Genomic DNA, 70642 nt, shown 5'->3' on the forward strand with positions numbered 1-70642 from the left:
GCCTGCTTTCTGTTCAAGAGCTCTGAAGCCAGCACTGCGAAGTGCTGACACACACTAAGTTTGGCAATGGGTGTGTGGGTGTCAGTCATATTTATTTTCTGTCTTTTCCTCTGTATTGGAATTCCCTCATAATTAATCATGTAAAGCAATCTCTGAGTCTAGCTCCCATGGTACAGAGTGGTCAGAAGCTCCCTTAGAGGTGCCACAGACCCGTGGAGGCTTCGCCCCAAGGTCTTTGGCTCCTTTACCCTTCCCTTTCCAGCTGATAAAAAAGGCAGAGGCTTTGAAGTCGATGCACCAGGTCTGACCCTGCGTCCATGTTCCTGTGGACACGACCTCACGCCCTTTAATGTCAGCCCTCAAGAATGCCATGTATTGAAGGGCCCATCCCCAAGCCTGGCCAGAGGGGCCAAATCATTACCGGCAGCAGCAAGCAAGGTGAGGAGAAGCTCCTTGGAGCAAGGTCCACCCCCAGCTCTGCCCAGGCCAGTGAAGGGGGTGCTGCAGGCCAGGGCTCTGGTGCGGGGGGCACCCTGGCCCAGTGAAGGGGGGGGCTCTAGGCTGGGACTCTGGTGCAGGGGGCACTCTTTTCCCTCTTTCCTTGGAGGTTGGCACTGCTTGGCCTGTTGGCATAGGTGCCCTCACATCCCCTCCACTGGGCCCAGTTGGTGCTTCCGGTGCCTGAGGCTCTGCACATGGGGCCCCAGAAGCCAGACCTGACCCCCTGCAGGGCACCCTGACTGCACGTGGCCCAGGTGCGGGGGAGGGGCCCTGGGAGGGAAGTGGCAGCCCCGCGGTGCTTTTTCCTGGGGTCCCTCCTTCTGCTCCCCACTCTTCCAGTCGGCTGAGACATGCCAGGAGGCCTTGCCCCTAGCCCTCCTCCCTCCCTGCTCTGCCTGGAAGGCCAGGTTCTACTCTGGGGCGATGTGGAAGTTTTTCCTGTCATGCACAGGTCGTCATGGAGCGGATGCAGACGGCATTGCACTTCTCTGCTCTTGATAAGCCTGCCTTCCTGCCGGCAGGGTGTGTCAGTGGGTGTGGGAGGGCTGAGAGCCCGGGGCCTGCTGTGTAGGAGAGCACGTCCCCAAAGCCTTCGCCCAGTGGTCCTGTGTCCCCCCTGCCGCAGACACGTGGTGCCAGCCCCGCGTCCCTGTGCTGCAGGCGGGAAGCTGAGGCCTAAATTCTCCAGGCTGGCGGCCGGGCGGCCCCTGCCCGTTCCACGTCCTACCTTCGACCTCCGGGTGTTTCATGAGAATGAGGAGCCCGTATCTCAGGGTGGTGCTGGTGGTCTCCGTCCCTGCGAAGAGCAGGTCAGCCACGGTCACGGCGATGCCCTCCAAGGTGTGCACAGGCTCTGCACTGTGCTTCTCCTGCAGACGTCAGAGACACGCGGGGGCTCAGCAAGGAGACGCCTTCAGGTGGAGGAGAAAGGGGCCCTGTGTCCCTCAGCAGAAGGGAACCTGGTGGCCCTGCCAGCTCCACAGGGAGCCCATCCTGTGCAGACACGATCATCTGCACCACACAGTTGGGGAACTAAGGCTCCCAGAAAACCGGCTGTGGGCAGGACTGTGCCCCGGCCCGGCTGCGGGGTCCGTGCTCCTTCTATGGCACTGACAGCCACCCTAGGGGGCAGGACTCTCCCTGGCCCTGGGCCACGACCTCCAGCATTCCAGGGCTGAGCTCTGGGACCTCTGCAGGGGCTGCCCTTGACCTCTCTCCACCCACACAGCCGGTGCCTTTGGGTCCCAGGAGGCAGGGAAATCACTGGGAAGCTGGACATGGTGGACGGGCAGCAGAGGGGGCCCAAGTGATGGAGAAGAGTCTCAGACAACCCGGGGCAGTGACCCAGGGAAACCAGGTGTGGAGCTCACGTGCGGGTCTGGAGACACACGCGATGCCAAGGAAAGAGGAGATGCCTGCCCCCTCCAGGTGGGGGTCCACAGGGGCTGCAGGGAGGTGATGCTAGGAAGGCCTGGCCCCCTTGAAGTCATGCACAAAGTGGGGGTGATGTGCTAACAAGGAACACCGAGGGCCTCTCCCTAGAGGAGACACGGTCAAGAGTCAGCTGATCAGAAATGGTTAAGAAGCATGGCCTGGCAGGAGCCAGTGGGAGGGTCCTCCATCCCACAGCCCCCTGATGGCCCCCTCAAGAGAGACCACCTGGCTGGCCAGGGCAGTGGACGGCACAATGGTGTGAGGGCGGGTAGGTAGGCTGGCTGTGTCTGGACGTGCGTGGAAGATGGTATGGTGGCCGCGCTGAAGCCAGTGGATTTGTGTAAAACTAAGAGCTTCAGAATATGCCCCACATAGGCAGGATGGACACCAGCAGTGCATGCCATAAGATAAATCTGAAATGTGCACCCTCAGACGCAAACCTCTCGTATAACAGCCAAGCGCTCAGCCTCGCCTGGTCGGGAAGTTGTGTGTCAGAATGGTACCTTCTCCATTTCCACCAGCAGGCTGTCTATGAAGTCTTGGGGGCAGCTGGGGTCCAGTGACTCCTGGTGTTCCTTCACTCTTGCTGAAGCATAATCTTTTATTTCGGACACATTTTTTAATAGTTTTCTATGGCTTCCTGGCAGGTATTGTAGACAGCTTGAGAAATTATTATAAAGCTAGAGGGGGAGAGAGAGAATTTTCTGACTATAAATTTTTCTCTGGCTGCAACAGCATTTTGTGTACCTGGCTGATAACATTCTCCAAACCTGATTTATGGCTGTCATGATTGTACTATTAAGAATATTTTGGCTGACAGTATCTTTTGGGCACCACTCATGAGGCCGAGCAGGTTCTGTGGTGGGAGCATGAACACACAGGCACAGGTACCAAGTATCTGGTGGGGACCAATTTTCAAGAGTAGAACCGTAGAGGGGAGGGTATAGCTCATGCAGCAGAGTGCATGCTTAGCATACATGAGGTCCTGGGTTAAATTCCCAGTACCTCCTCTAAAAATAAGTAAACCTAATTACCTACCCCCACCAAAAATAATTAATTAATTAATTAATTAAAGACATAGTCTTATTTTTTTTTTTTTTAAAAGTGAAACAGTAAGTGTTCTGAGGTTAGCAAGGGGGAGCAGCGGACCCCATGGAAGACTCCAGAAGGAGCGTTCCGGCTGCCTAGTCTTGCGTGCCTGTCTGTTCCTACGACCCAGTGTTGCTTCTCATCCTTGTCCTGCGGTGAACCATGGACGGGTGCCGACAGGAGGGAGGGAGGAGAAAGGCACCTCACCTGGATCCAGGGCGTGCTGAGCAGGTAGAAGTTCTCGTTGAACAGATACATCAGCCTCAGGCCCGTCTTATCACTGTAGTCAGAGTGCTTGTGGAAGAGGATGTCGGAGATGACATTGTAGGGCGCGAAGCCAATGACGAAGGTGGGGTCAAAGGGCTGGCCTGGAAAACAGGAGTGCCATCAGAGTGACCAGCTCCTGAGTGTGGCAGGAGGAATGTTTCCAGTGCCTGTGGGGATGCCCTAGCCCTGCAGTGCTTCATGGGAGGTGGTGACTGTGGGTGGAAAATTTCTACTTTTCGGGTGATCAGGACACGCCCGCTCCCTGAGACTGGGGAGGAACCAGCTTGTGCAATGGCGCCTGTGGGGAACACAGCCTCCCCATGTGCCTGGAGCTGTCCCGGTTGTCAGGTGCCCGGGGGCCTGGGCCGGGCTGCCCGTGGGCAGCCGTACGCACCCTGGGTCTTCCTGAGTGCCTCCAGCAGGAAGGGGACCTCCCTCTGGATCCGCTCCTCGTTGCCCCGTTTCCCCATCCCGAGGTCACGGAGGACGGTCAGGGATAGCCTCCGGGTGTCCCTCCAGGTCAGTCCATTGTTGAAAATGATTCCTAAGCAAGAAAATGATTCTAAGCAGAGCCATCACTGCCAGCGCTCCTCAGGGGAGAGAGGGGCAGGCGCGCTGAGCACCCTGCGCTCTGCGGGGAGGGACTGTGGGCCCACCCCGACCGGCCCAGGGACAGAACCGGGTTCGGGCTCTGGGGGGGCCTTCCCCGCGTTAGGCATCTCCTAACCTCCTGCCTTGCCCCGGTCTACTGGCCAGTTTCCTCAGAGCCTCTCTGTTTTCAACGATATTTGACCCTCACATGATAAACACCTCAACTCGCACTCGGAAGTGTCCTCTCTAAAATCTGAGGTCACAGGGCTCCCAGACCATGCAGACCTGGGGATCTGGGAAGACCTGAGCTCGGTGCCCTTCTGCGTGTTTGCAGAGACCTGAGGAAGGAAGTCTGGCCAGGCCTGAGCGGTGAGGCGGAAGAGGCCTTCATTCTACCCCTGAAGGGGGCCTGGACGGCTTGCAGGGGAGGTGCGAGGCAGAGGTGGGAGGAGATGGATGTGAGCCAAGGTGGCTGCCGTGGGGGCGGGCCGGCAGGCAGGCAGCGTGACACTGATGGGTGGGTGGGCGCGAGGAGGGTATCAGCGAGGAGGCCCATTTACAGGGGCCGTTCGCTAGGCTGGATGCTCAGGCGGGACTGAGTTTGGGGTCTTGGGTCAAGAGGATTCCTGTGGACACTGCATCACCGGCTGAGTAGACACTGGGTACATGCATGGCAGCCCTTGGGGAACTCAGGGGAGAGACGCTCATCAGCCTGGCCAAGCCTCAGGCAGCTCCAACCTCCCAAGTTGCTGACCTGGGACACAGGGCAGACAAGCAGGGGTGGAAGGGGCCAGGGAGTGTGCACTGAGGAGACCAGAGGGCAGAGCTGCGGGGAACAAAGCCTCACGGGGAAACAGGGCCCACCGTAGGTGAGGGGAGCTCAGTGCATGGAGCCCCAACACCCAGGAGAGACTGAAGGCCTGGAGAAGCGGGAAGGTCTGCCATGGGGAGGCACAGCCCATCTGTCAGAAGCGGCTCCCTCTGCCCTATTTCTCTGTGAGCATGTCTGTCCTGCTGCTCAGAGGGTGGGTGCGCCAGGTCTTGTTCACTCTGGGCACAAGCCTCACAAGTCCCTTTCACCCAAACGCACGGAGCAACAGCTGACTGAGAGATCCCCCCAACCGTGATCTGAGTTGCCTGAGGATCGCCTCGCCTTGCTCTTTAGTGTGCTGTTACTGCCATTCGAGTAACTGCCCCTCCGTCACCAGCCCGGCTAAGTAGGACACACCTTTGTTCTCGTGCACCTGGAATGCCGGGTTATCTCCTCTGCCAGAAAACTCGTTCTTGTAGTCCAGCAGGACCTCCTTGACGGCCTTGTAGCCATGCAGGACCACGACGCGCCGCGAGCCCAGGTACAGCGTGAACACTGGCCCGAACCGCTCTGCCAGCTGCGGAGACCAGCGGGCCGCCAGTGAGGCCACCGCGGCCTTGGCGGGGAAACTCGCGCTTTAAACTGAACTGCAAGGTCACTGTTGTCTTCCCGGGGACCCAGAGGGATCTGGGGAAGATCCTCCCCACAGAGGCTGCTTCTGCAGGAAGCGCAATCCCAGCGCATGCGCACCGGGGACCCGTACGTCCCCTACCGCCCGTCGCGAGGAACTGGGCAGGCCGACCCCTCCCGTCTCCCCTGAGGCCTTCGGGACAGGGTAAAACTTCGGAAATGCACACGTCCGCCCCATCACCCCCGCTCTCTGCTGTCCCCAGTCAAGGTTCTGGACCCTAGGGCGGTGTAGGAGGTCCTGCAGCTGGACCAACCCGAGGTCTGCGAGCTGGTCCGCCTCCACGCTGCACGAAGCTCACACCTTCCGAGGGGCTCTGTGCCCTATGGCATTCTTTTGTCAGCTCATTTAATAGAATCATCAACTCATTTAGTCTTTAGATTTGTTAGTTCAGTCACTGTTCATAGCAGTCCGGTGGGAGGTACCAGTCTGGCTGGTCAAACACTTCATTTTTCACCCTGTCCTTTGGCACCTGCAGAGAGCTCCAGGTTGACACCCAGCCCGTGTGCACCTGCTTGCATCGCAGTGGCAAAAGCACCAGCCCCAGCCACACTGGCCTGATGACATTCAACAACAAGGCAATTAACCCTCTGCTCAAGCAGGGGCCTCTGAGGCCAGCCACAGCCAAGGCCCCCTGAGCGCCGGGCCCAAGCTGTACCACTGGCTGAATACGCCGAGTATCACTCTTGGATGCTACTGTTAATTCAATTAACTCATAACAAGCTGCTGTTGAATAGCAATTTGTCTGAGAGTGAGTTGAATGCATACATATTATATCTAATTCCCAAATTCATATCAACAGCATTTCTCTTACCCTGGTTAAGGATTTGGGAATATCCTTAATATCCAGCTGGAAAAGATTCCCAATGATGGGCAGTGGGAAAGGGCCAGGGGGCAGTTTCCAGCTGCTGTAGATGTGCTTCCAGATGGAGATGAGCAGCAGGGTGGCCATCCACACCAGCAGAGCGATCGTGATGCCCAAGATGGCCATGGTGCCTTCTGAGTGTCTGCTGACTCGTGGGCATGGCCCTCTGGAGGGGCCAAGCTCTTATACTGCACCCTTGAGAAGGAGGGTGACCAGCCAACCAATGCCACCTTCCTTTTTCTCCGGTCCAAGGTATTAGTTTATTATTAGCTGCTGTTGGCTGTCATTTCAAAGGCTGATCCCTGCAGTGGAACTCCAACCAGGCACCCACCCACCTGGCCATGCCTGGGCTCTGCAAACATGGGCTGCTGACACCTGCATCAATGTCAGTAAACAGGGCATCCAAAGCACTTCAGCATCCCACAGGTCAGAACATAAGGTGGGGGACTGTCCTCCCTTGACACTGGGTGGACAAGGAAGAGTAAGGCCATGTTTACATGGGTTTGTTTGGGCTCGGGCTTATGTAAGGCAGCATCAGCTATGTGCTGACGGTCTCCATGGCAGATCTCCTGGGGCAAGTCTCAACCTCTGAGCAGCCCCAGCAGTACTCAGTCACCATCAGCCAAACTTATAGCCACAGAAAGACAACTCAGCAGCCGAGTTTCATTCCACTTTGTCAAATCAACTGGCAAATTCAGTGGAGGAGGAAAGAAGAAAGAGTGGACCAATTTTGAAAAGACGAATCTCTGATTATGAAAAAGTATATCTTTCTTGTATCAAATTAGAGGATAACTGTTTAGAATAATTTTGTCAAGTTCTAAAAAAAAACACTAATACTTGTATTGTTTGTTTAAATCAATAAGCTAATTTGGGTAGACTTCATGTTTTAAAATACCTTACCTTAGGTTGTCCAGGACACCACAGAGCTCCAAGCTGTTTACGTCTCCCTCACACACCCTTGCATCCACTTTCTGTTGGGATGTTTCTGGGCATTTTACGGAGTTTTTTGTGTGTGTGGTTAAACAAAGAGAATGCTTTTTGTTCTGTCTTCTACCTGGTGACGTAGGGAAGGTCTTAATTTATAGTTTCTAATTTCATACTTTTATAAAATTAATCTCTGTGTATAATAGAAAATATGAAGGAAAGTGAAAAGAACAAAAGTCACCTTCTGTACTTTGACTTATATAAAAACAAGGCTACCCTCCACACCCTGAACTTTAACCCACTTTCCCTCCGAGTTTACTGGCAACACGGCAGGCCCCTGACTAACTGAAATGCAGCCATGTTACTGGTGTTCGACTTGTTAGCTCGCCTGTGCTAACCACTGACCTTGGCAGGAATTGGGGGGTCCTTCCTCCCCTGTGGTGTATTGTGCCCCATGAGCTAGTGGGCTGCAGGCTCTGCCAAGCTGCATGTGCTCTTGACTTCCCCTTCCAGGGGCGGATGTGGGTTGCAGGGCCCATCCCCCAGGATGCAGACTGAACCAAATTGACCCTCTGCCCCCTTCTGCCCTGCCAGGCCTGCCAGACAGACAGCGGGGTCCATGCAGCACTTCTCCTGTTGCTCTGTACCCCTGCTGCTGCTGGAGGGACAGGCAGGGTCAGCCTTCCCTGGGGCTCCAGTTCAAGCCTTGACTGGTGGGGCGAGGGCAGGATGTGAGAGGCAGAGCAGGCCCTGAGGCTCCCATTGGCTCAGAATGACTGCCCCGGCAGCTTCTCTGAGCAGGTGCATCCTGGGGAGGGGCCTGGGGGCAGGTGCATGTAAGCCTGGACCTCCCAGGTACAGCTGTGCTCTGGGTCCAGGTCCCACTGTTCTAGGTCCTCTGTCAAAATGCTGTTGGATGTCCAAACAGCATCAAATTCTAAATGCAGGAACAGACATCTTTTGAAAATAATGACACTTTTGAGTACTTCTTTTCTGAAGCAAGGCCTTTTTATTTGCCTGGCATCATATTCAGTTGCTTGGACCTTCTTGCATAATGTTGACTAACTGGGATGACAGAGGTGGCCTGGCCTTGTGCCTGGCAGGAATGGGGTACCTCTCCATCAAGTCTGTTGCTGGTGGTTGTGGCAAAGAGACAATCGTATTGGGGCAGTTTTCTTCTTTCAGTAGTTAACAAAGAGTATTAAGCAGAGATGAGTGTTAAGATAACAAAGTGTCTTGTAACTGTGACAATCCTAGGATTTTTCTCCTCAAATCTGCTGGCATGATGCTGGATGAAAACACTGTTTCGTGTAAGAGCAGTGTTATAGCTCCGTGTCACAGCCAAGATTTTCAGGGAGCGATGCTCTTTTTATGCTGATGGGTCCAACCTATTAATTGTAGTTTTAGTTTTGCATCTATATCCGTAGATTAAATTGGGCTTCAGATTCTTGTGTTTTTATTGTGTTCCTCTATAAGAATTGTACTAACTCTAGCAACAATTGAAATTTTCTCCATTTTTTCTATTGTCTGGGATACTTTAAATTGTCAGGGAATTATCTGGACTTTGAAATTTTGGTAGAACTCACTAGTTAAACAATATGGAGAGGACTTTTTGAAGTTAAATAATTGTTCATAAAGGTTAGAAAGATAATCTCAATTAGGAAAGTAAGGCATGCTCCTTGTAACAAATCAAACAACGCAGAACTGGATGAAGCAAGAAGTGGGGCCCAGACTCTACCGCAGCAATAGTTTCCCTAGTTTAAGTCCCACTAAGAAAGACAAAATGCTGCCAATTCCTTTTTTATTATTTCTGATTTTGTTTTGTGCCTAATGAAGGATTTCTTTTGCACTTGCTTTGATTCTGTGCATCAGTCTTTCGCATACATTTAAAAGCAAATGCAAACAAGTGTCTTGGTTGGAATGTACCTGAAACAACTTCCCGAGCCCTGGGGAGAAGCCACACCTCCAACACTGGCAGAATTGCTGGCAGCAGCTCGAGATAAAGCCCTGGGAGAAGAGTAGAAACCCCTTTTTAAAAGCTGCAGAGCAATGCTTCTAATGGCGCAGAGGGAGCATTGTGGAGGAAAACCACGGACAGTGACAACTCGGAGGAAACGTGTTTCAGAGAAGCTGCACCCAGACGGTTTACTCTCGTTACAAGGCCCTGCCAGACACAGAATCTGCAAGGATTTGTGCCGTTTGGTGGTTGGTCTTTTTACTTCCCTGTTGATGTCCTCTGAGGCACAAAAGGTTGCAATTTTGATGGAGTCCCATTGATCTATTTTTTCTATTGTCATTGTTCTTTTGGTTTGTATGTAGGAAATCACTGCCTAATCTCAGGGCACAAAGATTTTCTCTCAGGTTTTCTTCTAAGTCTACGATCCATTTTGAGTTAAGTTTTGTATGCAGTATGAGACGGGGTCCAATATAATTCTTCTGCACGTGGATACCCTGTTGTCCCAACACCATTTGCTGAAAAGACTATTTCAGCAATGCAGAAAGCCCCAGGAGTGCCAGCAGTCCTGCACTTCTGCTGAAGATGAATTGACCACAGATTTGAGGGTTTATTTCTGGACTCTCAGCTCTATTCCATTGCTCTATATGTCTGTCCTTAGACCAGTCCACATGTCTTGACAACTGTAGCTTTGTATTAAGCTTTTAATTCAAAAAGTGAGTCCTTCAAGTTAGTTCTTCTTTTTAAAGATTTTTTTAAAAAGCTATTCTGAATTCCTTTCATTTCTGTATGAATTTTAGTATTAGCTTCTCAATATGTGCAAAAAAAAAGACAACTGGGATTCTGATAGGGATTGAAATAAATCTGTCTGTCAGTCTGGGATCATGGGCATCTGTAACAGTTTGCTAAGGCTGCCACAGCCAAGCGCCATGGACTGGTGGCATGAGCAACAGAAATTTATTTCTCGAGCTCTGGAGATTAAGTCTAAGATCAAGATGTCAGCAGATTTGGCTTCTTCTGAGGTCTTTCTCCTTGGCTTTCAGACAGCCCCCCTTTTGCTGCCTCTTCACATGGACTTCCCTCTGTGCACTGGCACCCCTGGTGTCTCTGTGTGCCCTAATCTCCTTTTCTTGTAAGGACACTGGTGAGATTACATTAGGAACCACCCTAATGCCTACTTTTAACTTAATTACCTCTTTAAAGGCCCTATCTCCAAACCAAGTACAGTCACATTCTGAGGTTCTGAGGGTTAGGATTTGGAGGGGATGTTGACACACCATAACATCAACGTAACAATATTACAGTATTAAGTCTTCTGATCCACAAAGGTGGATTTCCATTTATTTAGATCTTTAATTTACTTCAATGATGTGTTTAAGTTTTCAGTGTTCAAATTTTATACTTCTTTTGTTAATACTTATTCCTAAGTATTTTTTGATGATAATATAAACGTAATTATGCTCTTAATTTCACTTTTGGATAGCTCGTTGGTAGTATAGAGAAATACACTGAATTTTGTATATTGATCTTGCATCTGGCAACCTTGTGGACTCATTTAGTTCTATTAGTTTCTGTAGATCCCTTAGGAGTTTTACATACAAGATCACATCATCCACCAATAGACATAGTTTTACTTCTTTGTTTCCAATCTGAATGTCTTTCATTTCTTTTTCTTGCCTAATTGCTCTGGTACCTCCAGGACTATGTTGAGCAGAAGAGGCGAGAGTGGGCATTCCTGTCTTGCCCTGATCTTAGGGACAAGGTGTTCAGCCTTTCACCTTGACTATAATGTTACCTGTGAGTTTTTCATGTTGCCCTTTAACAGTTTGAGGAAGTTGCCACATGTTCTTAATTTGTTTAGTGCTTTTATAATAAAAAGGTGTTGAATTTTGTCAAAAGCTATTTTTGCATCTATTGAGATGATCATACTGCTTTGGTCTTTCATTTTATAAATACTTTGCTTTAGATTGATTGATTTTTGTATGTTACGTCAGCTTAACATTCCTGGGCTAAATCTTACTTGATCATGGCATATAACTCTTTTTATGTTTTGCTGGATATGGTTAGCTAGTATTTGGTTGAGAATTTTTGAGTGTGTATGCTTAAGATATATTTTTCTCATGTTATCTGTATCTGGTTCTGGTATCAGGGTAATACAGCCTCTTAAAATGAACTGGGAAGTGTTTGTGAAGGATTGGTATTAAGTTTTCTTTAAACATTTAATTTAATTCACCATTGAAGTCATGTGACCTTGGAATGCTCCTTGCTGGCAGGCTTGGTTACTAATTCAGTCTCTTAACTTGTCATGGGTATGTTAAGATTTCTATCTCTTTTTAAGTCTGTTTTGGTAGTTGATCTAGAAATTAGCTTCTTTCCTAAGAATTTGTCCCTTTCTTCTAGGCTATATATTTTGTTGGTATACAGGTGATTTTGGTATAATCTGTATCATAAGGTCATTAATGATGCTCCCACTTTCATTCCTGATTTTAGGGATTTGAATCATCTTTCTTTTTTTCCTGGTCATTCTAGCCAGATTCAGTTTGAAAATGTTCTCCAAGAATGAATTTTGGCTTAAATTTTTTCTCTATTGCTTTTCTTTTCCTATTTGATTGATTTCTACTCTAGTGTTTATTATACTTGCCTTCTGCTTGCTTTGGGTGTGTTTTGCTCTTTTTTCCTACTTTATTATGGTGGAAGATAAGATTATTGATTTGCTGTCTTTCTTCTTTTTTAGTATAGGCATTTATAGGTATAAACGGTATAAACATGGGTATAAATTTTCTTCTAAGCAGTACTTTAGCTGCATCTCATATGTTTTCATATGTTGTGTTTTCAATCTCATTTACTAAAAAGCATTTTCCAATTTGCTTCATGATTTCTTCTTTGATCCACTGGTTATTTAGAATTGTATTGTTTAAGTCTCACAGATTGTTTTTTACTTTTCAAAATTTCCTTCTGTTACTGATATTCAGTTTCATTCTACTCTGGTCAGAGAATATACCTTGTGTGAATTCAACCCCTTTACATTTACTGAGACCATAGGTTACGGCCTAATCCACAGTCTATCCTGGAGAGCGTTCCATGTGCCCTTGAGAAGAACGTGCATGCAGCTGCGATGGGTAACGTGGCCTTCAGATGACTGTTAAACCTGATTGGGTTTTGGTGTTGGTCAAGTCTTCTATTTCCTTGTTGATGTTTTGCCTAGTTGTTCTGTACGCACTTCAAGGAAAGAGGAGAACTGAAGTCTCTAGCTAGCATTGTCAAATTGTCTATTTCTCTTTTAATTCTCTGAGTTTCTGATTAATCTAAATTTTGAGACTACTGTTAGATACCTGTATATTCATAATTGTTGTAGCTTCCTGATGGATTGGTTCTTTCATCATAACAAAATGCCTTTTCATCTCCAGCAATACTTTTTGGCATAGAGTCTATTTTGTCTGATATTACTATAGCACTCCACTTCTTTTTGGTTTTACTGTTTGCATAGTGTCTTTTTCTACCTTTTTACTTTCAACCTTCTGGTGTCTTTGGATCTAAAATGAATGTCTTATAGATAGCATGAGTAAGTCATTAAAAAAATCCATTCTGCCAATCTCTGCCTTTGATTTGAGTGTGTAGTCCATTTACATTTAATAAAATTGCTGGTAAAGTAGGATTTACATCTACCATTTTGCTATTAGTTTTCTGTGTGTCATGTCTTTTTTGGTCCTCCATTCCTCTATTTGTGTGTGTGTGTGTGTGTGTGTGTGTGTGTGTGTGTGTGTGAAACAGATATTTTCAAGTGTGCTGTTTTAATTCCATTCTTTTTTAAGCTATATATTCATATAGATTATATCACTTTATAATGTAACTAATGTATTATAATATAACATAAATTTTATATTATTATAGTGTATTAATTATGAGTTATTTTCTTCTTGGTTGCCCTAGAAATTATAATGAACATCTTAACTTAAAATGATTTAGTCTATATTAATACTGACTTAATTTCAGTAGTATACAAAGTTTACCCCAATATAGCTTTGTTTTCTCTCCCTCTTTTGTGTAATTTTTGTCATGTAAATGACATCTTTATATATTATAAGCCTATTGACACTTTTGTAATTATTGATTTATGCAGCTGTGTATTAAACTAGATAGAATGAGCTACAAGTGAAAATACACTTATGCTGCCTTTTGTGTTTATTTATGTAGTTGCTTTTACTCTTGTGCTCTATTTTGTCATGTGAATTTGAATTACCTGAATCAGGACTCCCTTTAGTATTTCTTTAAGACAAGACTGCTAGTGGTAAATTCTCTCAATTTGTATTTATCTGAGAATGTCTTAATCTCAGGGAAGATTGCCTTTCTGGGTATAGAATTCTTGGTTGAAGAACAGTTGACCCTTGAACAACATGGTTTAATTTTTAAAAATAGCAAATACAGTAGTGCTACAAGATATGCAGTTGGTTGAGTTCTCAAATGTGGAGCTGCTGATATGGAGGAACCAAGTGTACCTTATAGGCAAACTGTAAGTTATACCTGAATTTTTGACTGCTTGGAGGGTCAACTGTATTTTTTCTTTATGCACTTTGAATATGTCATCTCACTGCCTCTGGCCTCCGTTGTTTCTGAGCAGAAATCAACTCTTCTTTTTATGGAAGATTGCTTATCCATGGGGCTCACTTTCTCTTGCTGCTTCCAGGGTTTCCTCTTTGTCTGTCTTCTGACAGTGTGACTATGATGTGTGTAGGTTTGGCTCTCCTTCAGTTTATTTTATTTAGAGTTGTTAAGCTTCTTGCATACGTAGATGAATGTTTTTCATCAAATTGGAGGTTTTCGGCAATCATTTCTTCTAATAGTTTTCCTGTCCCCTTCTTCTTTTCTCTCCTTCTGGTACTTCTATTATGCATATGTAGATATACTTGATGATGTCCGTCAGTGCTCCAAGGCTGTGTTCATTTGTCTTTATTTTGACAGTTTGGTAGTGTTTTCGTCCCCCTTATGGAAAGCACATTTTCAAAGGTTCTTAGTCCACCATGCTGGAAGTTCTTCTTTTGTTTCCCCCTTTACTCCTTTGTCAGCTCTTATTTCAAGAGCTTTCCAAAAAACTTTCAAGAAACCTGAATTTGCTTTTATTATTGGTTAGAACATGGCCACTTCTAACTGCAAGAGAGGTTGGAAAGTGGGTATTTAGCTTTTTCAGACTTTATAAATGGATTTATTCAAAGAAGAAAGTGATAGGAAATGGATGTTAAATTATCACTTAATAGTGTGTACCCTGCTATGATTAACAATCTCCTGGGTATTCTTCCAAATTTTTTAAACTTACACACACACACTCTTTCTCTCAGAGAATTGTATCATAGCAATCACAAAATGACTTAATTTACTTAGCAATAATTATATAACAGGTATGTAGTTTTTGAGTTGGAATCTACAACTCTTCATCATAATTTTTAATGACTGGAAAATATTTCTTTCATGAATATTTTATAATTTGTCTATTTTGATTCAATGAATAGTTTCCCCTAACTTTTTTCTATTACAAAAAGTGCTGCAATGATACTCTTATAGATGTATTTTTGTTCAGACATGCATATATTTTCTTTTTTTGTGGCACATATTTTTAAATTTACATACATGTACCGTTCACTGTTTCTAAGAATGTTTAGAGCTTTAGCTTTTTAAACTTATGTGGTTATCAAAGGAATAAAGCCAACCACAAAATAAGAATTAATTCAAAAATATACGTCCACCGACTATTAACAGCAACATTCTTTATTATTGTCAAGACATGGAAGCATCCTAAGTGCACATCAACAGATGAATGGATGAAGAGGATGCAGCATATATATGTAATGGAGTACAACTCACCCATAAGAAAGAAAGATGTTTTGCCATTTGTGGCCCTTCAATCACTTTTTTTAATTTTTCATTTCAAAAACCAGAATTTTATAACTAGCATAAACATTTCCATTGCCTCAAAAATAACAAAATAACTAGAAATAAACTTAAACATGGAGGTTACCTATACTCCGAAAAATGTAAAACATTGATGAAGGAAATTGAAGATGATACAAAGAAATGGAAAGATATCTTGTGCTCTTGGAGTGGAAGAATCAACATTATCAAAATGGCTGTACTGCCGAAAGCAATCTATAGATCCAATGCAACCTCTGTCAAAATTCTCATGATATTTTTCACAGAACTAGAAAAAACAATTCCAAAGTTTATATAGGCCATAAAAGACCCCAAACTGCTAGAGCAATCTTTTGTAGGTCTTCCCCCACCCCTTTCTTCTTTTTGTTCTCTTTTCTTATAGTTTGATGACTAGAGAAGCTCCTTTAACATTTGTTGTAAAGCTGGTTTGGTGGTGCTGAAATCTTTTAGCTTTTGTTTATCTGCAAAGCTTTTGATTCCTCCATAAAATCTGGACAAGAGCCTTGCTGGATAGAGTGTTCTTGATTGTAAGTTTTTCCCTTTCATCACTTGAAGTATATCTTGCCACTGACTTCTGGCCTGTAGCGTTTCTGCTGAAAAATCAGCTGATAACCTATGGGAGTTCCCTTGTATGTTATTTGTTGCTTTTCTCCTGCTAATTTTAATATTTTCTCCTTATCCTTAATTGTTTTCAATTTGATTACTATTTGCCTTGGTGTGTTCCTCTTTGAGTTGAACTCTCTGCACTTCCTGGACTTGGGTAACTGTGTCCTCTCCCATGTTGGGCAAGTTTTTGGTTATCTCACCAAAATTTTTCTCAGATCCTTTCTCTCTTCTCTTTCTGGGACCTCTATAATGTGAATATTAGTGTGCTTCATGTTGTCCCACAGTTCTCTTAAATTATCCTTATTTCTTTTCATTCTTTTTTATTCTTTCTGTTCTGCAGTAGTGATTTCCACTAATCTGTATTCTAGCTCACTAATCTGTTTTTCTGCCTCATTTAGTCTTTTCTTGGTTCCTTCTAGTGTGTTATTCATTTCAGTGAGTTTATTCTTCAGCTCTGTGTGGGTATTCTTTACATTTCCCAACTCTGCTAAAAACTTCACCCTGTGCATCTATATTCCTCTTGAGTTCTCTGAACATCTTTGACATCATTACTTTAAACCCTTTCTCAGATAAATCGCCTATCTCCTCTTCACTTAGTTCTTCTGGGATTTTATCTTGTGCCTTGGCCTGAGTGATATTCCTCTGTTGCCTTATATTGTCTATCATTCTAGCTGTATTTTTAGGTAGGTTAGTTACGTTTCTTGACCTTGGAGAGGTGGCCCTCTGTGGAAGATGTCCTGTGCATCCCAGCACTGCTCTCCTCTCTTGTCACCCAAGGGCCAGTGTCCAGCCAGTCCCAGTGTAAAGTGTGGCCTGTGTTTGTGTATTCCTTCCACAGGCTTTGGGATTGTTGTTTTCTTATTTCTGGCATTTGCCCCCTGATAGATGAGGCTGGACTAGAGGCTTATGCAGGTTTCCTCTCAGGAGGAGCAAGTGGCTGCCCGCTGCTTGGTGAAGATTTGTCCTGGACCTTTGGTGGGTAGGGTCATGTCTAGAGGTGTTTATGGCTTAGAAGTCTATGATGGGTGGGGTTGTGTTTCCACCCAGTATATTGTTTGGCCTGAGGCTTCCCAGCCCTTAAGCCTATATAGGCCATTGGGTGGGGTTAGTTCTTGGTGCTAATGATCCAATCAAGATGTCAGCCTCCAGGAAAGCTCATGTAGAAGAACACTCCTGAAATGTCTGTCTAGAGCTTTTATGTCCCTTGGGTCAGTGCAGCCATCCCCTACCTCCCCAGGAGACCTTCCAAAACCAGCAGGTAGGTCTGGCCCAGGTTCTTATGAAATCACTGCCTCTGCCCTTGGACCCAGCGCAAGTTAGTTTCTGTGTACACCTTCCAAGAGAATGAAGTCTCTGTTTCCCCCACTCCCATGGGACTCCTGAAGTTAAGCCCTGCTGGCCTTCAAAACCAGATGTCCTGGGGTCTCCTCCTCCCAAGGCCAGAACTCCAGGCTGGGGAGCCTGACGTGGGGCTCAGAACTCTCACTTCTGTGGGAGGGCCTCTGCAACTTAATTACTCTTCAGCTTGTGGGTCACCCACCTGGGGGTATAGGACTTGATCATATCACAAGCATGGCCCTCCTTCCATCGTGCTGTGGTTCCCTCTTTGTTTCCAGTTACAGAAGATCTTTTTTACTTGGGTCCAGTCTTTTTTTCAATGGTTGTTTAGGAGTCATTTGTAGTATCATTGTAGTCATGAGGAGAGGCTCGTGGTCCTACTACTCCACTGTCTTGACTGAAAATCCCCAGACATGCATACACTCTTGTAAGATAGTTCTGTAGGAGTGGAGTGTTAGATCATTGGGTCTGCAGACTTAAGATGTGAATAGATATATAAAATTGCCCCTATAAAGGGTGAAGTACTTTAAAATCCTTCTATAGTGGTAGAATAGTGCTAATTTCTACATATCTTCTCCTGACCGGGATGCTGTCAGTTACTGATAAGTGAGAAAATGCTAACTCATTACTCTAATTTGCATTTCTCTGAGCAGTAAAGAAGTTTGTCAGCAACTCATTCATTTATTAGCTATTTTAACTTTTAATTTCATGAAAAAGCTATATATTTTCCCTTTTTATATTGGGGTTTTATGTATTTCTTATCAGATTTTTAGGACTCTTTATATCAAATAAATGTTCATTCTTTTTCTGTTTTATGTGTTGAGAATTATTTCTCCCAGTCTCTTTTTTGATTTGCCATATAGAAATTTAGATTTTTGTATAGTTAAAAATTTCAAAACTTTTCATTTATGGCTTTCAGAATTTAGATCATGCTCTAAAAAAACTTCTTCAGCTTGAGATTACAAAACATGTTATATGTTTGCCTTTGTTAATTACTTTTTAATTGGGTAATTTAAAACTTATCTTTAAAAAATCTACATGAGCTTGTCATTTCTAAGTAAGGTGTGTTGATTTTTCTCACTATAATCAATGTTTTATTAAATGTTGTTTTATTTAAAAAGCTACTTTGACATATTCAATGCATATTTAGACTGGTAATTTTTTAACTGAAGTATAATCAGTTTACAATATGATAATTTCTGGTGTACAGTATAGTGATTCATATATATATATATATAATATATATATTCCTTTTCATATTCATCTTCATTATTGGCTATTACAAGGTACTGAATATAATTCCCTGTGTTATACAGTAGGATCTTGTTGTTTACCTATTTTATATGTAATAGTTAGTATCTGCAAATCTTGATCTCCTAACTTATCCCTCTACCCCTCCTTTCCCCCTGGCAACTACAAGTTTGTCTTCTATGTCTATGAGTCTGTTTCTGCTTTGTAAATAAGTTCATTTGTCTAATTTTTTTTTAGATTCCACATATAAGTGATATCATATGATATTTTTCTTTCTCTTTCTGGCTTACTTCACTTAGTATGACAATCTCCAGGTCCATCCATGTTGCTGAATATGGCATTATTTTACTCTTTTTTTTTTAATGGCTGAGTCCTATTGCTTTGTGTGTGTGTGTATGTATTGCATTGTGTATACACACACACACACACACACACACACCCAAATTAAGAAGTACAAACTTCTCATTGCAAAATAAATGAGTTATGGGTATGAAGTGTCAGTGTGGGGAATACAGTCAATAACCATGCAGTATCTCTGTGTGGGGACAAATGTTAACTAGACTTACCACAGCTATTACTGCATAACATACAGAAATATCAAATCATTGTGTTGTGCACTGGGAACAAATATCGTGTTGTAAGTCAGTTACACTTCAAAAAACAAACAAACAAGCAAAAAATTCACAGAAAAAGAGATCAGATTTATGGTTACCAGAATCAGGGGTTGGAGGTAAAAGAATTGGATAAAGGTGGTCAAAAGGTACAAAATTCAAGTTATAAAACGAATAAGGACTAGAGATGTAATGTTTAGCATGATAAATAAAATCAGCACTGCTGTGTGTTACACATGAAAGTTGTTAACAGAGTAAATCTTAAGAGTTCTCATCACAAGTAAAATTTTTCTCTTATTTTGTAAGTGCTCTTATCTTTATTTTCTTCCCTCCCATTACATTATTTTTAATCTTATCATCTTTTTCTAGCCCTCAACGTAGGCAGCTGAACAATTTGTTTTTGTTTTATTCTATTGTGGTGACAGCACATAACTTGAGATCTTCATTCTTAATGAAATTTTTAGTGAACAATATGTTACTGTCAACTATAAGTACTGTGCTGTACAACAGATCTCTAGCACTTATTCATCTTGCTCAACTGAAATTTCATACCTGCTGATTAGTGACTCTCCATTTCCTCCTCACCCCAACCCCTGTCAGCCACCATTTGTGTGTGGGTTTACTTCTAGGCTGTCTATCCTGATCCAAAACCTATGGGACACACCAAAAGCAGTTCTAAGAGGAAAGTTTATAGTGATACAAGTTTATCTCAGGAAACAAGAAAAATCTCAAATAAACAACCTAACATTACACCTAAAGGAACTAGAGAAAAAAGAACAAACAAAATCCAAAGCTCATAAAGTGAAAGAAATCATAAAGATTAGAGCAGAAATAAATAGAGAATAAAGACAATAGAAAAGATCAACAAAACTAAAAGCTAGTTCTTTGAAAAGATAAACAAAATTGATAAACCTTTAGTCAGATGCATCAAGAAAAAAAGGGAGAGGGCCCAAAATAATAAAATCAGCAATGAAAAAGGAGAAGTTACAACTGACAACACAGGAATACAAAGGACCATAAAAGACTACTACAACAACTATACATCAATAAAATGGACAATCTAGAAGAAATGGACAAATTCTTACAATGGTACAATCTCCCAAGACTGAATCAGCAAGAAATAGAAAATATGAAGCAACCAACTACCAGTACTGAAATTGAATCAGTAATTAAAAAACTCCCAACGAACAAATTCCAGGACCAGATGGCTTTACAGGTGAATTTTACCAAACATTTAGAGAAAAGTTAACAGCTATCCTTCTGAAATTATTTCAAAAAATTGCAGAGGAAGAAACACATCCAAACTCATTCTATGAGTCCAGCATCACACCAATACCAAAACCAAATATATTCCCCACTAAAAAAAAAAGAAAATTACAGATCAATATTACTGATGAACACAGATGCAAAAATCCTCAACACAATACTAGTAAATAGAATCCAACATTAGATTAAAGGGATCATACACAATGATTAAATGGGATTTATCCAAGGGATGCAAGGATTTTTCAATATCTGCAAATCAATCAATGTGATACACTAAATTAACAAACTGAAGAATAAAAACCATGTGACCATCTCAATAGATGTAGAAAAAGCTTTTGATAAAATTCAACTTTTATTTATAATGAAAACTCTCCAGGAAGCAAACCTAGAGGGAACATACCTCAACATTAGAAAGGTCATATATGACAAACTAACAGTTAACATCATACTCAACAGTGAAAAGCTGAAAGCATTTCCACTGAGATCAGGAACAAGACTAGAATGCCCACTCTTGCAACTTTTATTCAACATAGTCTTCTAAGTCCTAGTCACAGCAATCAGACAAGAAAAAGAAATAAACAGAATCAAAGTTGGAAAGGAAGAACTAAAATGGTCACTCTTGCAGAAGACATGCTGCTATACGTAGAAAATCCTAAAGATGCTCCTAGAGCTCATCAGGGAATTCAGTAAAGTTACAGGATACAAAATGAATACACAGAAATATGTTGCATTTCTATACACTAACAAAGAAATGTCAGAAAGAGAAATTAAGAAAACAATACCATTTACCATTGCATCAAAAAGAATAAAATACCTAGGAATAAACTACCTAAGGAGGAAAAAAACCTGTACTTTGAAAACTATAACTGATGAAAGAAATTGAAGGTGACACAAACAGATGGAAAGATATACCAGGTTCTTGGATTTGAAGGATCAATTAAAAAGAGCATTCTACCCAAGGCAATCTACAGATTCAATGCAATCCCTATCAAAATACCAATGACATTTTCCACAGACCTAGAATAAGTAATTTAAAATTTTGTATGGAAACACAAAAGACCCCAAATAGCCAAAAACAATCTTGAGAAAGAAGAACAGAGCTGGAAGAATCATAAGCCCTGACTTCAGACTATACTACAAAGTAACAGTAACCAAAACAGTATGGTACTGGCACAAAAACAGACACACGGATCAAAGGATAGAGAGCTTTACTATTTGTTTCTAATTTAATTCTATTGTGACTAAAAGCAGACGCTGTATGATTTCTATTCTTTTAACTAAGGTGTCTTTTGTGACCCAGAATGTGGTCTATCTTGGTGATTTTCCATGAGAGCTTGAAAAGAATGTGTATTCTGCTGTTTTTGCATGAAACAGTCTATAGACTTCAGTTATACCCCATTCAGTTATTAAAAGTGTTGTTGAGTTAAACTGTCTTTACTGATTTTTTGCCTGCTGAATCTGTCCTTTTCTGATAGAGGAGTGCTGAAGTCTCCAACTATGAGTGGATTCATCTATTTCTTTTGAAGTTTCTTTCTTTCTTTCTTTTTCTTTTTCTTTTTTTTTTTCTAACACAGTTTGAATCTCTGTTGTTCAGTGCAAATACTTTAAGGATTATTACATCTTCCTGGAGAAATGACACCTCTCACAATGTGATGCCCTTCTTTATCCCTGATAATTTTCCTTACTTTGAAGTCTGTCTGAAATAAGACTACTCCTGCTTTCTTTTTTGTTAGTGTTAACATAATACATATTTCTCCATCCATTTACATTTAATCTAAATGTATCTTTATATCCAAAGTGGGTTTGTTGTAGATAACATGTAGTTGGGTCCTGTTTTAGACCCATTGCGACAATATCTGTCCTTTAATTGGTGCATTTACATCATTGGCATTCAAAGTCATTGTTAATATACTTGAATTGGTATCTACCATATTCATTACATTTCTCTATTCAGTGCTCTTGTTCTTTGTTTCTATTTTTATCCTCTACTCTTTTCTACCTTTTTTGGTTGTAATTGAGCATTTTATACAATTCCATTTTCTCTGTTTTATTAACTTACCACATATCTTAAAAAATTTTTTCTAGTGATTGCCTTAGATTACCTTTATAACTAATTCAAGTCCTCTCTAAAGTAGCAATATACTACTTCACGGGTCATGTAAGTTTCTTATAATAACAAAATCTTTATTTTTTTCCTTTCCTTGTATCATATGTTATTCATTTCACTTATGATCATATAACATAAGCTTGTGAAAATTAATAAAGGAAACCTCAACTAAAATTGGAGTCAGAAAGGCCTGTGGAGGGAGTTCCACACCCTACCACTCCTCTTCAATTACCCCGTGCAGGAAGACACTAGTTACTAACCCCAAAGAGAAGGACTTACTTTACTACCCCAGCAGGAGGAGGAAGACTTCCTTCTTGCCCAGCAATAAGCCCAGTCAATGGAAAATGCCACACCTCAGTCAATGAGAAGCTGCTGCCACAGGACTTTTATTCTCCTCCAATAAACTTTCATTTCTTTCCTTGTCCTACCCTCCCTAGCCTACTATAAATGTCATCCACATTGTGTAACCCTTTGGAGTATCTCTCTGTTTGCCAGATTAGATGCTGTCCAATTCATGCATCATTTAATGAAGCAAATAAGATCTTCGAATTTACTCAGTTAAATTTTGCTTTTTAACAATACATACATATATACAGAAGAAATGATATATAATATTCATTTCTATAATTGACACTTGAACAACATGGGATTGAACTGTAGTTGTCCCACAGTCCTTGGATATCTTTTTTTTTTCAGTCTTCGCATTTTGGTGTTTGAGGATTCTATTGATATATCCTCTAGCTCATAGATTCTTACTTCAGCCATGTTCTGTCTACTAATATAACCCCATCGAAGGCATTCTTAATTTCTGTTTCACTATTTTTTATCACTAGCATTTCTCTTTATTTCTTTTTTAGGGTTTCCATCTCTGTGCTTACCTTGTCCTTCTGTCAACTTTATTCATTAGAGGCTGTAGAATATTAATCATAGCTGTTTTAAATTCCTGGTCTGATACTCCCACCACCCCTGCCATCTCTGGTTCTGATGCTTTCTCTGTGTCTTCAAACTGTGTTTTTTGATTTTGGATGGGATTTTAACTTTTTATTGAGAGTTGGACATGATGTACCAGGTAAAAAGAACTGCTGTAAATGGGTCTTCATGATGTGGAGGTGAGATGTAGAGGAAGAGGAAAACTTCTAGTCTCATGATCAGGTCTCAGTCCTTGAGTGAGCCTGTGTCTCCGGATCATGGACTTCACAAGCGTTTCTCAGTTTTCCTCCCCACTTAGGTGGGATGGGATGGCTAGAGCTGACTGAAGCTGGACATTTCCCTCCCCCAGGTCAGTTAGGGTCTGATAACACCCCAGCAGGTTAGATTTATATGTGCTATTGCAAATGTCATGATTTACTTGTATTTTAAAGCTGAATAATATTCCATTGTGTATGTGTGTGATGTACATATATTTGTGGATTTTTCCAGTTTTCCTTCTGCTTTTGATTTCCAGTTTCATTCTGTGTAACTGGAAAAATACTTTGTATTATTTCAATATATTTCTGCTGTATGATTACAATCTTTTAAAAATTATTTAGATTTGTGTTGTGATCTAACATATAGTCTGTCCTGGGGAATGTTCCATGCACACATGAGAATAATATGTATTCTGGGTGGAGTGTTCTGTTTATATCTCTTATATCCAATTGCTCTATAGCACTGTTCCAGTCCTCTGTTTACTTACCGATCTTCTGTCTAGTTGCTCCTTCTGTTGTTGAAAGTGAGATGTTAAAGTCTACTTCGGTCTGTTTATTCCCCCTTCAATTCTGTCAATGTTTGCTTCACATACTCAGGAGCTCTGATGTTGGTGCCTATGTATTTATAAATGTTGTATCTTTTGGCAAATTGACTCCTTTACCACCCTACAATGTCCTTCTTTGTCTCTCGTAACAATTTTGGATGTAATGCCTATTTTGTAATATATTAGGAAACTATTTGCATGGAATATCTTTTTCCATCCTTTCATTTTTAATCTTTGTGTGTCCTTAGATCTAAAGGGATTATCTTGTAGGCAACATGTATTTGGAATCTGTTTCTTTATCCATTTAGCACATCTATGTCTTTTGATGGGGGAGTTTAATCCATTTACGTTTGAAGTAATTACTGAAAGAGAAGAACTTACTATTGCTACTTTGTTCATGTTTTCTATGTGTCTTCTACGGTTTTTCCCTCCCTTCTTGTCTTACTTCATTCCTTTGTGTTTAGTTGCCCTTTCTTTTTTGTAGTGACATCCTTTTATTCTCCTTTCATTTTTCTGTGTATATCCTATACATGTTTTCTGAATGGTTACCACGGGCATTACATAAAACATCTTAGTTACAACAATCAAAAGAAAGTCAACTCCAGTTATCCTTTCATGGAGGTAAATACTCTGCCACCTGCTGGCAACTTATTTCTCAGACATGCAGTTTCCTGATCATTTCAGTGTGTGGTTCCCACCACACTGGGTTATGGGAGATTCAAAGAAGTACATGTGTAAAGGAGGCCCTCAGTTAATGGTACTGTCCTCCTCCATGTAAAAAGGTGAAACTAGGTACCTTTAAGACATGGAAGAAAAATACATTTTGGAGTGTTATAAGGAAAAATCGGTGCATGAAGGTAGTGGAGGGAAGAGCACTTCACAGAGTGTGTGAGTCCATAAGAGAGGCTCCAGGGGGAGCCTGACCCCCAGGGAACTATCCACTCACCTGCAGGGCCATTAGTCTTTCTGCAGATTTGCCTTCAGGAAGCACCCTGTATCAGACAGGCCTGCATGGAACAAGGCATCAACTGTGCTTGGGCCTCTGTGAATTAGCAAAGATACATATTTTAATAACTAGAGAGTTACTTTATAAGATGTATGCAACTTGCTCTTATGGTGGATTTACTAAAACTTAAAATGTATTGTTAAATTGAAGAAGAGCTTTTCGAGGCTGTACAAGGTTGCAACGAGAGGAAGCAAACTGCCAGCCTCCTGACTCACCCAGCGCAAAGCCGACCATCTTCAAGGTGCTGTGACCCAACTAGGAAAGCAGTTCAGTTACCCCAAAGAGATGGGGGGATGTGCCAGGATGGGCCTGATTCAGAAACCACAGGCGTTCCTACAGGGAATGGGGGGGTGAGGGGATTTGCTGCCTCAGAGCTGACTGTGCATCAGAATCAAGGGTTTTGATGAGACAGCCTGCTCCATCTTCGTGACAAAGACTGTGCATGTTATGTGTGTGCACACAGATGTGTGTGTGTACATGTGTGGTGAATCAAGCATGTGTATGTGCACGTGTGTGTGCATGACGAGTCAAATTTGCATGTTCGTTGACATAAAGCACGTACGTGTGAGCTGCAGCGGGCACTGGTGTAGGTGTTGCCGTGTGAAGCGGGAGTGCGTGCAGATGTGAGTGTGTGAGGGTGAAGGTGGTGCTAGGCAGTGCGGAAAGCCTCCTGAGAGTCAAGCCCAGGTGGAGCCTCGAGCCTGTGGCCCTTGCCTGTACGGCCCTGGAGACCCAGCTGGTGGTGAAGGCTGACCCTTGACCCTGGAGAGCCCTGATGGGAAGGGGTTACAGCAAGCCCCTGCCGCAGAGGTAGACCCACCAGGCAATCATGGCCTGAGGCCCTGTCGGGGCCACATGACCCTGGGCCATCTTGTAATCCCCAGCTACCTGCCAGCCAACCGAATGTGAATTTTCTGCCAACACTTTCCCAAAGACGTGATGGCCTGTTCTTACATATTACTCCTCTTGGGAACTACAGTTCAAAGTGAGGGTTAACTGACTGGCATTCTGCTGTCCACCTTATGCTTTTGCAGGTGGGCACACCAGGCCCGTCTGGACACTGCTCACATGCTTCTCTGAACTGGGGTCCGTTACGACCCAGGAATGAATTGCAAGAGTCAAGATGTGTCCAGTTCTGGACTTTCATCTGAAAGACCCTTCAGGGAAGCTCTTCACGGTTTGGAGGGTCCAATACTCAGTCTTCGGGATGAGCTGAGACAAGACTTCTGCTATGTTGGTGGGAGGGATGTGGGCGTTCAGGGCTCCGGAGTGGTGGAACATCCCTTGGGGTCTTTGCGGCCAGAGAAGGAGATGCCATCCATAGTTCCTCAGACAGTGAAAGCTAAAAGGTCGTGGATTAGTTCATGAGACCCAAGGACAGGATCCAGCTGCGGGTCCTGGGGTGCCCTCTCCAGTCCTAACACTGTGGGAAGCCCTGGTCTCAATGCTGAGTCTTCTGCAAATCTCTGAAATTGGGCTCTCTGGTGGGGCTTTGACTGGGATTTTTACAGCTCCCCCATTATCTCATGTGCCAGCCAGGGGTTAGACCCATGGCTTGGAGCAGAGGGGAGGGCCACTGGGGGCTGTGAAAGGGAGCAGGTTGGAGGGGCTGCAGGTGTTTCCAAGGACCATCTCCATCTTCTGGACCCCTCGTCTTCCCTCTGGTGGGTGACCCAAGGACACGCCCAGGACAGGATGGCTCTGCTGCCTGCTCCCAGCCTCCAGTGAATGTGCCCCATTCTCAAACCCAGGAGCCCCCAGAGCAGCCAGGAAGCCCTTCTCCCACTGACTCTGGGCTGCAACCCACCCCGGCCACACCAGACACCCTCACACGCTGTTGTGGGGACCACCACAGCTGCCTGGGCTGGTGTGTGAGCCGTGCTGCCCTCTCGGTATTTAGGGCAGGGTGCCCCGCACCACCGTCCCTCAGGGCCCACAGGGTGCAAGCTCCTCTCATGCTGGACGAGAGGACCCGAAGGTCAGCAACAGCAGCTGGAGGAGTCCAGCTGTGGCTCCGCCAACGGACATGGCCTGGCACAGCGACTGTGTACTAGGATAGCAGCGTGTTCTTGATGTGTCAGGACAAAGAATGGGCTCTAAGCAGGTGTGTCAATTATGCTGTTTTAATAAAAAGAGGTACAGTTTGTTCATCCTACCCTCTCCTCTGAAGTTGCCTAACATCTACGAAAGGGGATGTGACCTCCCCTCCAGGTCCTTAATGACCTTTGTCTCGCTGTGCCTTGATCTCCTGGGGAAAGGCCATGTTCCACATGTGCTTCCCCGCAGGTCCTCACAAGTGGCCTCCTGTTAATGAGTTTCTGATCAACATCTGTTGGATTTATTTCAGTGACTTTCAACTCTCCGCCATCTACAAATCAATGATTTCAGCTCCAATTTTGCAACCCCTCTCAAAGTTCATAACTGTTCTTGCTGCCAAGAACACTTTTATGTACGAAGCTCACATGGTCAGGGCAGAGGGGCCGTCCCATCACTTCTCATCTATAAGAGAATGGTGTACCATGTGGCCAGCGTCACAAACACAGGAGCACAGATTTCTTTTTGAATTTTCACGTTAGGTCCCTAATCATGCCAATGATGTTTTCCAGAAGCAAAAAAGACTAAGGCAGTGGTTTTAGGTCATAGAATGAAAAACTTGTTCCACCAAATATTTATTTTAGTTATTTTTAAGTGCAACAAATATGACAACATCACACAAACTAAGGAGGCAAAAGAAGAAATGAGAGAGTAACCCAGACCACACAGTGTACTCCACACCACACACGAGGCCCTGTGTTTGGACTTGCGACTTCGCAGGGTGGCCAGAGGCGGACGTCCTGAACAACTCATTTGGAAAGAGGTCACAGGGGGCGTCACCAGCAATTTGTTCTAATGTGGCCCATATAAATATTTGTTTGGTTGGTTCTGTTTTTTGGGGGGAGGGAGGTAATTAGGTTTATTTATTTATTTACATGGAGGGACTAGGGATTGAATCCAGGACCTCATGTATGCTAAGTACATGCCCTACCACTGAGCTACACCCTCCCCACAGCCCACGTGAGTTTGATCTGGATGGAAGAGAGCAGGGAGGGAAGTGCACTGAGTCCCTCTTCTCTCTGACCTGACCTTCTGAGAGTGTCCAAAAAAGTCGAGTAAGGGAGCTTCACACTCCAGCCCTCACAGGTGTCCAGGGGCTGCCAAGTGCCAGTGGAGGGCAGTCTCCCTCATTCTGCACTGACCCAGGAGAAGGGCAGGGCCCAGATTTCCTGGAAAATGTACCTAGTTCTGCTCCTTGGATGGAGGAATGGGGGTCTGAGGCCCACTGCCAGTCCACCTGGTGTGGCCGTGTCGGTTCAGAGCAGCATTTTCTCACTAGCTCTGCAGCTATCTTGGCTCAAACCCATACTCCCAAATTTACTAACAGTGTAATCCTGGGAAAGTCACTTAATCTCTGTGCCTCTCTTGGACTTCTGTGAAAGGACAATGGTGGCTGCGTTTCAGAACTCTTGTGTGCTCAAAAGAGAATCAGGAAAACTCTGAACACAGCCTCAAAACCAATAAACTCCAGAACGGAGACCCCGGGGCCACGTTCTCTCTGCTCCATGCCCAGCAGACCCCCCCTTTTGGCTGGAATGGTATTCGGCACAGAGTAGGCCCCTGAAAAACACCCATCAGATGAAAACTGGCCTTGAGATGAGTTAAGGCCGTGGGACCCAAGGCCACGATCACAGCATGTTTGCAGATGCAGCAAATAATTGCTATACGCATGTGTCAATTATGTAAGATTTAGAACAAAGAAAATGGAAGTACGCATGTGCTAGAGATATTCTGTAAGCCTAACGAACCAAGAAACTCAGATTGTGTGTGTGCTGGCAGAAAACAGATAAAAAGCAGGACAGGTGCATCATAGGCGCACCTCCCTGTGGCAGTAAAGTGTTGTTAACCCCATGGTGTCTCCTGCTGAAGTCTGTCCAGCGATATGGCAACTCCTAGTGCATTTTTTCATTTGGGCCACTCACCTCCTAGAACCCCACGTCAGCCTCCCTCGGCTGCCACTCAGCATTAAAACTTGTCTGCTTGACCAGGTGCCTGGTCTGCTGAAGTCGGAGAGCAGGTAAGCCAGAAAGCCCAGGCTGAGAAATTCTAATTGCTGGTGTAAACGACACATTAAAGAACTAGTATGCCAAGATTTCTCATGGGGTCTTGTGTTCACGAGCCAGCACGAGGTTGGAGGGCACCTTTCAGAGACAGAGCCTTGTTCTGGATGCTCATCCTGTACCCAGGCCCCTAAGGGGGTTGTCCACTGGGGGCTCCTAGTGCAGAAGCACTGTTATTTGAAAGCGTTTCATATTTCATCATAACTTGGACTCCAGAGATGGACAATTTTTCCAACCAAAAATAGACAAGTAACAGACAGTTCAGGAATTACAAAGGCCAATAAACCTAAAGCACGGACCTTGTTTAACTTATTGATAATCAGTTAAAATGAGAAAGCAGCCACTGGTGGGATGAAAAGAAGACACACTTTCCCTGCTGCAGGAAGAGTTGGTGCAGGGCGCTGGGGTAGGGGTGGGGTCCTGATGTGGAGGAGGCCTGTGAGCAGGCCAGTGACCTTGGGAAGAGCAAAACAGCTGGACCCCATCCCCAGGGGCCCAAAGTGAAGTGGACACCAGCATGTTATCCTGAGTTCCACCATCCAAACACAGTGCAGTGTCACAGTGGCCCATCCAAGACCATGCTGGGGCTCTGTTGGGTCTCTCCTGTCTCCTCCTGGCAGTTCATGAGACTTCCTTGTCATTTGTTTCTGTGTGGAGAATAGGAGGCAAACTTGGGCTTTTGCTCCCTCCTGGCCCACCTTCTCTTCCCATCACTAGGAATATCCTACAGGTGAACCCTTGGACATGCACACCTCTCTCTCCAGGGTAAGATGCCTCACTCCAGGTATTGCTGGATGCTCCTTGCACTTTACTATCCCAGAGGACGTGGAGGATTGCAGTGACACTGAAGTTTAGCAGACTTCTCTCAGTTGTGCTAGAATGTCTCGCTTTTCATTTATTTGATTCTCTTTAAAAAGAGACCATGAGGGCTAGCCCCTTCAAATGGCTCCATCCTTAACTGGTGGTGTGGTCCTGAGTCATCACCGGGCTCCTGGAGCCCCTCTCATGACCTCTCACGTGAGAGGGTCCCTTCCAGCTTTGATTTCCACCAACACACGATTGTAATGAACAGAGACGCATCTGCTGCATCAGATGCATGTCCACCACAGGGCATCAGCATAGCCTCCAAGTGCCCCCTGTCCACGTGGCTTTCCAGCTTCCCCTCCAGTACCTCTAGGTCAATATCCACTCCACTGAGGCTTATACCCCATTGGTTCCATGTCCTTGCCCTGCATTAGTCCAGTGCCTACCAGACCCAGATGCAAGGATGAAGGACATCTGGGAACGCCCTTTACTAGGGGAAGGTCTGTGATGAGAGCAGAGAGGATCAGGAAGGTTGGGAGGTCCCAGATGGCAATGGAATGACCTGAGAGAGGGTTGGGCGGACATGTCCCAGACTGCCCTGTGGTCTAGAAGTTTCTGCAGGGCCCTCAGGGAGTCCCACTTCTCCAAGACAGGCTGCCTTGGTGTCTCTGCTGAAATGCACAGGGGCTGCTGTGAGCACTGGGACCCAAGGCAACTGACAGTTCATGGAGCTGGAAGCCTGCAGGCACATTGCTCTCCCCACCAGCTGGAATTCCACTTCAGTCATCCTGCTCTTTCCTTGACACTAGTCCCGCTTCCCTCTCCTCCATTCCTGCTTTGGTTGTGAGACCACTCTTCCTGCGTGACTGCTCCTCTGCAGGGTCATGCTTGGGAAGACACGTGGCCATGCTCACTGGTCCCCAGCCTCTCGGGGCCACCCCTCCTGCCTTCATCCCACTGTCCTAGGAGACATTTTCCGGCCTTCCACTCCTTCAGACCTCCAACAGCATCCCCTTCCATCCCACCCCAGGTGGTGTTCTCACTTCCCATTTCTCTAAGAAAGCAGCAGATGGAAGAGAATGTTTGCAGCCCTGGCACCCGCTAGCAAGGGCCCCTGAGCACCTGCACCTGTGTGCCTCCTCTTGACCTGCACCTACATGCCTTCCCTTGACCTGCCCAGAGCTGTACTCCCACATCTTCCCCTCTCCCCACCTTCCTATGCGAGGAGGTAGCAACCTTGTTCCTACAGCTCTCAGACTACAGGCAGGGAGTCATCCTTGATTCCTCTGTCTCCCTTACATCACATCCAAGCCACCAGAATGTCCCTTCACTCTGCCTTGAAAGATGTCCAGATGCACTTGTCTCTCTGCACCAGATGTCACAGCTCCCTGCCTCTGCTGCTGCCGTGGCCGCCTTCCACTCTGTTCATGCTCCACAGGGGCCAGCAGGGCCCTGGAGGCGGTGCTCCATCTCACACACAGGAAAAGGCAGAGACTTTCCATGGCAACTGAGGCTTCCTAGGTCCTGCCCACCCTTCCTCTCCTGCTCTCCTGCCCCCATCCGCCCACCTCAGCGGCTGACCTCATGCCCCCCACCCCAGGGACCCTCCTGTCACAGGGCCTGTACAGGTTTCTCTGAAGGGACACTCTTCCAGCAGATAGACACCTGGCCTGCACTCCTGCTCTCTCGACTGTGTTGAAATGTCACCTTCCCGAGGACCTGCTACTTTCTCCAAAGCAGCAGACACCCCCAGCCTTCCAGCCCCTCCTCCCTAGGGTTTCCCACCCACATGTCTGTGCCCCAGCACATTCCGGGTATAACCACCATGCTGTGCCCATCAGAATGTGTATCAAAGAAGACAAGGGTCCTGCAGTGCCCTGTCTCTCTCCAGTCCTAAAACACTGTGTACACCTGAGATTTGTCGAATGCCTAAAAAATGGTTTGCTAAACTTCAAATAAAGAGAAATAATTTAGAGAAAAAGGATGAAAGAATGACATGACTGTAGAAGAGGAAGAAGGTGAGTCCCATGCCCTGGGCCGTCTTCTCTGGGTCACCCCAAGCAACAGCCGCACGTGGCCTGGAAATGTGCAGCCTTAAATCTTGGGGAAGGTGGGGGAGGATGACCAGCCAGTGGGGGAGGAATGGTTTTCATTTCTAACTTCCACCTCTGGATCCAGTCAGAGTGGGCTTGTCCCCAGCTGTCTGCGTAACTGCTGCCTGTCAGCTGCCATCCCATCATCGAGATTAGGGACACCAAGCCCTGGAGGGTTCCCTGTGGGGTCAGACGGTTGACTTTGCAGGCTGGGGTAATGCCCAGTCGTGGATAATGCCCTCAAAGGACAACAGTATGTCTCCAGCCTGAGCACCTGTCAACAGGTTTCTCCCCGGCTTCAGACTTTCTGTTCACACGGGCCTTCTGGTGGGGCTGCTGGGCCATGCACTGTGCTCGAGTCCCTGTTCCTCCACTGCAGCACCACCCAGACCATGGGCACCCTGCCTACACTTACTCCCATCTGCTTACTTTTCCTCTTCCCCGTTCCCCTCCATTTCTTGTTCCAGAACATGAGGGCTGACATCACTGGTTGAGGGGAGGGACAGCAGCAAGCTCACTGGTGTGGGGTTGTGATGGGGGGTGGAAAGGCCTGATTCGGTGTCACACGGGCAAGCTGGGTCTGTTTTGCCAATTAACACCTGTGATCTGTGCAAGTTACTCAAACTCTCCGAGTGCTATGTCTTCACCTTTAAAAGAGGATAAAAATGTCCACTTCCTTGAAGAGTTGCTGTACCACATGAATGGTAGAGGCTGTACTGGCTTTTCTGTGGGTGAAAGAAGTTGGTTCGATTTGACAACCTCAGTTTATCTCTGCAGGAAAGGCCCCTGCAGTGCTCAAGGGGAGGAGAGAGTGGACACTGGGCACACTCTTTCTATGGGGCCCCCAACTTTATATTCCCCTTGTGTTTGTGGAGTGCCACCTTAGAGTATATGGGGGAGACTGTAGGTATTTTCTGAGTCCTCATACCCACAAAAGTGTCTTCATTTTGCTTTCATGGCTAACTGGTAGTTGGGAAAGTAGAGAATTCAAAGTCAACGTCACTGCTACTGTATTTTGCAGTGTCCAAAGGCTAGTGGACAAGTCTTGTCTTGTTCCTTCGTAGGGAACCAGGATTTTCATGCCCTGTGGAAGTATCCGAACACCTCCTCATCACAGGTGTTCTGATTTCATCAAAAGTTTTCTCAACAAGTTGGAGGAGGTCCAGTGAGAGCAGACTTTCCCTATCCTCACACTGGGGCTGGCTGTGCAACCCTCGGACCACAGGTGTCACCCACAGTCTCAGGACAGGAGTGGACAGTCTTCTCTGACCTCCATGTAAGGAGTGGATATACCTTCTAGTTCTCATCAGCCTCCCATCCAAAAGCTATTCTGGACTTAGTTTTCCATCACAGGGCATATAAATGGAGTGTTTATCTTTCTTTTGTTAACTGACTAGTGTTCACTGAGCACCTGCCAGGCAACCTAGCCCCGACTGAGACTCACAAATCCCCAAATGGCTCACAGTCTAGTGGTAAAGACGACACATTAATTGGCTTATACTGAGAATGACAACTGCCACCATGGACACTCAGGACACCTTAGAAGCACAGATCATCTCTGTCCCTTATGCCCAGACAGAGCCTGCCACTTATCAGACACTCAAAAGGACTTTAGGGATGTTGAGTGTGTATCTATCTTAACACAAGTGTGTGTGTGTGCACGCATGTGTGTGTGTGTGTGTGTGTGTCTGTGAACAGACCCCAAGCCAACTGAAAAACAGCAAAGAAACAATTCCTGAGAAGGGACATGAGCTCTCACTACCCCATAGTATCAGTTTAGTGCCTTGGTTCCAGCAAATTCATTCTCGTCTTCATGCAATGTAACCCTGAAGCCTACCTTTGCAGGGCACAGCTGTCTCCATGGCCCGATTTGGGAGTACCTTGGTCTTATTCCTGATCTCCTCTTCTTGGCCCTGAGGACTTTAGATTCACACGTGGAGGAAGAGGTTGCCCTTACTGGCCTGTATGTTATTAGAGGTAGGCTCAGGGTGAGGACCACATATTCACATGTGTATTACTGTCTCTGTTTTTATGGATGAGATGACTGAGGCTACAGAGAAAGGAGATGACATTCCCCATCCCAGAGGGATGAGCGTCAGGTGCTGACTTCCCCCCTCCCCAAATTCCTGTCAATCATTCTGGATTTAAAGAATCTCCAAATAGCACACCAAAAGGTGTTTAAGGGAGAAGAGTTAGATCCAGGGCACTGAAGGAGGGCTAGGGGTCCCAGAGTCTGAGAGAAGGGAATGGGAAGTAAAGGCTGAGGTCCCTCAATGCAATGCAGTTACTGAGGGGCAACTGCAGGATAAGAAAAAGTACATGAATTTCAACAGAGTAGGTAGTATTTTAGGAAAAGGGAAAACCAGAGATAGGTCACATAGGTGACAGGGCCAGATAGTCAATCCCCACTCCTGACAATGAAGTGCACACGAACACAGTCACGTAAGTCAGGTCTATCCCCGTGTGCGGCAGCAGGAGCTCTGATAAGCCTGTGTTGAAGTCCCTGCTTAATGTGTGGCAGAAACTAGGGACGAGAAGGCCCCATTCAAGTCCATCTCGCAGAAAAATAAAGAAGTAAAGATATGATGAATAGATTAGTGAATGAATACACCTTTGGGATTTCTAGGCAGGTCATTACCAGACACTGGAAGTGTAAATTTTCACTCACCCAATGATCCAACTACTTTATTCTTGCACATAAACTAGAGCAGGCTTTCCAACAGTGGACTGTCATCTACTGATGGCTTAGACATTATTTTAGTGGATAAGAATCAGCATCTTTTTAACGGGTTCAAGGAGGGCTGCTGTCAGGAGTTTAAACTACTCCATGTTATTGCTGCCTCAGCGTCCACTCTGTGTGATCAAAGGGGACTACTACAACCGCAAAGTGACACAGCTCTTCCTGTAAGCATGTAACCCAGGTAACAGTCCGAGAGTCACAGACAAATGCAGGTTCCTGACATGACTTTCTCTGCAGCCCTTGTGAGCAACAGCTCCCCTCCCTTCCAGATCCTCCCCTTGTGTGGTAAGACCCGCAGAGGTACCAAACCCCCACTCTTGGTGCTTTGAAGTGACCAATTCGGTCTTCACGCAGACACCGACACCACTTCAAGGACAGGCTGTAATGCCGGCGAGCGCTCAGGTCCCGCCCCACCCTGCAGGCACCTGCGTCAGCTCCGCTGTGGCCCCTCGCGGCACGCACGAGGAGCCTCGTCTGTTCCCTTTTCCGCGTGGTTTCCGTTCAACAATGGCTCCCCGTCGCACACCGGGGACACACGGTAAAAATGCCAATTTCCCGTGATGGTCACGTAGTCTAACAAATCGCGGACACTGATATTTCACATTCACACTGCAGTATACACCAGTTGAAAAAAAGCCAACCCTCGGTTCTATAACCGCAAATCCGTTCTGGGGAATAAAAACAGGAAAGCTGACCCCTAATGTCATCGCAGCTCGGCCACAGAAGTCCCCACCGTCCCACGACGCCCCTCCCCGCCGTCAGAGTCCACGTGACGCGGCGCCGCACCCGGAGGCTGCACGTGGGGCCAGGGACGGCCCCACCACAGCCGGCTCTCAGGCAGCGGGACCCACGCCCGCGGAAGAACACGACGCCACGACGGCCGCGGCGGCCATACGCCCGTGGGGATCAGACTCCCGCCTCGCGAGGACGCCTTGGCGCATGGGACTCTGGGAGGGAGTCTTCCGGGTTCCTTCTGCGCGCGCGCGGCCCCGCCCACAGATCGTCTTCCACTCGGAACTTCCGGATTTCCCACGAGCACGGGGCCGGGGTCTGCGTCCGGGAAGGTGGGTGCGAGCGTGGGCGGGCCTCCGGCGCTCGGGGACGCCGGGCGGGCTGGGGGGTTGCTCCGCTTGGTGGGAGGGGAAGGGTCGGCGGGTGCGAGCGGCGGACCTGGTGCCTGCGCGGGGCGCGAGTGCAGCATCAGGATTCGCGGGCCGGCGCTGGGCAGGGCCGGCTCGGCCGGCTGAGCGCCGCTCGATCAGAGAAGGTGCGCTGCCGACGGCTGGGCCACTGCCTCCAGAGGCTTCGCGAGCTGGGTGGTGGGTCCAGGGTGACGGCGAGGCCGGGGCGGGGGTGCGGGCAGCGTGCACGGGCCAGCTCTGCCCCTGGCGCGTCCCGGGCGACGTCGTCAACCTCGGAAACGCCGGCGCCCGCAGGACTAGCGAGATGCCCCCGATTCCTGGAGAAGTCACGTGAAGGGTGTGCGGACCGAGTCTCACAGGGTGGCAGTTGTGTTTGCGGGGTCTCGTGGAGTCTCGTTAGCAGGGCAAGGGTCAGGTCCCTTCCTGCGCTGTGCGGCCTGCTTAGCGCTCTTGATTTGCGTTTACAGTTCATACAAGACCTGGTTTCCAGGGACCGTAGTGCCAGGGGAGATGGTCGGGCTCTGGATGACCGTACCGTTTTCTTTGTAACAAGGTAGCTGTTATGATGAGTGAAGAGGAGACGCCCCGTGGACAGAATCCTACCCGAGAGACAACTTTGTGACTTGAACCCTCTCGCCTGCGCGTCGGATCAGAGGCAGAACAGTCCCAGAAAGGAAGAGATCCTAAGTTTAAGTGGCCAGGCAATTGTTGATGCTTCTGCCCAGAGTGACTGAGATTGGGGTGGTGCTACCTCCTCCAGAAGTTGTCAAAGACGGGGCGATATTGGAAGGTTTGGACTGATTTGTAGAAGACAACCTGAGCTAGGCTGAGAAGGGGTGGGCAAAGAAAGGCCTAAGGAAATGGGACTTATTGGAGAGGTCCTGAGGGAATGGTCTCGGGTCAGAGGGAGTGGAGGGACCTGTCACAGCTGAGAATCTGTCTACAGTGCTTCCTAATCGATCCCATTCCTTCACACCCCCCACCACGTCGTTTCTGTTATCTGATCTCTCTCAAACCTGGTCATATCAGATATCAGTATATATAGAGGTGTGCTGATGCGTCCTCTTCCTGGTCGTATTTCTCCCTTGTAAGAAAGATTGGGGGTGGGGGGGCCGAGGGGAGATTTGAGGATATAAGTAATTTGCCAGGTTCACATGATTTTACTATATACATCAGGCATCTTGACTTTTGGATAGTATTATCCACTCTGCCACAGTTAAGCCAAAACACGAGCTTATTTTTGAAAAACACAGTCAATTCAGAAGAAACTGTTTTTAGAAGACCTTGCCTTAACATGCCTATCCTATTCTCCCTAGTGCTTTTTGTGCATTATGTGAATTCCAGGGACTAATAAAACAAGTGGTTCCCACTTCACATCAGAAATCTGTTCTTGATAATCGTATCTTCTACAGCACAATAACAGAAGCCTATTTTCCACTGTTTAAAATAGGAAAATTAGAGTGCATCACATTTCACTCTAATTGGCTTCAAACTGATTTTTTAAAATGTGAATAAAACGCAGCACATGTCACCATATGTTTAACAGACTCGTGTTATAATGTAAAACAGTTAAAACAGTTTTCTGATCTGCACACTGTTGCTTTGTACAATTGGCATGATCTGTTAGTTCCAGCAACCTTACTGAAAGCACCCAGTTGGCATTTGTTATGCTTTTCAGAAGTTCTACATGTGGTTGTGAAGTTCTGTTGATTGTGTGTGGCACATAATGTAACTCAAGACTTTCTCCCCCATGTCATTTTGTTAAAAATATTTTACTCTGTGATGAACCAACCTAAATTCACTGGCTTAAAAAAAAACAGTAAAAAGAAATATGCTCAGAGGTCTATGTTTCAGCTTTCTGGGCTCAGTTTAGTTGGTCAATTCCTGTGCCAGGGCTGTCTGGGTCACACATGAGGCTGTAGCCGCCTGTTGCCGCTTGGTGTCCTGACTGAGGCTGGTTGGTTGAAGATGACTTCCTTTACTTCTTCAGGGGCTTGTGCTGGCTGTTGGCTAAACTGCCTGTCCCTCACAGGCTAGCCCCAGGTTTCTTCACAAGATGACAGTGTTCCCAGAAGGCAGGCTCTAATTGACAAGTGCTTTTTATCCTATGTTTGCATCGTATGTCCTTTGGCAGGAGCAAGTTAAATGGCGAGACACACGTCATTGTCATTGGGAACTTCACAGGGAAATAATTAGGGGGAAGTAACCATTGTTTAAATAAACAACTGTTATTTAAGCATCTTTAAAAGTTTAAGTTGATTTTTACCATTAACTGTTGATAAATCAGTAAGAAACATGTGCTTTCATTAACTTAAGGATAAATTGTGGATCTTACTTCTACAAACTAATAGACCTGTGGGTGCTCCTTCAATAGGGTCTTTCCTGCCCCTTCTCAAGGTGTAAATATTTTTGTCCCACAGGAGGCACACTAGCCATCTCCTCACCCCCACCCCCAACCCAGTCTATCTGGTCTTTTCTAGTTACTGTTACAGAGCTTTAGCAGGAGAATCTAAGAGCAAGCCACACCAGTTCTTTGATGACACTGCTCCATTTGCCTTCTCTCCCAGCTCTATTTCTAGACTCCTCTGTGCATCTCTAAGAGCAGCAGGAAATGAATACATCTCAGGTGAGCTGATTTTTTTTTCCTTCAGCTTATTTTGTATTTTGCTGTATGAGCTTTATGAGGGTCCTTAAACTAAAATGGAAAAGTAAAATTTAGCTTCAGGGCAATATACATAAACAAAATGAAGGTGGCATGTGGATAGGCAGGTAATATGAGCTTAGAGTCATCCAAGGTAAGTGCAGTCACAGATACAGTTGTTACCTGATTGGAACGGACCCTCAGAAGAAAGCATGCTGCATCCTCTTGGGACATGAGAACTTATAGATACAGAAATCTGAAACAGTGTCTTCATTGTCACATAGATGATGGAGTGGATAGTGTTTCACCGCCCATTGGGAAATAAACGCTTCATGCATATGCAGTGGTGACCGTTACCTGGTGCTAAAAAAGAACTTGCTTAATAAGGTTTTTCTGGAGTTGCTAAAATAGTTCAGTTCCAGACACCTTTTGGCTAAATCTAAGAATGTGTTGTTTATTAGGATAATTTTACATTAATTTACTGACTCAGGGAGAACTGATATCTTTATGATGTAGCCTCTTCCTGTCCATGAATATGGTATGTTTTTTCATTTATTAAGTTCTTTTGTGTCCTTCAGGTTTTTCACCCCTCACATAGTTTTGTGTGTTTTTTATGTATTGATAGGTGTTTGCTTGTTGTTGTTACAGTAAAAGCGTTTTTGTATAAATGAGATTTTTACGCATTATGCTTATACTCTGCTAATTTATAGAATTTTCTTATATAACACTATTTTCACATGATTCTCTTGGGTTTTCTAGGTATGGATTATTTGCAGATTATGATCATTTTCATTACTGTCTCTTCTATTGTGTGGACTGTTACCACTCAAATTGTTTTATAACTATGGTGATGCGGCTTCCTTATCCCCCAGTGTTTCCTGATTAAGTGTGATGCTGACTTTCAGAGTAAGACATAGACGTTTTATCATTTTAAGGAAGAATCCCCTGAACCCTCCTTTGTTAAAGGGCTTTGTTACAATTGGGAGCGTATTTTGTAGATCCCTGCTCAGTGTCGATGTGGATGATTATAGAATTTTCTCCACAGAAATATGAATATGTTGAAATATATTAACAGACTTCTTCATATTGAGGTTTGCTCTATTCCTAGAATCATCTTTAAAAGTTTCTTCTCTGTTGTCATGGTTTGTTTCTCTTTCCCCGTCAGTAAATGGTAATGTTTTCTGGAACACCATCCTGGTTCCTTTTCTCCTTTCAGTCTTTCAGGTTCTCCTTGAGCAGTTTCATTCACTCTGATGGCTTCAGCTACCACTAGAATGTGGCTGTTTCTGAAATCTCATATTGAGCCTATTTCTCTCTCCTGAGCTCTGGATCATATATCCAGTTGCCAGTTGGACATCTTCACATCTTTAACCACAGAAATTTCAAACGTGATACGTCCAAGATCTTTGCTTCTTCTTCCCATCCGCTTCCTTGTCCTTTTCTCCCAAGTTCAACTTACAGTGCCAGTATCTACCTAGCTGGTGAGAAAGTGGGATGCATTCACCCTGAGTGGTTATAAGCAGCTCTTTGGGATGTAGAAAGGAAATACAAGGATGCATGTGTACATACTTTTTTTTAGAAAAATGGTGAGCCCAGAAGATTTTTTATTGATGGAATTAGATCATATACTTAAATGCAGAATACCATTATAATCAGTTCCTTGAATACCATTACTGTCTTTATCTTTCACCGCAGCTTGGGAGCCCCTACCTGGACGTGGTGCTGCTGGTACCTCCATTCATGTGGCATCTGTTATTTATGCCCTTGCAGCTTGACTTCTGCTCTTGCCTCATGTTCACAAGAACATGTGGTTCACGTTGAACAGCTCACATATTTGGCTCTTCAGTGAAGTGCAGCCTGATAGCACAAAGTACAACTATTCTTTGTCTCCTTTCATACCCCCCTACCTTAAACATTTGTGTAACCTAGTTCATCTCACACACAGGCAAGCATTTGTACTTTTGTCTCCATACCAGGTCACACGCTCCTTTTATCCATAGCAGCAAGGACCCTTCCAGATTTCTAAGGGAAGGTATAGTAGTACTTTTAGGAACTAATGAATTGACACAGACATAGGATATTCCTATGGTGATTTCTTCCTGGCCCACAATATAGAGCACAATGCATGGTGTAGCCTATGTAAGATAAAACACACACAAAAGACATGAATTCCCAGGTTTCCTGTTCTGCTGACCCAGGCCGATGCTGTTAATTGAGGAGAAATTTGCTGTTAAAAGGGCTGGTGCCATTTGAGGATCTGTCTCCGACCTTCACCTGGGAGGAGTGGCAGGACCTGGATGATACTCAGAGGACCCTGTACAGGGGTGTGATGCTGGAGACCTACAGTAGCCTGGTGTCACTGGGTGAGCAGAACTCCCCTGGTAACTGCCAAGTGCATGCACCTTTTCCTTCCTTGGTAAAGGTGCAGTTGTTTATGAAATTAAGTGATGCTTAGTTTCAAGATTCCAGGCCAAGAAGAATGTGTGTTCACCCCTCCAGTCAGGGATTCAGATTGACCCTTCAAGAGTCGTGCTGTTGCCATTCTTCAAAGCCCATGAAACTTAAGCAGTTTGGAAAAACCCTACATTATGTCTCATCAGCAGGGCGTTGCATTACCAAACCTGAGGTGCTCATCAAGTTGGAGCAAGGAGCAGAGCCATGGACTGTAAAAGAGCCCCCAGACTAGAGTTCCCCAGGTCAGTTAGTGCATCCCAGGCAGGGAGGCTGGGAAGAGGAGAACACAGCCGAGGTTGGCCATGCTCAGCTGTTTTCAATCAGTGGTTTCCGGAGTCCAGGCCTTCAGACAGTTTGTCTGCATATATCAGACTCAAGCCTTGTCCAGTGTCCAGGTATGACTCTCACTCGTAAGCCTCCCTTTTCTGTTAATTGCTGAATATTTTCTCAGATTTACGAAAACCCAGTGCCTTCCTGCCTCTTGGAATTTTTCTTGGTTAGTCTCTTTCTCTAGATTCTCATTAGGCCTTCTTTTTGTCCATTCTCACAGACTGTTTTCTTTTGGGCATTTATTCATACATCCATTTATTCTTTTAATATGTTAATTGGGAAGTTTTAGGCACTGGGAATATCTGTAGCTGTTTGGATAACAGCTGTAATGAAAGAAATGTTCTTATTTTGTTGAAAGAGAAAAATGAAACAAATATACATGTTTAATAGTCAAATAAGAGCCACAAAAAGATTGAACCAAGATGAGAGAGAAAAAAATAGAGTGTATTGTTCTCAGAAGGGTGCTCAGAAGCCACATTTAGGGGAGATTCTCAAGTGTTTATGTTGGTAGAGCTTATGTATGAGATGACTATATTCCATTTTGGCATGTAACTTACATAAAATCTGGAGTAGAGAGTGGATATCACTACTGAAGATGGCAATTAGGAAATCATTAAGTCTAAACTGTTAGGGTTAGAGGAGGTTGCCTAGGGACCTATTAAGAACATGAGAGCAGGGGTCCAAGTGCAAGCCTTGTGAACCTTGACATCACGAATCATGAAGCTGAGGAGGCCCCAGTAGATTGTTTACCATGGAAAGTGGTGATCTCTGACATGGGAGGAAAAAGTAGAGATTTGGGTCCAAGGCCAATAAAACTAACAGTTTCAAGCTGGGGGAGCTCAAACTTTGGAGTGGAGTTTGAAATTAACATTTTTACCTTCTCTTGTGAAGATCACTGTTGGCATTGCAGTATCAGTGTACACACATACACACACACACAGTATGCGGAGAGAGCTGATGGCTACTCTGAAAGTTTATTAAGCTACACAGGCTTATAAAGCAAAAGAGAACAATATGGAAAATGTTTAACTATGGTATGACATTTTATGACTCCCTAGACGCACAGATTGTTTTAAGGTCAGGATTTTAAGATCCTCTGATATTTTTGATAGATTATGCTCGTCATGGAGCCAGTGAGCCTTACATCTTATCAGGGTGGAACATATAGGAAAATAGCTGCTTGATGACATTCTTTCTGACTCAGGCGGCTGTGCCTGTCTTAGGTTCCCCCCCTCTGGGGATCTTACCCGTGATTGGCTAACCAGCCTTCTCACCTCTGAGTCTGCAGCTTTTTATAGCTTGCTTACCATTCCAGCCCAAGGCTCATTCCTTTGTTCACACAACTGGGGGGCTACAATCATTGTTTAAACAAAAAAAAGGAAAGAATGAGAAATACAGATAGGACTCCAGTTTCAGTATAACTAGGGGACAGCTGAAACTATAAAGTACAGTGAAGTAAATGTCTTCAGAAGCAGTCAATTATCAAGTAATATCACTGGTTCCATGAAATGAGGTGAAAACCCCAGCCTGTTGATCTCAGAAGGAACCAGAAAACAGCTTTTCGAAGTTGGTGGGCACAGCCTGGGTTGTAAACTTAAATCCTTCAGACCAGCAGGAAGCAGTTGCACAAAGTAATGAACTAGAGTTTCCTGAACCTGTTAGCGTTCTGAGAAGCCAAGGATGTATTGTTAAGTTAGAAATTTAGAGATAGCTTCCATTTCTGGTGTGGAGAAGAGATTAATTAAGCCTTTGAAAAATCCACAGGTGCCTATAGCTGTTCCCCAGAGAGTAGTAAAAAGTAAACAAACATAGGTGTGAAATCCTTGTCCCTAAGCAGTATTCTTGTCTAGGTGACAGACACATGGCCCTCTCCCACATCCTATGAGTAGCCGACCCAGGAAAATCATGCCATCTTCAAAGCTCAGTGATCAGAAAAGGGCTGGCACAAGTTACACACAATTAGACGAAAAAAGGTAGAGAAAATAAACAGGAAACAAATGGTAGATGAAAAGCTCTCAGCTGAAATCTACATCTAGAGAGTGAGTGAATATTTTGATCAAATACTTCTTATGATTTAAAAAGAAGGAAGAAATTTAAGCAAAAAAAAAGAAAAGAAAAAACCCCGATGATTTGATATTAGAAAACCTAGTAGTTTGTTACATTAATTCACTAAGGAGAAAAATCATATACTTATAAGGTCAGTATCCATTACTGACTTTTAAAAAATTTTATTCCACTAGGATGGAAAGAAATTTCCTTACCTTTACAAGATCATCCCAGAAGAAGTACTTAGATGTGGTTCACAGGTATGGCTGTGATCATTTTTATCTCCTTCTAGATGTCCACATAATGGGTGACCTGACTGAGACCAGCCAGGAAAATCATGGCAGACCTTTGTGGCAAATTGTAATCAGCAGCAACAAAACATCAACTAAGAGGACAAGTGACTTGGGAAGAACCTTTCATTTGAGTTCAACCCATATTTCAGAACTGCTTGTAGGTGACGGAAACTCCTCAGGAATGAAACCAGAGGAGCTGAATGTGTGTGAGAGCATGTTTCGCCCTAGTGAGCCTGAGGAGAGACATGCTGGAGAGAATCCAGAGGACAGTGATGGAACTGGGAGTTTCCTCAGAGATGTTGAGTGTTCTCATTGTCAGCAGAAGAGTCAAACTTTGCAGCAGCCTTTTGAGTGTAACAGACAAGGGAAAGGCTTCAGGAAGGAGGCAGTACTCCTTACACACAGGAGGGCCCCTGTGGAAGTCACGGCTTACAAACATAGTGAATGCTGGGGAGCCCGTGATGGGTCAGCTCTCATTGCCCAAGGGAGAACTCACATGGGGAGGACCTTTTGTCAGAAAGAAACACCGTTGAATCTTCACAGAGCTGATTTCCAGGAGCAACAGAACCCATGTAATCAAAGTGGGAAGAATTTCAGCAAGAAATCACACCTCATTCAGCTCCAGAGAATTCGGTTAGGAGAGAAAACTTTTGCATGTAAAATATGTGGTAAAACTTTCTATAAAAGGGCAAATCTCACCAGACATCAGAAGATACACACAGGAGAGAAACTGTATAAATGTAGTGAATGTGAGAGAACCTTCATCATCAGTAAAACAGTCCTTAGAGAACATCAGAGAACTCCTACTGGGGAGAAACACTATGCATGTGATGAGTGTGAGAAACCCTTCTGCCGTAAATCAGACCTAACTGTTCACTGGAGAATCCACACAGGAGAAGATCCCTTTGAATGTAGCAAATGTGGGAAATCCTTCTGCCAGAAGTCAGCCCTCACTGCACATCAAAGGATTCACAACAGGTATACCCCTCATGAATGCAATGATTGTGATAAAACTTCCGTAAGAAGTCAGTACTCACTGCACATCAGAGAACTCACACAGGAGAGAGACCTTATGCATGTAAAGAATGTGAGAATTCCTTTTGCCATCAGTCAGCCCTTGCTGTACATTAGAGAACTCACACAAGAGACAAACCTTACAGATATAATGAATGTGGGAAATCCTTCTGTGTGAAGCCAGAGCTCACTATACATCTGAGGTGTCACACAGGAGGGAAACCCTATGTGTGTGAAGAATGTGGGAAAACTTTCTACCAGAAGTCAAAACTCACTGTACACCTGAGAACTCACACAGATGAAAAACCTTATAAATGTGACAAATGTCAGAGAACCTCTGGTGAGAAGTCAACCCTCGATAGACATCAGAGAACTCACGCAGGGGAGAAACCCTATGGATGTAAAGAATGCAGGAAGACTGTCCATCAGAGGTCAGCCCTCACTGTACATCAGAGAACTCAACAGGAGAGAAACCCTATGAATGTGATGATTGTGAGAAAACCTTTTGCCAGAAGTCACACCTCAGCAAACATCAGAGAACTCACACAGGGGAGAAATCACGTGTGGCTGAGACTGGCTTTATGTTTGCCCAAACTCACTATCTTTTTCTTTTGGGGACACAGCCTGCATTTCTCAGCCTTCCTTTACTGTGGGTGGGGCCATGTAACTGAACTCTGGACAGGAGAATTTGAACATATTTATCAACATTACTTCCAGGCCAGGCCACAAAAAAATTTCCATGCATTCCTGCTGATTATTTTTTATGCCCTGTGGTCTTGTAACGCAAATTACCCCCAGGTTCGCCTTGGGAGCCACACAGTGCAGATGGCAACTGGACTTAAGACAGAAAGGACTGATAATGGAGGGTGGAGATTTCCCCAACTCTACCAGAAAGTTCTATTTGTGTTTTACCTGAGTGAGGAATATTCACTGTTGGGCCCTTACAACACTACTAGTCCATTGTGGCCAGTTCATTTTATGAATTTGGGATAGACTGTGGGAAGAAATTACCAGTCCTTGTGTGGAAAATTCACACAGGATGGAACCTGTGTTGTCATCCTTCTCCCCCAGTCATTTGACAGAAAAATGAAATCATTGGAAGAGACAAAGAATGCAACAAATGTAGGAATGCCTTTATCAGGCAGAGACAAATCTTGAAACACTGAGAATAAAACAAAGCCTTACAAATATCTTAAGTTTGTCAGAGTTTTCAATAAATCTTGCCGCTTATACACATATCAGAGAATTTCTAATGAAAACTATCAGCCTAGGTGATGTGGATGAAGATTTTCAGATAGAAATAATAAATATTGTACTGAAAAAATTTTAAGACTGTAGCCCGGGGGTTCTAGTGGGGGTGGTTATGCCTCCAAGGGGACGCTCGGCAGTGCTGCTCCCGGCACCAGCACAGTGCCACTTCTGGTTCTCCTACTCAGAGCAGTCCCAGGGCCCGTGAAGGGTCCAGGAAGTGGAGAAGTAGTCTACCTCTGATGAAAACGTTGCAAGGGCACATTGCAGATGAGTCTGTGAGATGTGACACGTTACTGTGGTCATCTTTGGAAGATACAGTATGGTATTGTCCACTTTATGGCCACAGTTCACATAGCTTCCATGTGCAAACTACTCATAGCCTGTCTCCCCAAAATCTCATTTTATAATGCTGTTGGCTAAAAATACAGGATCTTGTCATGTGTATCAGGTGTAGGTTCACATAGGCTCATTGAGCACAGTTCCATGTGAATGGTTGCTCTTAACCTGAAGGTGTGTGACTTGAAGTGACCAGTTACCTGTCCTGCAAACACTCAACTGGTAGTGGTAGCACAGAGATCCATTCAAAGGGGAGGGGATTGGGAGGCATCACTGGCTAAACCTAGCAGGACACGCTGTCAGTTCCTTGATGAGGGTGCAGTGGTTCAGGGAATGATCTCCAGGGCTTTCGATTTTGCGCTCTTTGAGTCATCTTCCGTTTTTCATGAGACGTAGCCTGATTTTGTAATAACTGGTTGCTTCTGTCCTGCTTCCCAGAGGGCTTTTTTAAAATTTGAACTTTTTAAACCTCTTATTTCAAAGTGATTTACTGTGGTATGTCAAATTATAATCCATTAGATAAAAACCACACCCACATTTCCTCTGGAACACATTTCCTTCCTCCATCTTCAACTGATATTGTGGGGACGTGCCCCTAAGATTTGTGAAAGCCCTATTTATCATCTGTTTGTGAGGATTTACAAGGCACACCCTTTAGAGTCTCAGGAAAGGGTCTTACAGCAATACCTTTAGTCTGAGACTTACAGTGAGGCTACATTGTACTGGTAGATACTGATTTTGATCTTCAACCTGAAGTCATTTTATGCTGGAGAAGCCAGAAAGGAGGACCAATTTTACTGTTAAACCTAACATAAGTCCTGGCTCCTTTGTGTTTTGTCTAGATCATTCTCTGGAGCAGAACGATTTCTCTCTTTAAGCTCATCTCTCTCCCCTGATACCTTGTGGTGTGTGACTGCCAGCTACGAAGGTTTTGTCTCAGCTAGAAAACCACCTCAGTTGCTCTGCTTGGTGATGCTGGGCTACACTTCTTTCCCAGTCGACACAACCTTTGGCTTTCCCAGAAAGGGGCCTGGAGGGAGATTGTGAGGCAGAGCAGGAGGCATGGTTCTCTTCCTTCTTTGGCAGATGTCCAGGTGGTTGTGAGCAGGGCATGGGGAGGTGGCGCAGGGGTGAGGTGGGGTGACACTGGCATTGCTCTCATCACTGGCCCTCGTTCCTCAGTGGTGGCTTGCACCTTCTGGCACCTTTCTTTGCAGCTGTGCTGGCAGCAACTGTCACATGTCCTTGACCAGAGGCCTCCACCCAGTGTCTTGATACCGGAGAAGCAGGAACCACCATCCTGGGGCAGCCCTTCTCCTCAGGTCTGAATTTCAGCCCTCCCAGGACCTACTCGTTGTACACTCTCCCTCAGCTGTTGGGGTCCGAGCCATTTACTGCAGTTGCTGCCTCTGCACACCTCGGAGTTCTTCTTTCTGCCTTTGATAGTAACTACTCCTAGTTCACCCTTTCTGTTAGCTTGCTGAGGAGGTTTCCGTGCCACCACTCGGGTACGCAGTGGGTAAAAGACACATTTGGTATTTTCAACCTCTATCTGGAAACCTTTGTGCCAAATTCCACATTAGGATAGTTACCGAAGTTTTCACTGCCACATAACACAGGACATTGTCCACACAAGCTTCCAATTTCCTAACTGTCCTCAGGTTCCCGTTAAAGATCTCCTGAGGCCCCTCTCCTTTCACCTGCTACCTGGTTTGAAAGTCAGAACACATGCTTAGGATTTGCTAAGGCATCATTCATTGATAGCCACCGAATTCTCTTTGAATCATCTGTTGCTGTGAAGTAAACCAACTACAGAAATCAGCATCTTAAAACAACGACTTACCTCCCAAAGTTCTGTAGTTTGAGTGGGTTCAGGTAGTCTGCTCTTATCAGTGTCTTTAATGCAGCTACATTCAGCTGTTGTCCAGGTCTGTGGTGAGATGCAGACCCAACTGGATGGATGAGCTGGGTGTCCGGTGGACAGCACTGGAGCTTTCAGCTGAGGGCTCAGCAGAGGCTGTCACCGTGAGCAGGAGAAGAATGTGGGCTTTGTACGGCACAGCTGGGGACTCCAAGAGTCAGAAAGTGGAAGCAGTCCGGCTGTCGTAGGCCATGTCTGGAACAGGCACAGTGACACTGACACCATGTCCTAGTGGTGGAGAAGCCACGTGGTGCACTGAGTTTCAGGGGATAGAGAAATGGACTCCATCTCTTCATGGGGAGTGGCAGGGTTGCATACTGGGCAGTATGGAGGATGGGCAGTATTGTGCCCGTCACTGGAAAACAGAGTCCGCACACTCATTAAATGCCCCACTTGAAATAGCAGCAAAGTGCAAAATACCGAGGAACAAACCTGACCAAAAAATCGTAAAGCTTCAATGTCAAGTGCGTGCTCTCAAGAAGAAAAACAAGTAGTAGCCAGACATCTGGCGGCCTGTAGACTTCCTGGAGTGAGGCTTGAGCCCACACCCTGCAGGGGCCGTCTCTTCCCCCAGTGCTGACCCTTTCCTCCGCCTCACCCACTTCTGCCCTGCGCTCAGCCTGCGATTCCACAGGCGCTCTTGTCACACTGGGAAACTGGAGGCTTCTTCCTCCTAGTTTCCTTCTTTTGTTTCTGATACCTTCTCTCCCACCACCTTCCACCCCTGTCCCTCAGTTTCAGCGTCCTTCTCAGTTTACCTTGTGTTTGTGCCAAGAGTTGCTAAATTTCTCCGTGTCTCTCCTGAGTCAGAGCTGAGCTCATTCCTGGCATGCCATACCTGTTTGGGTCTTCTGGGATGTTTCTCAGATGACGAATTTTGCTGTTGTGGGGTATAGTAGATTAGGTGTAATGGCTCACGTAACATCCAACCAGTCCAACCCTGTGGTAGCTGGTCTTCCCTCATTAAATAGGCTTGAAAGCCAACAGCTCTTTCCGAGATTTGGAAGGCTGCATAGTGGCCCCTAGAGATACCAGACCTCGATCCCTGGTAACTGTGAATGTTTCCTTAAACGGAAAGAGTTATGAAGATTAAATTAAGGATTTCAAGATGAGATTATTTTGGATTGTCCAAGTGGGTTCTCAGTGGAATCACAAGTATTCTTACAAGTGAGGGGCAGAGGGAAAGTTGACGCCTATAGAAGAAAAGACATTTGTGAGACCCCAAGGGAAAGGTTACAAACGGATGTGGCCACAAGAATGCCAGCAGGGGCTGGAAAGGATACATGTTCCTCTAGAGTCTCTGCAGGGGACACGGCCCTCCTGACACTTTGGTTTCAGCCCAGTGTCACTGATCTTGAACTTTTGTCTTTCAGATGTGAGAGGATACATTTCTGTTGTTTTAAATCATTATGTTTACAGTAATTTCTTACAACAGAAATAGGAAACCAGACTCCCTCACAGCTGAAACCATGTATGTGACTCAGGCTCCATCAGGCAAATGTATCCAACACACTGAGTGTAGCAGTCAATGGACCACTCAGATCTGCTGGGAAGCAGGGCAGAAGTGCTCCTGACTCTCCTGGTGGTGATGTTGGCTCTGCTGGGTGATTGTGTTGGGCTTGCTAGCTCCTTAATTCTGGCTGGGGCATTAAGGCAGGTGTCAATTCTGGGGGGCTGGAGTCCCTACATTTGTCTTTTACTTGTTCAGAGTAGGGGTTATGTTGTCTTCCTTGGTTTTCCTATTGTCTTCATTTTGTATTTCCCCAAAGCACAGATGAGACATGAGCTTGTGTAAGCAGTTTATTTGGGAAGTGGTTGAAAAAAGCAAGAGTGAGGGAGTGGGGAAAATGACATAAGAGGGGAGGAAAATCCAACAGAGTGTGTGCTACTGAGCTGGTGATGACTGTGAACAAGCTACAGTCCTGGTGGACACTGTAAGGAGCTGGGTCATGTGCATCTCAATGACTAGGCATGGGAAGCCAGGACCTTTCTTCATGGCTTAACCATTGGCCATTATCTCCCTGATGCTGTTTTAACTCTGTTGCCTTGCGTGAGGTTGGTGAGTCCTGACCCAGATCAAGAGACAGAATCCAGAAGGAGTTTTAAGTTTAGTTACGATTTCCTGGGAAGAAATGGCACACCATGCAGGGCACTCAGTGGTAGACAGAGGAGAGGGGGAACTGTGGGCAAGCACCTGTACTGTGGATTCAGCAAGAAGGAAGGTGATCAACACAGCAAGCAGGCTTAGGATTGACTAATGTGAATGTGTTCAGTGGGCTTTGGGACATTGGGGCTGTCCCTGATTGTTCTGGTACCTGGCCCTGGGGCAATTAGGGCAGGTATACAGGAGTGCAGAGTGTGAGGGTACAACTCAGCAGGTGCTTGGGAATGTGGACTTAATTGGCTGCTTAAGAGGATAAAATCTAGCTAGGGCCACAAAATTGAGTACAGACTGAGCTCGATTATTTGGGCTATTTGAGTGGCTTGAATAAATGAGGAGACTTATAGAGTATAGGTCATACATTGCCCTAACCAGCATAGAAAATATTTTATCATGAGAGTAAAAAGGAGGAATACAAGTAGAAGTATAAAGAGTCCATGTAGGCTGGCCTATAACTAAGTCTCCAATTTATATGCATTAGCCAAGAAAACAGATCTGAGATTCCCAGGGTTTCTAACAATATCTTGGTAGAATTGTAAAATGTGTTACAATTGTGAGTTATATATTTGACAATATCTTGGTTTATTTTTCAGGTCAGTGTGGCAGGTCTGGCCACTATGGTTTTAGACAGACTAATAGCTTAGTGAAATCACTGTAAAGATGTGTGGTATTTGGGTGTAACTAGTTGGAAGGTGTGGTCATGGTGTTTATGGTGGGAGACTCAGGTGGGAGTTAGTGGTGGAAAGCTAGAGCTGGGAGTGGGAGAGGCACTGGGGAGTGTGTTGTCCTTTCCCTGGCAGGCTGAGGAATTGACAGATCTGTGGCAGTTGCCTCCTGGGGAAGGCCATAGTCTTCACTGATTTGTAGGATGGTACAGACAGTGGTGACCTCTACCAGAATTCCCTTTAGGCATAGAATTATAGGGATATATGCTTTTGCAGATGGCAAGGCATATATTTGGACCATGGGATAAGCAGACAGGGAGCTCAAAAAACATAATAGAATTGCTAGTGTCAAAGGAAGAAAAGCAATAAATATCCTGTGTCCAGTTTGCCAGCAACTTACGAGAGGCAAGTCTTGGGCATCCCTGGAGCAGAGGTTTTAGTGTCCAGGACAGAGTTGTCTCCAGCTTAGGGAGTGATGTCGTCTCCAACGCTGAGCTCCTGGATAGAGCAATATTGTCCAGAATGTGAGACTGGGTATCTTTTCCAAGTGGACACCCACTCAGGGTGGTGTGAGTCTTTTTTTTGTGACTCTTTGGCATTATAACGATGCTGAACAACTTGTCTCATTTGAAGGCAAAATTGGGCCTAGGAGCTTGACTTGCAAATACCTTTTAAGGGGCCGTGGATGCACAGCTAGGCAAGGTGATGTTGGCGTCTGTGATACTGTCAGCATGAACCGAAGTGCCAGAACCCAGCTGGCACAGTTGAAGGCTCAAATAAAGGTGGCCAAATCTAAGGGTTTTTAACTCTCCAAGGTTTTTCCCAGGTGGGTGATGAGGGGGGTTCTGTTGCAAATAGGTTTAAATCATATGGTCCGATTTGAGAGTATGTTGTTAACAGGGTGTGAAGTTGTTTGACAATTAAAATGTCTGTGGCTGATGGAACTCTGGCATTACCTTCAACAGGATGTCTTGTTTGGCCAATCACTAGGTCCCTTTGCCTCAGTTGTTGGTTTGGACAGTGACAAGCAATCCTGCAGTCTTTGGGTTGTGAAGCCTGTGTTAGTCAAAAGTGATGGCACGCAGACCTCCGCATTCACCACGCTCCTCCTTGGGAGGTCTGGACTCTGGTTTGCAAACCAGTGAAGACACCAAGATGACTAGCGAGGAGACCAGCACTCACCAGGATAGCACACGGCTCCCTTGACTGGCTTCTGTCACTTAGCGTAGATATTCCCCTAGCATGTATCACCAACAAGAAGAGGTTCTCTGGTTTTACCCTTATGGGCTACGGTGTTGAATTTATTGCATCCAAATTTGAACTGCATTTACTAAGTGGAGTTTTCTGTTTATCTTTTTGGTAGTCCACACTGCCTGTGAGAGTGGTCCTGGAGTACATGGAGATGTCACCCAATTTGTAACCGAGCACGTGGGCTTGTTTCCTGCTACACAATGGAAAAGACCAAATACTGAAGCAACAGTCTTCTGCAGAAAGAAAGTCTTTATTGTAGGGCTGCCAAACAAGGCGACAAGAGGTGAAGTGGCACATTTAATTTGGAAGGAGGGAGCAAGAGGGGCAGGGGGCTCAGGAATGACTGGTGGAAAGTAAGTGTAAATTTCAAAGGAAGTATCCAGAGTTCTGCCCAGGTGCTACTGCTCTGCTCCTCACGCCTCTTTGTGGATTGCACGTGCAAATTCAGGGGGTTCAGTATGTAACAGGAGGTGGATTTTTAGCCTGTGACATCTAAAGTTCATTCTCAGTCATTCTAGTCCCTCAGCATGCCTGTACATCAGCAAGTTGTTTCCGTATTTTCAGTTTCCCTGGTCCTCTGGACAACAAGCTTGGTGTTCCTGGTGTGTCTTTTTGTTTCTGCCATATGGACCTTGCAAGTTACAGGGTATGGTTTCATAAGGGGCCTTGAATTAAGAGGTTAAGGCCTAGGACAAGACAGACCCATCTAGGGGTCCATTTGCTGGAGTGGAATTTGAAAAATTGTTTGAGGAGAACATTACATCTCTCAGTTAAGCTGGCTATCAAGACCTGTCAGGGAGGTAAGAGTGCTACTGAAGGCCTTTCAACAGAGTATAGCATTGTGTATTCTGAAGAGTGAACCATGTGCCTTGGTTAGTATCAGCAATGACTGCAACTCCACAGGTGATGAGGGTAGGGATAAATCAGGTCTGGACTTGCTGTCCCTGCACACAATGCTTTGGCCAAAACTGCCATCTGCAGACTTCAGAATTCCTATCCACCATCATGGTCTTCCACACAGCATTGCTTCTGATCAAAGAGCTCCCTTAACAAGCAGAAAAGCGCTGCAGTGGGCCCAAGCTCTCAAGGAATTCACTGGTCCTACTAGGCTCCCACCATCCTGAAGCAGATGGAATCGTGGAATGATCTCTGGAAGACTTGGTTACAAAGTCAACTGGGTGGCAATACCTTGCAGGCTGGAGCAGGGCTCTCCAGAAGGCTGTGTATGCCCCGAATCAGTGTCTAACACACAGCACTGTCTCCCATGGCCAGCACTCAAAGGGCCCAAATCATGGGATAGAAATTGGAATGTTAACACTCACTGTGATCTGCCCTAGTGTGAACACGTCCTAGTGATCTGCTGGCAAAATGTTTGCTTCCTGCTCCCACAACTGTATATTCTGCTGGCCTAGAGGTCTTAGTCCCAGAGGAAGGAATGCTTCCACTGGGAGATACAATAATGATTCCATTGAGCTGCAAGTTAAGACTGCTGCCCAGCCACTTTGGGCTTCTCATGCCTGTGACTCAACAGCCAGAGAAGGAAGTTAGTGCTGGCTGTCCCCTACCAGGGGACCTGGACTGCTTCCCCACAGTGGAGGCAAGGAAAGTAAGTCTGTGATGCAGGAGGCACCTCAGGGCTTCTTTCAGTATTACCATGCCCTGTGATTAGTGTCAGTGAAAACTGTACCAACCCAACCCAGGCAAAAGTACCAACGGCCCAGATCCTGCAGGAATGGTTTGGGTCACCCCACCAGGTAAAAAGCTGAGCTGCTTGAGAAGGCAAAGGGGACACAAATGGGTGGTGGGAGAAGGTGAAGGTAGTTACAAATACCAGTTACAGAAATGGATATATAGACACAAATGATGACTGTTGGGGCTTCCATCTACCCCACTGGGTCACTTTTCTACCTGGATGGGGTAGCCTTTCAAGAGAAGGCGTCTCTTTGACTCTTTTAGAGTCACTGTCTTTTGACCCAAGAGCGGACTTGTGCTCCCACCGCTGTCCTTGCTGGGGCTGGTGCACTCCAGGGGATGTGTGATATGCCATGTGCACACGGCAGTCCTAGGTGACTGACTCCCAGCACACTGAGGATTTCTAACATATTATGTTCTTGTAACAAGTGTCTCAGGTGTAGATTTTGTGCCCGTGAAGGCACAAACTTCATTTAGACTCCCAATTACATTTCTTTTTCTCAGCTAATCAGTGGGGACTGTGGGCAGCACCTTGGTCCTCATTATTGGGGTTTCTGGGGTTCTGTGTGGTCCAACCCTGAATAAAGAATGGAAGAAACAATCACAGGGTGGGCTTGCAGAACTCCTGGGCCAGTCCCGCATCCCTCTGCCTGGGGACCAGGACATGTCAGGTCCTAGAAATGAGCAGATCAGGATGTGAGGTTAGGGAAGCATTTATTGAGTGCCTGCTATGGGACTCTGGCTGGCGCTAGGAGTCGGAGTGTAGCCAAGGCTTCACCCAGTCTCAGGGACCAGGGGTCTTAGACGGATAACCCCACCATCCCCACCCAGCACAGACTCAGCTGAGGCAGCTGTACTGAAATAATGCCTTTATTTCCTGGAGCCCAGGGTGTAAGACCAGTGCAAGGTGGGTCCTCCTTGCCTAGGAGGGCATCAGGCCCTGCTTGGTTGGCAGTTCTGGGTCCTTCTCCTCACTGACTCCAAGGGGCTTGGGATTGGCCTGCAGGAGGTCAGGGTCTGAAGTGGGAGTCTCCTCACATCCCTGTACCCATACCTCCATGGGTCCTGCCCCTTCCCACCCCACCACTGCCACTCTCTACACCTTTGCCTTTGCTGTGTCCCTGCAGGAATGCCCTTCCCCGAAAGAGACCATCTTCTGAGGACCCTGCAGACCCCCTCCTTGCTTTCCCACCCCCAGCTCCCTTCATGAGCTGTCTCTGCTCCCTGCACCCAATTCCAAGGCTCACAGCTTCTCCTGGGCCAGTCCCTTCCTCTTGCTTGCTCTGGCCTTGAGCAGGGACCTGCACCTCAAGTTTTTCCAGCTCCTCCTTCAGCCTGGACAGACAGGGGTGGGGTAGGAGGGTGGGGAGGAAGAAGTGTAGGATTGTGAAGAGACCAAGAGGCAGAGGCTGGAAAGGAGCAAAGATTCCCTCAGCCACCTTCCCCTTGGGGACTGGGGGGAGGGGCTCCGTGCCCACCTCTGCCTCTTCTGCTGCAGCTGCTGGCACTTCTGTTGCAGCTGCTCCTGGCGCTGGGCAGCAGCCTCCAGGAGCTCCTGTGCTTTCCTGTTCTCCTCCTCAAACAGATGCCTGTGGGTGGGGCCATCAGTGCTGGCAGCCCCCTCCTCCACCCCACTCCCCACTCCCCACCCCTGCCTTACACCACAGCGGCTGCCTCCTGACTGCGGAGGAAGAGTCCCTCAGTGATTGCGGAGCAGCCGGTGGCTCCAAACTGGGAGCACAGACGATGCTTCACATCCTCCAGCTTTGCCTCCACCAGCTTCTCTGCAGCAGGAAGAGACAGACAGATGGGCAGGGCAGGGCTGGGCAGGGCAGGGCAACCCCATTTGCCAGGCCTCACCTTCCTTGAGCAACTGCTCCTTGCTGCTGTCTAAGGCACCAATCTCCAGGGCCAGCCGCTCTGGCTTCTGAAGGGTAGAAAGGAGGCCTGTTCACATATCCTGGCTTCCTCCCATGTGCCTCAGAGAAGTCGATCTGGATCTGGTCTTTACTCAGCACACCTCGTTTCCTACTGCTCTGGCCCTCTGTGTTTGCTAGGCATGGTCCAGCCTTGAGGCCTTTGCATTTGCCATTCCCTCTGCCTGAACTGCTTCCCCTCAGATACCTGTGGTGCAGTGCTGGAGTGGCTCATGAGCTGGTTAAGTTCAGCAATTCTGCAAGGTTTGAGGTCAGCCCTCGGGTGAGTATGTACTACAGGGGATCCTGCAAACAGTACAAATTGAGACTGTTCTCTGGAGAGTCAGTTACCTGCCCAGCACTGCAGCTCCTCCTCTTTCCTCTGTGACCTCCTCACTGAGGCCTTCCATCCTGACATTCACTCTGTCTTCTTGTTTGGGATTCTCGGGTGGCAAACACTGGCCTGCTTGGCTCCCCACTGCCTGCCCTGTGCCTGTGACGGCCCCACACACACCCATGATCTCCCTGATGAATGCACCTTCCTTGGTTCATCAGGGCTCCTCCTGACCACTAAAGGCCTGGGAGGGCATCAGGGATGAGTAGGCAGGACCAGTGAGGAGGATGACCAGGTGGCAGCGAGCGTGATGAGGAACTGGACTGAGCATGATTCTGGTATGTGGCCATCAGGGCTTGCTCAGGAGCTGGCTGTGGCAATTGAGAGGAAGGAGGCCAGGAGGATGACCCTGAGTTATGGGCCTGGTGCTGCCAGGTAAGATGTGGAAGGTGGAAGGAGTGGCTCTGAGTGACTCACATGGAACTCCCAGAGGTCCTTGTGCTGGCCCATCAGATCCTCCAGTTGTTCCTCAAAATCCAACCTGGGGACCAACCACACAGGATGAGGGGCCATGGGCTGAGAGACACCCCTCCCCAAACTGGCCCAGGCCAGGGGTCTTCACGCACAGACCTAGGGGAGCTCTCCCACACTCTCTGCTTTGCTGGGCGCACTTTTTGCCACCTGGACCCTCCAAGCCTCAGCTCAGCCAGCTCCTCTTCTAACCCTCATTCCTAGTATTACCCTCTTACAACCCAGCCCAGCCCACCAGGCCTTGGGCAGTGGCCTTTACCTCAGCTGCCTCTGTTTGTTCTTTTCTTCCTCAATCTGAGAGTTCAGGGCAGAAATTCGATCTTTGCACTCCTGCAGCATGGTCTGCTTCCTGGCAAGAGGCAAGGTAGCTCTTCATGTTTTCTGAATGTCTCCCTAGGAGGCAGCTGGGGTAGGGCTTCTGCCTTCTTCTACTGAAGTCTGTTCTAGCCTTCTAGATTTGAAGTCCTTCTCTGTAACTGTGTGTGTGTGTGTGGGGGGGGTCGGGGGCATAAGAACACGCCCCTGAAAATATCACTGTGAAGCTTAGGGAGATCAGTGTGGGGATGGTCAAATGCACAGTTAATCTCATGGATTTCTCAAAGTTTCAATCTTGGGGCCTCTGGTCACAAAAGGAGTAGAATAAGCATTTGGGAGGTAGAGAGATGGATGCACAAACAGCTGGGTGGATGGAAGGATGATGGATGAATGGAGAGACTAGGAGGACAGATGGTTGGCTTGATGCCTCAATAAAGGGACAGATGGACAGATGCGTGAACAGATAGCCAACACGCCTGTGGAAAGTATAAAAGGCACAGAATAAAAACCAGCTGAAGGAATTTAACTGATGTTCAGGCAAATGAATGGTGATCCCATTGAGTGAGAGAGTACTGTTAGAGCAAAGTGGGAAGACACCCACTTTACAAAGGGAGAGGATGAGAGCTGTGGGTCTGAGACCGATTCCCGTCACTTTCTTTACCAGAATGAAGGGGCAGCGTGGAGCAGGCCCAGGTGGCAGCTCTTACCTCTGTGCCTCAGCTTCCTTCTCCTGGCAGTGGAGCCGGAGGGTCCTCAGGGTCTCTGCAGGGGGAGGAAGTGAGGGTGCCACAGAGCCCATCAAGGCGCAAGGCTTGCGCAGAGGTAAATGGGCCGGATCACGTGGGGTCCTGTGGACAGCTGATGGGACATGTACTGCATGGCTGGTGGAAGCCACACGAGGGATGCCAAGGAGATTCAGGTTTCAAAGGCTTCCACTGCTACTGAGAGTGGGCTTCTGCAGGGTGGCAAAGGCAGAACCCTAGAGATAGAGTAGCTGCAATTACCTTGCTTTTTGCTCAAGATCTCTTTCAGGTGCACTTTCTCTCCATTCACTGGAAAACACGATAACAGTCAGGCATCAGGAACCACGCACTGCACCCTCAGGGACTGGGCTTGCCCAGTCACATGGGCAGTTTGGTAAAGCCATACCCCTAACCTCAAACGTGGGCCCTCCCCTCTTGCGCACTCCCTGTAAGCACCAAAGTGCCCAGAAGTTGATAAAGGATGTTTGTGAGGACCCTGTGGAATGCCAGTACGTTTACATGGAGGGGAGAGAAAAAATAAAGACATCACATGAAGTGGGATAAGGGCTGTGAAAAACACATCAAGCAGTAAGGGCCATGTGACTAGGTGCAGGCAGGGTGCTGTTGGTCACTGGGGAAGGCTTCTCTGAGGAGGCGACATCTGAGCTGACAGCTGAATGATGATGTGAAGCAGCAGGAATCTGTATTATCTGGGGAACCTGGCTAGCAAAGGACCTGAGGTAGGAGTAAGCTTGGAGGGTGTTTCAGGAACACTCTCACCCACAGAGTGGGAGTGGGGATATGGGTAGGACCTGAGGTCAGGGAGGGGGCAGGAGCCTTTGGCCACACAAGGATGCTGACTGTCTGCAACACAGGGTTCAGGGAGGCATGACATTAAGGGGATCTCTGGGTGACCCCTGACAAGCTTACATGAGTCCAGTTCCTTCTGCAGGGCCTCCCAGACAGTCCGGGCCTCCCCCAGCTCCTCACTGGCTTTCTTTTTTGCTGTGCCAAAGAGCAGGACATTGTGTAAGTGTCTGTTCTTGCAAACATTTAACATTTGTCTTCACGCAAACCTAGAGGGGCCCAGATTTTACAGAGCAGGAAATGAGGCTTCCAGGGCCTAAGCCCTTCTCTTGGGGCTCAGCTGGCAGCAGTGACTATGGCAGCTGTACTGAGCTGGAGCCATGCCTGGCTTATTGCTCTGCTGTTTCAAAATACTTAGTAATTTTCAGCAAGGGGCCCTGGATTTTCATTTTGCACTGGGCCCTGCAAATCATGTAACTGATCCTGGCTGACAAGCCAAAGTCCTGATCTCACCTTGCTGAACCTCATTAATCCGGTTAATCAGGACCTCAACCCTGGGCTCTAGGCTTCCCGCTGCAGGCAGAAAACAAAGTTGAGTGAAGATGAGAGACAGGGCAGAGAGTGGTGGGTGCCCTCCAGGGGCTAACATTCTGGGTAGGGGAGACAGGAACAGATAAACAAAAATACAGAGTCAAGTTGTGGTAACTGCAGTCAAAAGAAATAGTGGGGCAACAGATTAAAAAGTGAAGGAGTGGATGTGCATCTTCAGATATGATGAGACCTCCTGAAGGCCCCAAATCAAGTGAGGTGGGTAGGCCTTGCAGTTCCCCTGGTAGGCGTGGGAGACAGTGCAAAGGCATTCCCTGTGGTAGGAACACGTCTGGAAGGTGCCTGGTGAGCAAGCAGAGAGGAGCAGAGCGGAGGTGCAGGGAAGGGAGGAAAAAGTGAAAACCTGGATTCAACAGAGTGCAGTGAGAGCCAAATGGATGGCCATCAAGGGACTGCCTTTATCTCCTTACACTTTAATTTTGAACCATAGGGTCATATTTTTACTTCAAAAAAGTAGAAGTAGGAGAGAGCAAATGAGTTACATCCCAAGGTTGTGAATTGTGGGGCCTGGAATGAATTCCACTTCTGCCTGACCCCAAACCTCAGACTGAGCCTCAGTTACAGAAGAGACATGTGACCTTTCTGCAACTTCTTCACCATTTCCATCAAGTCTTCAATTTTCTGTGAGGACTCAGCCTGCCCTGTGGAGACAAAACCAAACATGTAAGAATCATGCAGGAAAAGCCTGAGGAAGGACCTGACAACTTTGGGCTGGGACTGAGGTGGGCTGAGGGCAAGTCTCCAGGCAGTGTTGCCTTTGCTCCTCCACCTGAGGTAGGCACTACACAAGAGATGAATCGGGGCCCTTCACAGTCAGTTTTTCCTAAAGGGTATAATGACACCACAGATTTCCCCTTAATAAAACTCAGGGCAAGAAAAGGTGTGCACTCTTACTGCTAGTACTGCTTAAAGCTCAGGATGTAATAATGAAAGAAAAAAAAGGAATGGTATAAAAAACTGGAAACAAGGAGTCAGAAGTCACTGTAACTGGTAGATGGCATAATCAACTAGAAAGTTCTAGAGAATCTTATTAAAAAAAAAACTCACCAAGAATACAAAATTTAATAAGATGTCTCATTTAAATATATATAAATACAAATAGCTTTCCTATATAGAATCATTATTCTGAAGGCTCCCAGTAAACTATTTCATATATACTTACTTATAATCAATACAGGCACTTATTTTTAACCCCTTATGAATTAGATCTAGGCAACTAGTATTAATGGCATTAACAACCCAATAAAGATAACTGGACATTATGAGCTATTTGGTGTAAAAATATAATGTAGGATTCTTGTCAAGAAAATGACACTAATACTTGTTAAGCCTCTTAATCTAAATACCAATTCAGAGGAAACATATGGACAGAGGAACACTTCAAAGACACATGGGGATGCAATTAGCAACATCCACACTGGGAAATTTCACAAGAAAAACAACCCAGTTTCTTTCATTTAAATACATTTCAGGGGGAAAGGGAGAAACAAAGACCCTTATAGACAAAAAGAAATTAAAAATACATCAGCCAATCTCAGTAAATGGACTATATTTGAATCTTGATTCAGTCAAATACACTTTTAAATATATTGATGACATAATCAGAGAAATTTGAAAATGGACTAGATAGCGGATGAAACAAAGGAATTATTGTAGCTATAATTCAGATGTGACAATGCTACTGTGGTTACTTTTCTGAAAAGAGTATTTAATTTTTAGAGATATACATGGAAATATTTATACGTTTTTATGCCTGAGATGCTTTGAAATGAAATAGTGGAGTGGGTGGTAGGGAGTGGGTGAGGAAAAGAGGAAACAAGATTGGCCAAGAGCTGATAATTGTTAAAACTGAAAGATGAGTTCATGGGGTAATTATACTTTGTTCTTGAAAATTTTTAAACTGAAGTATAGTTGATTTACAATGTTGTTAGTTTCAGGTGTACAGCAAAGTGATTTAATTATACATACATGTATGTACACATATATACTTTCAGATTATTTTCCATTATAGGTTATTACAAATATCGGATAGAGTTCCCTGCTTACAATAGGACCTTGGTGTTTATCCATTTTATATTTAGTAGTGTGTATCTGTTAATCCCAATCCGAATTTATCCCTCCCTAGCTTTCCCCTTTGGTAACCGTAAGTTTGTTTTCTACATCTGTGAGTCTATTTGTTTTGTAAATAACTTCATTTGTATCATTGTTTTAGATTGTACATACAAGTGATACCATATGGTATTTGTCTTTCTCTGTCTGACTTTCCTCACTTAGTATGATAAACTCTAGGTCCAGCCACGTTGCTGCAAATTGCATTGTTTCATTTTTTATGCCTGAGTAATATTCCATTGTATAAATATACGACCTTCTTTACCCAGTCATCTGTTGATGGACATTTAGGTTGCTTCCATGTCTTGGGTATTGTAAATAGTGCTGCTATGAACATTGGGGTGCATGTATGTTTCTGAATTAGAAAATCAGAAATCAGTTTTTATCTTTTCCAGATATACACTCAGGAGTGGGATTGCTGGGTCATATGGTGAGTCTATTTTAGTTTTTTAAGGAACATCCATACTGTTCTCCATAGTGGATGCACTGATTTTCATCACCACCAACAGAGTAGGAGGGTTTCCTTTTCTCCATACCCTCTCCAGCATTTATTATTTGTAGACTTCTTGATGATGGCCATTTGACTGGTGTGATGTGATACCTCATTGTAATTTTGATTTTCATTTCTCTGGTAATTAGCAATGTTGAGCATCTTTTCATGTTCCTGTATGTTCTTTTGTAAATACTTAAAATTTTCCATAATAAAAAGTTTTTAAAAATCAACCAAGGAGGGAACAGTATAGCTCAGTGTAGAGTGCATATTTAGCACACATGAGGTCCTGGGTTCAATCTGCAGTACCTCCATTAGAAAAAAAAATAATAAATAAGAACCAACCAATCAATTAATCAATATAGAGAAGGTAAATAATTATTTCTACAGAAGAACAGAGAAAGGGAGAAAACAGTTAACCAAAAACTACACAAATGGTTAATAAATATTAGAAAAGATGTATGATCTCAGTAATAAAGAGATGAAAATAACATATTATATCTAGCAGGTTGGTAAAGACTAGTAAGTCCAATAATGCCCTGTGTTTATGATGATGTAGAGAAACAGGCCCTCATATACACTGATAGTCGGTGGAAACTGATGCCACCTTTTGTAGGACAATCTGGCTACATCAACATTTTGAAGACATAATTCCACTTCTAGGAATCAATCCATCAGATATATTTGGCTAAATATGCAAAAGGTATGTTAAATGACATTGAAGCAATATTTATGTCAAAAGTGGGAAACAACTTGAATGCCCATCAGTAGAGAACTTATGATTCATGTCCACAATAGAATACTGTGCAACAATTGAAAAGGAGGTAGATTCTTATGTATTAACAATGAAAGAGATCCTAGATAGATAAAAGTAAAGAAAGTGTGAAACGGTGTAATATAGAATCCTACCTGTCTACAAAAAGAGGTGAAAGATATACCTTGTCAGTCTAAAAATATATGAATCCTATGTCTAAAGAATTTCTGGCCTGAATCACACAAAGGATTTTTCAACAGTAGTTCTGAAGGATAGGACTGGAAGGATAGGTAAGAGAATGTTTACTTTTCATCACATACTTCTGCATATGGCTTTATTTTTAAAGGTTAATAGATTTCCCTGGGTGACTCAAAAATGACATTTACAGTTTCTCTGAGCAACCATTTTTCCAGGTATTATTAATAGACTAGGCAGTGAGCTGTACCTCTGTATTTTTCTATACTGCATGTCGTAAGGTAAGGCACAGAGTGGGAAAGCAGTAAATAACTGTTCAAAGCGCCAACTAAAACACTGTTAATAATAAAAAAAAAAATCCAGGGTACTAAACTGCCTGTGTAGTATGAGGCCCCTAATTTTTACTTTTTATTTTTAAATGATTTCAAATTTACTTAAAAGTTGCAGAAATAGGATACACAGTTTCTACATGCCCTTTACCCTGATTTTTCCATCTGATGACATTTCTGAGCCTTGAGAATGAGTTTCAGACACAATGCTTCATTACCCAAAATATATCAGTGTGAAGTTCTAAAGTACAAGGACATTCTCCTTATGTAGTCACCACAGTACAAAAAATTAAAACTGAGAGAATAACAGTGATAGATATTAAGATATGATCCTCAAATGGAACTTTTAAAATGTCCCCTACTTTCACTTTTACATTTTAAAGTTCTGTTAAGTATTAATCACATAGTTCTAGTAGACAAAACAAAATTAAAATTAAAAAATGTCCTTTCACCTCTACATTGCCCTCAGAATTCAAATTCCTTCCTGAAAGTCATCAATTAGGAAGGCAGCTTCCAGACATCTTTCTGTGCAGCCTCCATAGTGCTATAATTATCATTTTTCCATCTTGCCTTCCTTCATAATCTTTTGAAGATCATGCTGTATCTGCATAAATGTATCTAATAATTTAAAAGTTGATGTAGTTAACTGGATTTTAATTCCATTTCTTCCTCATTTTAGAAATCCAGTCTACAGGTATTTCTCAGTGTGCACAGGATTTAGCTATTTCCCCCCCATGTTTTCCTACCCCCATCTAGACTCCAGTGACCACCCAGTCCATGCATCTATGTGTTTTGCGTGATCCTCCAGGATGGTGACCAAAAAGGGGAAAAAAGTAACTTATATGCTAAAATCTGTGCCAGACGGGCTACTGCAAAGCCTTTACCCACTAGTCTTCCTATCCTCTGAGTATACTAAGGGCTGTGTCTCCACAGTACCACTGACACTAGACAGCACCACTGCCCCCTTTTAAAACAAGCTAATGGGCTGAAAATGGGATCTCAATGTCCCTTAATTTCATTGTTACTTGCCATAGAGTGAATGTTTGTGTTCCCCCAAATTTCATTTGTTGAAATCTTAATGTCTGAGGGGATGATATTAGGAGGTGTGGTCCTCATGAATGGGATTATTGCCTTATAAACAACCCCAGAGAGGTCCCCTGCCCCTTCTGCCCCGTGAGGGCACAGCGGGAAGAGGACATCTAGGAGCCAGGAAGCTGGTCCTCACCTCACACTGAATCTGCTGGTGCCTTTGTTTTGGGCTTCCAACCTCCAGAATTGTGAGAAATAAAACCGACGTTTATAAGCCACCCAGAATCTGGTATTTCATCAGCTTTAAGACACGGGTGACGCTGGTTAAACCTTCACCTGAATGTTAGTTTATGTGAGGAACTTGAAACTCGGATACTGAGTTTCTTTAGCACAGCGGCGGCCGCAGTAGGTGCTTAAGAAAAGGATCGCTATGCATCTGTCCTGCTTTTCTCTTGTCCCTCACTGAGGTTGTCGCTGGGTGCCACGCCCTAGTCCCAGCAAGCCATCTGTGCCGTTTACCTCACGAACCGCGCACGGAGCACCCGCCTCGTGCCAGAGCGGCCCCGCGGCCGGCAGGTGTGGAGGGCGCGTCCTGGCCTCCTGCTCACGGCAGGCCGGAACGCGGGGCGGGGGCGACAAGGGCAGGTCAACCGGCCGCGGGTTGGCGCCCCGCACAGCCCTCCCCACCCCCGTGCAGCGCGCAGGCGCACGCCCCTCTGGGATGTTTTTCACGCCTCTCCTCTATGCTGGGCTGTAATTTCGAAAAACTTTTAAACTGAAATGAACTGCCACGTCCCCCTCTCCCGGTGAGGTGGACGCCATCACTCAATGGCCGGTGTCAGGACGGAAAAACGTGAGGCCCGGACCCGGGCTCGCGGCACACCGCCGCTGAGAACTGCCCGGGCAGGGACCGTCAGGTGGGAGCCCCGGGGACGGCCCTCGGCTGGGAAGCCTGTGGAGGCGCAGGATCAACTCGGAGGGCTGACCCCTGCCTACGTCGAGCTCCTTCAGCAAACAGCAGGCAGAGCCGCCCAGACCCTTCCAAAGCGGCTGAAAATAATTTTTCCTCACGACCCCCCGGACTCTGAGGAAAAGGCCGCCTGCGCGCGCTTTCTACCCGCCCAGCCCGTCTACAGCCCGGCCCCCACCGAAGGCCTCCGGGCCCAGCACTACCTCTGGCCTCGTCAGCCCGGCCCATGGCTCCCGCTGACTCCGTGCCGGAAGGCCCCGGCAGGGAGGCCATCTCCTGTCAGTTCGTGGGCTCCAGGCGTCTGGCGCCTCCACTGAGATTGGATGGAACCCGCGCCGGGGGCGGGGCGTCCTGCAGCGCGCCTGCGCAGTGTGCTCCGCGCCGCATTCCCTCGAGAGCGGGCCACAGGGGAGACGGCCGGGCAGGCGCCAGTGCGCATGCTTGAGCCGCGGGGCCCAGGCGCAGAGCAGGCGGTCTTCCAGGCTTGGAGCTGGCCCGTTGGGGAGCCGGCGACCTGCGCACGCGCAGAGGTCTCTCGAGGGCCAGCCCCACATGACGTCGCCCGCGTGGGCAAGCGTGCCTGCGCCTGGCGGTAGGAAACCGGGTTTGATTCCCATCTCTGCCCACTTAGGAGAGGTTGCCGGTTTGCTCAAAGACTCCGCAGGGGCACTCTGGAGCGAGGCTGTGTGTCGGCCCCATCAGACTTGGCCACTCTTCTCGGCCGATGCAGAGGAAAACGCAAGGGTGGAGCGAGACCCTTGTTCCTCCCAGCGTGATCTCACTTTGGCCCTGCTTAACGCGATGCGTCCTCACTGGAGGCAGGGCTGAGGGGTGGACGGTGTCAGATCTGTGGAGCGGGCAGGGCTGCGTGCCTGCCGCGTTCCCTGTGGGTCCAGGATGGCCATGGTGGACCTTAGGTGACTTTAGGTGAGGGTTCAGCCAGGCTGCCGGGCTCCCTGCCTGCGCGGACGGGACAAAATTCACGTTTCTGGGGAGGCCGGTGAACCTGGGTGCAGGCCGCGCAGGTGTCATTACTAGCCTCAGTCGTCGTCACATCTGCAGAAATCCTGTTCCGAGATGTCCCGCCCCTCGCTTTCCTCACTTGTTGGTGGGATCCAATCACGACAGTAGCAAGTGTGAGGAGCAGCTTTGAGCACGTGCAAAGCCCTGCTCTAAGAACTGACTTCAACTTTCCTCATCTGTAGACTGGGACTAGTAATAGCAAACAAGAACTAACGAGTTACGAGGGCTTCCTGTGCCAGAACAGTTACTTTTCTCATGGTACCAGATTATTTCATTTAATCTGTCAAAACCCAACCTGGCTGAGCTTCCCCTCACTCACTCTGCTCAAGTCAACAGCCTCCTTCCTCAAGACAAATAGGCTCAGACCTACCTTAAGCGTTTACAAAGGCTGTCACCTCTACCAATTGCACCCTTCCAAAGGGCCAAATCTTGAACTGTCGCATCAAGGTGAATACGCCTTCTACAAATCCGTAGCTCACATGATATGGATAAGGTTATGAAAAGTCACAGAGCGTTAGGATTAAGGATCAAAGTCAGCCTGGGCCACTGTCAGGGAAAGGGTCAAGAGTCAATGTGAGAGGCCAGATTCAGGGTAACTTTTCATTGTTAGGATCAGTATCAAGGTCAGAGACAGGGATAGGAATTAGTGGCTGAAGCCATGGTGGTTCCCACCCAAGACCATGGTTCAAGTCAGGGACCACCGACACGAACTATGGCAGAGTGGACCATAATCTCCTTGCTTCTGGGGCCACTTGTTTGGGAATGAACTGACTTAGGCAAGATCTGGACAGACCAAAGGTTCAAATGACCCTTAAAAATAGAGCTTATCCTGTTGTACAGACTTCCTGGGGTTAGGGGTTAGGGTCAGGGATAGAGATTAGGGTCAGGATTAGGATCTAGGGTTGGGCTGTGGCTCAGCATCCAGGGTCAGGGTCAGTGGTGGGGGTCAGGGGTCAGAGCTAGACTAGGGCTAGGGTTTAGGTCTGGCATCAGGGTCAGGGTTTAGAGTCATGGGTCAGGATTAGAGAGTCAGGGTTAGAGGGTCAAGGTTTAGAGCTGAGGGGTCATAGTCCAAGGTCTAAGGGTCTGGGGTTAGAGTTGGTAGAGTTTAGGCTTAGATGTCAAAGGATCAGGGTTATAGGTTACAGTGTTAGAGGATTAGGGTTAGAGTTAGGTTTAAGCATAACTGATTCTCTTCCCCCTCTTCACTCTCTATCTTTCTGAGCCTCCAGGATGGATAGGACTTGCCTAGAGTCACACATGAGACAGGGAGTTAAGCTGGACCACTGATATCTGCACCAGAGTACAGGGCTCTGATAGAAGAATGAAATGTCTGTTCTGGTCACTGATTGTTTCAAATGGAGTTCTACCTCAGTCAGGTGTTCTGGAGAGCCTCAGAGATTGCACAGGATGTCTCTCTGCCTTCCCACCTGGGAAGGGAGGTGCCGGCCCCACTCTGTCTGGGCAGCTCTAGGTTCCAACTCAGCCCTGACATACTGGGCACTCAATAGATATGTTTGGATTTATACAGTTGAGTGCAGTGACCTGCCAGCCTCCAGGTGCTGCATACTTGAAGAATGGCTGGGCTGTCCTGGGCCTGGATGGATCCTTTGTCCCACTCGTCCAAGTGGGGAGCAGTAGACAGTCAGGTCTTAGCCAGGACAGCCCTTGGCCTCCAACCATCCAGGCAGGCATCTGCGGTTCTCTAGCTCAGGCCAGCCTGGGCCCTGTCAAGCCCTTGTTGCCAATTACTGAGCTGACCATGCTGCTGTGCCGTTGAACAGCTCCTGGGCAGTGTAGACAGCCTCTTGGGATGTCTCTTTTCTCACAGCCTTTTAGCTTACCAAGAGATATAATAACCCTCTACACATTGTATGTGGCCCTGGCTACAACAACCAAACAGCAGACAGCGTCCCTACAATTCTTTGGTCTTCCAGTTGTAACAAACTTTTGACATTCATACTTGTTAAGAGTAAAAGATATGGGGGCAACTGGGCCTCGCAGTGGGCAGTTTCTCATTGAGGCCACACAGTCTCAGTGAGCTGTATGCACTCAGGGCTCAGCCCCTGTTGTCTCCAGAAAGTTTGTCAACTGTGGATTGTATGGTATGGAATGACCCTTGAGGCTCCCACTGCTTCACTGAGTTTCTTTGCCACCCAGCATTTAGTCTCTGCTCTTTGTAAAAGAGAGAGAAGAGACTGGAAAATGAGCAAATTTGTTCTTCCGCGATGGATGATTAATTTGGCCAGGGAGTGAGTGTGACTCCTGGGCTACCTCCTCCAGAGACATAAATGAAGTCTGTGTGCCTTTTGAGGCACATGGACAATCAGGGCCGGGCTCTGAGATGTGAGGACCCAATGCTCAAGACAAGAGCCTTGAGTTTACCACCAACAGCAGTTTTTGTTTAGCAAGTGGAAGAGCTTCTTGCCATCAAGGAAGGACAGCACAAGACCTGGATGAGTGGCTGCAGCCCCTGACCCTAAACAAATCCCTTCCTTCTTTGGGCTTTATATTGCACAGCTGTGCAGTGGGCTGTCAGTGATATAGAAGCAGTTACTTTCCATTTCCCAGTATCTTTTCTCATGCCCACATCCAGCACTTCAGCTTTCCTTGCGGGAACTGCTTGTCACCTGCTTCCAATCCAAACATTTCCAGAGGGCACACCCCACGTTCCACCCATATTGAAGATGGACTTGTGATCTATATCTAGCCAATTCTATGTTCCATCCACTTGGTGCTCTGATGGTTTCAAGGATGAGAATGTGACCCACGCCAAAGGCATTTAAAGCCATGACTTTTCATGGACCCCAGGGAAGGAGAAACACTCTGGTAAAATAGACATTGAGTGGGTGTCAGCCTAGAGTTGCTGGAGGGCCTGGATGCAGTAAGAGAGACTGTATCTATGAGTGGGACCACCCAAAGGCACTTAGTAGAACAAAGGATTGGAAAGAGACCAGGTCACATTGCAACAGAGTGAGCCCTTGGACCTGCCAGGACCAAACCCACTCAAACCTGTGTCTTGCAATTATAAATTTATTTCTATCATTTAAAAAATTGATTTATTTTCCTTGAGTAAATGTGTCCAATCCCTTGGAATCAAAAAAGCTCTAGCTGACACATCAGAATCAATAATCCCTGAGGCTTCCTCAGGTGTACAGGTGGAGCATGGCTGAGGGAGATGGAGACACAGAGTGGGGTCAGATCTTAGGGGAACTGCTGAATAACTCTGTTTCTGTCCCTTCCATGTCCCAGGAGGGGGAGATCCCAGAACAACGAGAGGAGAACCAGCACAGGGAAGAGGTCCTTCAGTAGCTAGTTGTTCTGTTTGTATATCCCTTAGTTATGTTCCATTTTGTTAATGTGTGTTTTTACTAGGAAGTCACCAATTTCCTCTAGATTTCCAGTTTGAGGCAATAGGTTTCTCCTATTTCACTTTTATTTTCTTCTCTCATTCTAGTTTTCTACAGAAATCTCACAAGTAATGAACAAATATTGATACCTTATTATTAACTGACGTCCGTATTTCATTTGGGTTTCCTTTGTTCTAACTCTTTCTTTCCTCAGCATGCATCCAGGGTACCATGTGACATTTGATCATCATGTCTGTTTAGGCTCTTCTGGACTTCGACAGTTTCTCAGACTCTCCTTGTTTCTATGACCTTAACATTGTTGAGGAGAACTAGTTAGGTATTTTGTAGGATGTCCCTCATTGGAATTTACTTGGCGTTTTTCTCTAATTAGGTTGGAGTTACGGGTTTTGAGTAAGCAGGTCACAGAGATACAGTGCTTTCTCATCACTGTATATCAAGGGAACAGGCTCTCAAGGCAGCTTATCATTGTTGATATTAACTTTGGTCATCTGACTGAGGAGGTGTTTGCCAGATTTCCCCACAATGAAGCTGCTCTTCCCCATGTTCCGACTGCGTGTCTTCTTTAGTAGGAAGTCACTTTGGGAACTAGCACTTACGGAGGGAGGAGTTAGCTTTTCTTCCCTGATGGGTGGCTGAGTGTCTACATTAACTATATGGAATTCTTCTGCATAAGATATTTCTGTTTAAACCCATCATAAAAAACCTGCATAATTACTTACTTTTACCACCATGGACACCTGTGGATAAGTTTTGTTTTTCTAACTTTTGGTTATAATCCAGCACTAAAGTATTTGGTTGCTAAATTCATTCCTACTTTGGTTATTGAATCTTTCCATTGGCTCCTGTTTTCCTTTGACCTCTGACCCCCCAGAATGCTGACCTTTGACCCCTGACATCCAACACCTGGCCTTTTAACCTCTGACCTTTGACCCCTGGCCAACAACCTCTGACCAAGAAGGATTTCTGCTCCTTGTGATAAAAGTCTGTAGACAGATGCTTTTGTTTTATGGCAGAAATGAATAATTACAGTCCCTGCTCATAAAGAGTTTGCTATTTCCAAATTTATTGAAAGTTGTGTGGTGGTTGTAATTGAATGTGGTAAGAGGTCCAGTATGTTGTGGAGCTGATAAGTGACCTCTGACCTCTAACCATTGGCCTTTGACTTG

At 45.9% G+C, this 70642-nt stretch overlaps 3 protein-coding genes and 1 long non-coding RNA gene across 7 annotated transcripts in view; 2 read left to right on the top strand and 2 right to left on the bottom strand.

Annotated features, from left to right (window-relative positions):
- The window catches only part of CYP2E1 (cytochrome P450 family 2 subfamily E member 1), an 8890-nt gene extending 2518 nt beyond the window's left edge, over positions 1–6372 (bottom strand). Inside the window, exons 1-6 of the mRNA XM_072972410.1 lie at positions 6196–6372; positions 5111–5270; positions 3686–3835; positions 3232–3392; positions 2439–2615; positions 1229–1370 (exon numbers count right to left, since the gene is read on the bottom strand). Coding sequence (XP_072828511.1) covers positions 1229–1370; positions 2439–2615; positions 3232–3392; positions 3686–3835; positions 5111–5270; positions 6196–6372 — 967 coding nt within the window. The remainder of the gene's footprint in view (positions 1–1228; positions 1371–2438; positions 2616–3231; positions 3393–3685; positions 3836–5110; positions 5271–6195) is intronic.
- A 29907-nt stretch (positions 6373–36279) lies between these two features.
- Positions 36280–45870, top strand: LOC107033829 (uncharacterized). Its single transcript, XR_012077724.1, has 3 exons — positions 36280–36686; positions 38464–38522; positions 43660–45870. It is a non-coding gene; the product is annotated as an uncharacterized lncRNA (long non-coding RNA).
- On the top strand, positions 40659–41421 carry LOC107033823 (zinc finger protein 39-like). Its single transcript, XM_031674019.2, has 3 exons — positions 40659–40665; positions 40775–40900; positions 41141–41421. The coding sequence occupies exons 1-3, from the start codon at positions 40659–40661 to the stop codon at positions 41221–41223; spliced, it is 216 nt and encodes a 71-aa protein (XP_031529879.2). The 3' UTR covers positions 41224–41421.
- An 8935-nt stretch (positions 45871–54805) lies between the features above and the next one.
- SYCE1 (synaptonemal complex central element protein 1) lies at positions 54806–65423 on the bottom strand. Of its 4 annotated transcripts, none has more exons than XM_006207449.4 (13): positions 65286–65423; positions 59785–59847; positions 59111–59170; positions 58721–58795; positions 58052–58099; positions 57755–57809; positions 56992–57081; positions 56679–56742; positions 55812–55878; positions 55612–55735; positions 55430–55540; positions 55199–55286; positions 54806–54951 (listed from the first exon to the last, which is right to left on the bottom strand). In XM_006207449.4, exons 1-13 carry the CDS (start codon positions 65353–65355, stop codon positions 54874–54876), a joined length of 993 nt encoding a protein of 330 aa, XP_006207511.2. In that variant the 5' UTR covers positions 65356–65423; the 3' UTR covers positions 54806–54873. The 4 variants fall into 4 exon arrangements, with proteins under 4 accessions (XP_006207511.2, XP_072828296.1, XP_072828298.1 ...); XM_072972195.1 differs by having other exon boundaries at positions 54806–54968; XM_072972197.1 differs by lacking the exon at positions 65286–65423 and adding an exon at positions 64632–64706 and having other exon boundaries at positions 54806–54968.
- Between the last annotated feature and the right edge of the window lie 5219 nt (positions 65424–70642).

Source organism: Vicugna pacos, chromosome 11, assembly GCF_048564905.1.
Source record: "Vicugna pacos chromosome 11, VicPac4, whole genome shotgun sequence".
NCBI lineage: Eukaryota > Metazoa > Chordata > Mammalia > Artiodactyla > Camelidae > Vicugna > Vicugna pacos.

Coding starts and splice junctions, on each gene's coding strand:
- SYCE1 (XM_072972195.1), bottom strand. CDS start 65,355: ATGGCCTCCCTGCCGGGGCCTTCCGGCACGGAGTCAGCGGGAGCCATG. Junction 58,796..59,110: donor GATTAATGAGGTTCAGCAAG/GTGAGATCAGGA, acceptor TCTTTGGCACAG/CAAAAAAGAAAGCCAGTGAG. Junction 56,743..56,991: donor AACAAACAGAGGCAGCTGAG/GTAAAGGCCACT, acceptor GTTGGTCCCCAG/GTTGGATTTTGAGGAACAAC.
- LOC107033823 (XM_031674019.2), top strand. Junction 40,901..41,140: donor CAGTAGCCTGGTGTCACTGG/GTGAGCAGAACT, acceptor TCTCATCAGCAG/GGCGTTGCATTACCAAACCT.